The following is a 62,037-nucleotide window of genomic DNA, read 5'->3' as shown; positions in this document are numbered from 1 at the left end:
GACCACAAGGTTACATAGCAGTAAATTCACAGTAGTGATTTATTTTTTGTAAAACGAGACTCACAAAGCACAAACACTACCCAGAAATACTTACATCACTTTACAATTGCAGGGTCTCTGCTGGACTATTTGAATATTACGGCACCATTTCTGTGCTACTTTTAGTAATCAATCTTTTTTTTTTTTAAATGAAGCTCAATTTTTAAGTTATATTGAGAAATCTATGGTAAGGCTTCCGGGGTAGTGAAGTTGGAGCAGTCATTATCATGGAGCTTGACCTTTCTTTCTTTGTTTCTTGCTGTTTTCAGGTCATAAAGTCCTGAGGCAAGAAAGTCTAACGGACTTGCCTACAGGACAGCAGGCTCTCCAGAAGCCACTGCTGTGCTAAAGCCATTTACTCCTGGGGAGAAGCCAGTGTAACCTAGGGGAAGGAGTAAAGGAGAGGAGGGAGAAGTAACTGGCTTTAGAGTAACCTCCCAGAAGATGGGTGCTGTTAGGGTATCTCTCAAACACAGGGCATATGTAGAAACACATGGACTTTCACACACTCATCTATATAAACACATCCACAAGTTATTTGCTGAGATACACACCCATCTGCTACAGATAACACAGATGTTCAGATGGCTAACATAAACATGCCGTCCATCTGGTAATTACACTCAGAGAAATGCTCACATATATAGAAACACACACCCACAAACAAATACGCATCCCAGTGTAGGGAGCCTTCCATAGCAGGGTTCACATAGACGAGAGTAAACCAAGGGCTTGATTTTGCTGATTTCACCGAGCGGCTGCTACACTCACTCTCCCGGGAGAAAGTAAGGAGGGGCAGGGTCGTCAGTTCCTGTCAGCCCAACAGGCTCGTGGCTTCCCACAGGGTTACAGCCTTATCTATATACATGCACACCAAAGCGACCAGGAGACACAAGAAAGAGAGTACCCGACTACCACCAGCTATGGTGAAGACAGCGGAGCACCTCATGCCCACCCAACACACACCGGAACGGCCACAGTCTCCCCACCGCAAAGGAGGTCCGAGCTCTGGCAATGAGCCGCAGCACAGCACACACACACACACACTACGGCCACTTTCCTCTATCCATTGGCTGTACAGAATTTGTCCTGTGCGTAGACAGAGGACAGAGACGGAGGAAGGGAGATGATGACGGCTGGGCAAAAAATGGTCAAGCATCTTCTCTAGGGCTTACTTTAAAAACTTTCGCAAAACTATCACACGTTTTGACTTAAATGATAATGCAAAGGATGGATCAATCACAAAACCTTAAAATCCCTTCCAGCTCTAAGAATGCAGACTTCAATGTTTAGTTCATGGATGATTAAAAATTGTCATTATCTTCAAAAGTACACACTTAAGAACAGAAACTATCTACCGGTTAAAACATCACCAGGGAAGAGAATGACCTCAGAGGTATACTCCTCATTAAGTTTTTCTACTCCTTACTGTTTAACGCTCACATTTTAATAACAGGTTGAAAGTTATAGAAAATCTATAAACATTTCAGGCTAACAAAATCTTGTATCCTCTAATGTGAACTTATCTTCTAATTCTACTAGCCCAGGGCACAGTTTACCCCTTTCCAAAAGAAGAGCTTATTGACTGCAAGAACTGAAAAGGACTGTGTCCAATTGTATGATACAGCTTTTCTGAAAACTTACATTTAAAAAAAAAATGCCATTTCCATTGTTCCCACTGCACCAGTAACTCAAGCTATTAAGAGTTACAAAGATCCTGCATTTTATTACGTTGTTCTTTCGAAAAGGACTCAATACAAAGTCAGTGTAAAAAAATCAATATTCAATTTAAAACAGAAACAGTAATTTCACAAAGTCTGACATTCTCCTATGCAAAGACTGGGAGAGAGAGAAAAGAAATTCTTTAATTTAAACCTTTCTTCACCCTGCTGGGAAGGCAGGCACCAAAGCCATGAATCCAACGTAACCTCTTCTGGACTGGTAATTGAAGACAGGGTTGTAAGCACAGTTTTTTAGAATGTTGATGGATAGTGTCATTATTAACCATATGAATATACATGTACGGCACTTCTATTGCTGGGTTTCTGATGCAGCAGCCTCTGATACATTTAGTCTGGGACAGTATAACCTTTATGCAGCCAAAGTCTCTTATACATTCACCATCCCTTGCCCAGTCTCCCAAAATATATTCCTGAGAAAGACATTATCAAAAGGAATGTCCGGCTTGAAGGGACCTAAAGGCAAAACTAAGAAGAACAAAAGCACCATGGTTACATGGTATGTTTTTCATAAACGGAAGCCATGTAGTTAAATAGTACGTCTTGGCTCCACCCCATACTGACTGGTTCCTCTTTCTTGCTTTTCCAACACATCTTCTTGTTGACCTGAAGGCTGTGGATTCAAGAACGCTGTTTACTTTTCCAGGTACAGGGGTGTGACAAATATCGAAAGCCAATTTTGGTTTAAGACAGTAATAACAAACACTGCACCACTTGTGGAATGCATAAACCAGAAAGGGTACATGCGAACACGTACACAAAGAGCATCTGACAGTGCCATCCTTGGCTATAGCAAGGTGACTGGTTACCCTAAACAGTAACCAGTAACCTGGGGAAAAGCGAGAGTGAACACTTTGCAAAGGTTTGCTGTGGATACAGGAAGGCAGATGGAGGAACTGAAGGCCGCTGCAGGGCTCTGCCCGTTGGCGCCTCCGCTCGCCCGGCCCGGCTGCTCCCCTGGGCCCGGGCCCAGGCAAGCCCACTGAAACCATCTAAGAAACAGACCAGGCCGGCATCATGCTGGATCACAAGCTCGGCTCCCTACTTTCCTTTCCCCAAGTGCTGCAGCTTGCCCATTCCCTCTCCTCACTTCACTGCCAACTACAAGTGATTTAGCACCAGGACCTAAAGGAGCCCCTGCCTGGGTGGTAAGGGGCGGAGGTGATGAGTGCACAGTGACGGTGGTCAGAAGTCAGGGGCTGGACGCCGCAGCTGTCCCTTGGCAGGGCAGCTTGCTATGGAGCTTTGTGAGGACGTATCTCCCGGGAAATGGAGGCTCCGAGCTGAACTTGCCAGTCCCTGAGTCACAGCGTGGGTCTCCCCCTGGTGGGTGTGGGGCAGTGGGAGGAGGCTCCGCGGGGGGAGGGGCTCCTGCCGCAGCCCAAAAGGGACATCCTAGCTGGCGTGCCCTCCCTGGGACCTACCTGGGGGGTACTTCACCCTTCCCTACGTAAACAAACAATCCGTGGGTTGGAACTGAGGCTATGCATGGAGCCCGAGGGCACACGTGAAGAGCCAGGTCCTGGGCGGCTCTGAAGGCTGGGCTCCCTGGCCGGGGCTGCCAGCCAGGTAGGGTGTGGTGTGTTTTGGGGGGGGTGGGGGTGGGATGGAGTGGGGACAGGTAGGCCATCACAGGGTTAGGAAAGGGCTACCTGCTCAAGCTGGTAGGCAAGCAGGTCAAAACCGGGGCAGGCAGATTCTCTCTTTGGGGAAAAAAACAAAATCAGTAAGAGCTGTAAACTGACAGTACACGTTTGTCGTTGTGATCTTTCTCTGCAGAACCTAAGGCAACACAGAACAAAGATGAAGGCAGGCGTTTCGTGAACAGCCCGTGGCTCCCGCGGTGCCGGATGTTGACATATACAAACACGTGTGGACACGTCCTGTCTGGTTCCTTGAAACAGGACAAAGACATGTCCTCAGAGGCCCACGAGTGGGATGGCCTGAAGCCAGGGCAGGGCTGGGTGCTGGACGAAAGGCAGGGACGAGTTGTAAGGCGAGGTTCCCAAGACCCTCCAGCTCCGCTTTGGTTTGCAGCTGTCACGGAAACGCCAGGGAACGGCTTCTCGAGACGTCCCATCCCCAAGTCAGATGTCATCAGTCACTTTCTTCCAGGACGGACATCTTCTGCTTCCTTCCAAATAAAGTGCAGATGGTCAAAGGACCCTGGTCTCTCACCTGCCAGTTCAGTCAGCAATGAAGAATAATAAAAACAAAGATGCCCCTCTGGTATACATATATATCTCTCTATATATTCTTTTTTTTTTTTTTTTAATAAAGCCACAAATATAGAACTTTTAAACCGACGTCTCAGACTGTAAGCGAAGGACAAATTTGTGAGACTTGGGGTCTATGAACTCTTCCGAGAGCATGATGAACGGGATTTTCTTCACATTGACTACGAGGCTGAAGTCCAAGCATTTGAGGACAAAAACGAGTCCATCCCGCAGCCCGCTGGTCACGGCCTCATCACTGACAAGCCGCCACTGCATGGCGAGCCAGCGCTCCCGGTCGTACTGCAGCGTGGGGCCCGTGCTGAGGTACCGCTCAAGGAAGGCCTGCAAGGACAAGCGGAGATGCTGTTAGGGAGGGAGCACGCGCTCCAGGCCGTGCTGCTGGGGGCTGCCTGCTCTCACTCCTGGGAAATCATGTCCTCCCAACAAACCAGGACGGCCCCGCAGATCACACCCAATTCCATCAGGCCTGCCCAACGGAGTCCTTGCTGGGGAGGGGAGGCTCCCCCACGTCCTCACTCTCCAACCAGAGGCTGCCAATGGTGGTAAGCACAGAGGCGAGGAAGGTGGGGTGGCTGGTACCCACGTCTGCCCAGAAGCCGTGGCTGAGGCACCAGCTGCCTTTAAGGGCCCAGGTCCCACGGCCCATGCCACGGCTTGTACCTGTTCATAGGTCGGCCTCCTCCCATCCCGAGAGCTCCTCGGGGCAAGTGTCAGGCACGGAAGAGCACTCTGGGAACGTGAGCAGGGATATACCCCGCACACACAAAAACACAGGGACACACAGGGATATACCTGCACACACAAAAATGCGTGCTCTGCCCTTACTGCTGTGTGCCTCTGGGTGAGCCGTTTAACCTCTCTGTGGATGGAGGGCATGACAGCGCTAATGCACAGGGCTGCCGTGAGGACGGAGTGGCTGACTCTAACCATCTCACGGTGCCAGGCTGTTTTATGGTGGATGGAGTGTGCACGTGGCAAGTCCGGGGGATGGCCGGGCCCCATGTCCACCTCCCTGTCTCCCGGCTCCAGCAGGGCTGAGCTCCGTGGGTTCCTCGACGTTCCCCTTGACGTGTGCTGTTCCTCCTGCTGAATGTCAGCCTTCAGCAAAGTCCTCCTGGTCCTTTAAATCTTCTCACACCACTCCCTGAACCTCTCAGACAGGGGAACATGTCCTCCTTTAAGTGCCTATAATCATGGGCATGACTGCCAGGTGACATTTTGCTTTCTGAACAATTACTGCCAACTTGCTTGTCTGAGGCCTACACTAAACTATACTCTCCTGGAAGGCAGGAACTATTTTTTAAATTTGGATTTTCCACATGCCTGGCATATGCTGGGGGGCTCAACAGCACGTGTGTTACATCAATAAATACATCGATTTAGCTTTGAGAAAGAAGAAGAAAGAACGAACCAGGGATCCAGATAGAAAATACTAGGATAAAACATTCTGGTCCTAAACACAGGTCACAGATGGTTTCTAAGTGGTATCCTCTTCCAACCACACCTCACTGCTGCTGCCAGGTACATTATTTCTCATCTATAAGCATATATATTCTAAGGCAGAAGGGAGAGTTGTGCCTCTACTACAACACACACGCATATAAAAATAACTCCTATGTGGGAATTTCCTGGTGGCCCAATGGTTAGGACTCAGCGCTTTCACTGCTGGGGCCCAGGTTCAGTCCCTGGTTGGGGAATTAAGACCCTGCAAGTCACGTGGCACGGCCAAAAAAAAACCAAAAAAAAACAACTCTTATGAATCATAAGGAAAAGAAACAGCTCAACAGTTAGAGAAATGAAATTAATAAGACAATTTATAAAAGAATAGAAAATGAAGATATGAAAAGATGTTCTATCACATTAATAGTTAAGAAATATGACTTCAAATAATAAAAATATATTTCCTTCCTCTTAGATGGGCAATGATCAAAAAGAATGATAACACCCACTGCTGGCAAGGGTAAGGGGGAAATAAATGGTCTCATATCCTAAAGGCAAAAGTGTAAAACAGTAACCCCCTTAGAAGGACAATTAGGCAGGATCTGTACCTTTGATCCAGCTGTTCCTCTACTAGAAATTTATCCTTCAGAAGTACTTGCATAAATGCACAGACATATGTAAAAAAGAGATATTCACTGCAACACTGTTTAGACCAGGGGTTGGCAAACTTTTCTTTAAATGTAAATATTTTTGGTGTTGCAAAGGCGCACACTGTCACAACTACTCAACTCTGCTGTAGTAGAGAGAAAGCAGCCGTAGACAATCTGTAAACAAAAGGGTGTAGCTGTATCCCAATAAAACTCGATTAACAAAAACCACCAACCCCTAGTTTAGAGTAATGAAAGATCTTAATCCAAATGTGCATCAGTAGGCAATCCATTAAACAAACCATGGTATTCAGTGGAATAAGACGCAGCTATTACAGGGAATGAGTCAGATCTGTATGACGGAGATTGGGAAGTACTGACATGGAAGGATAGCCAAGAGACAGCTTTAAGTGAAAAAAGCAAGTTTCCAAACTTTACCTATAAGGTATGAGATCCCATTTCTGTTTTTTTTAAAAATCCATTTCTGCTTTAAAAACACACACACACACACAAACACCTGAAAGAATATACCCCTAACTCTTTATATCAGTAAGAACCATCTGGGGTAGGGGAATGAAAACTTCGCTTTGTACATTATACTTTTCCTTAATGTTTGGATTTTTATACAAAGATTATTAGTTTTAATTCAGAAAAGTATACTTTTTTTAAATGAAAAAGAAAGCAACCAGGAAACTTAAAAAAAAAGAAAAAAACCTTGAAAAAAGGAAAACCACCACTTCCATTCTATGTGGTATGAGCTATCACTTTGCACATGCAGACATATTGTACTCACTTGCAACCACAGTGTTCACAGTTTTTTGCATTCTGTTTTTTGTAACTTAATATTCTAACCAAGATTCTTCCATGTTTTAACAGGTGAAATACTGTAATATTTAAGCCACTGTTCTATTTTTAAGTTATTTCCAGTTTGGAGTTAATACAGATAATTTTGCAAAAATCACCTGCACATATATATTCATGAGTATAGCTGACTGTGCTGAGTACTTTTTCTAGGAGAGGGATTAGTGAGTCAACGAATATAGGAAATGTTATGGCTTCTTACTGAATATTTCCATATTGCTTTTCTAAGGATCGTTACTGGTTAGTGACAATGCAGCCAGCAGTTGTATATTACAAGGCAATGTATGAACACAGGTCCTTATACTAATAATATCACTACCAAGTGTTATGTGTGTACTATATGCAAGCTCATTTACTTTCTACCACACGATTTACATGTCATGCTGCCATATTTAATATAATTCTCATACAACAATCCTATCAGGTAGATACTATTATTATCCCCATTTTATAAAAGAGGAAACAAGTGAAGAGTAACTTAGGCAAAGTCACAAACCAATTAGGTGGTGGAGCCAGGATTTGAACCCACTTCTGTTTGAAGAGAGGTCCTTTGCTGAACCCTTTCTCTACTTTGCCTCCTTGGCCACAGCCCTCTATTAGATGCATGGTTGGTTCTTGTAACAGCCCCAAAAGTGTGCTCACGTCATAATCCAAAAGAGCATTCAATAAAACTAACCCCCTAAGCGCGAAAACACCAAAGCGATGGCGCGTTTTCTATTGTTGATAATAATGGCTATTTATCTGGTCCTTATATTATGACAGACGCTATTTTAAGCACTTCACAGGAATGGACTCTCTTAGTTCTCATGACAACCCAATGAGGTAGATATTAGTATTATCCCCAATTTACAGACTAGCAAACTGAGGCACAGAGCCATTAGGCTCTTGGCCCAAGGTTTCCCACTAGTTGGTGGAGATGCCAGGTTAGAGTGAGTCAACTTGGCCCCAGAATCCGCAGAGTAACCTGAACTACTACCTGGACTGTCTCTAAGTGAAAGTCTTTCCTCTGCTTGAATCTAGAGGCCTTCAAAGGCACATTTTAAAAACGACTGTACCGAAACAACATAAAATAAGTGAGAATCATTAATTCTTATTAGTTGGTGCTTTAGAGAAGCCTTTGATTTTATCATTCCTGGTAATACCCTAAAGTGAGACTTTCCAAGCTCGGTGACAAGTCGCACCTTTGGGGTCATGCTGTTGGTGATGCAGAAGGCCAGGTGCTGCAGGATGCTCTCCATGCTGTGGTAGTGCTGCTGCCGGGTGGTGCGCAGGTACTTCTGCAGAGCCCGGGCCATGGAGGGGAAGATGGCCTGGGCGGCCTCCCTGGGGTCCATCACCTCCCCTGGGGCTTTCTGCTGCTCCTCAGCGTGGAGACGCTGGATGTGGATGAAGGCCTCCTCCACTGCAACCACCAGCCTGCAGGCGATGCAACACAGCAATCAGGACCGTGGTGCAGGGCTTGAGAACAGAGTCACACTGAACATGGGATGACTCCTCCCAGTCTGCCACCAGCTCAGCCAAGGCTCCAGTCCTTAGCTGTCACTGCAGATGGTTGGGAGAGGAGGGGAGGGGAAAGGAAGGCAAAGGCAAAAATAATACGTGGGATGGGGGCTCCAGGGTGAGGAGGAAGGAGGCTGGGAGTCGGAGATGACTTCTGTTCTCAATTCTGCCACTAATTTACTTGGGAGACTCACTTCAGTCCCTTTCATCTTTACAATGAAGGGTTAGATGAAAAGAGTTTTAAGGCCCCTCAAACTCTGGCTACAAAAGGCTCTGCTTGCACTGAGAGGTGGCTGGTGGTGCAAGAAGCAGCCTTACAGAGAGCCAGAGCTGTATCCGCGGATCCAGCCGCCCATACCAGCAGCCCCTGGGAGAAAAGAAGGAAGGGGCCCAGCACACATGATGAAAACCATCTTTGTCCACTTCGGCTAACGTGATCAGATCTTGAAAATCAGCAAGAGCCTGGGGATATAGGGCGGGCCACTCAAAGTGCGGGCTGAGGGCCAGCAGCTTCATCATCAGCTGGGAATTTTAAAGAAATGCAAATTCTTGGGTGGGCCCCACTCTAGACCTACTGAAAAAAGTTAAGTATCCGTTGCGGGTAGGGCCCCGGAACCTGAGATCTGTGTTTTAACAAGTCCTCCTGGTGATGCTTTTGAATGCTGAAGTTTGAGAAACACTGGAGCAAGATTCCCTCCAAAGGCCCAAGCAGGTCATGTTTATAAACTGAAATTTCATTCTGGTTAAAAAAAAAAAAGTCTTACAGAGAACAGACTGTGGGTTGCCAAGGGGGAGGGGGCTGGGGGAGGGAAGGACTGGGAGTTTGGGATTAGCAGATGCAAGCTGTTATACATAGGATGGATAAACAACAAGGTCTTACTGTATAGCACAGGGAACTGTATTCAATATCCTGTGATAAACCATAATGGAAAAGAATACGAAAAAGAATGCATGTATATGTATAACTGAGTCACTTTGCTGTACAGTAGACATGAGCACAACACTGTAAATCAACTACACTTCAATAAAATAAATTTTAAAAAAAGAGAATTAGTATGCCATTCAAAAGAAAAGTGTTACAGGCATGCTAGTGTTGGGGGGTGGGCAGTGTACCTTGCTCTCCGCTTCTTCACCCGTCGTTCATGTTCCGCCTCCTCATAATACAGCTCGTTGTGGCTCGAGTCCCTGCGCCGAGCAGCTGCGGCGATCATTGCCCGGGACTGACCAGTGGCGTTATTACTGGGGCCTTTGGGGGAAAGGACGATGGAGGAAGGACAGTTTTAATGCCTTGGGGCTGCGAAACAGAGCAGAAATCTAGTCCACAGTCTGTCAGCAACGTCTGCCCATCCCCTGTGAAGCACATACACAAATCCCAAAAGTAACTTCCCAGAAGGGTGAACAGGACCCCTGCTCTGCGTTCAAAATGCTCACAAGAAGAAGGAAATCTCCCAAAACCCCAACTTGATGAGTGGAAATGGAAAAAGAACTCCGAAGGAGATGAAGAATGCTTGACGATTAAAATGCTGGCCAAAAATAGCACAGACTGTGCTGAAGATGTTACTTACCATCTGTTACATAAAGTTCCATTTTGGCCATGAGGGCAGCTGGAACATGCATTTCAGCGACAAGACAATGGGAGAGAATGACAGGGATGGGGGGAACAGGACAGAGGAAAAAGAGAGTCAATGGCCACGGAGGCATTGACCACACACGTGCTGGAGTGTCATGGTAGCCACAACTTTTACAGAAAATACCCATGCTTGGGGTCTTGCAAAATGTCATGTTTATTAATACACACCTAGAACTCCTGGTCTCGTTCCCCTGACCACGGACTGTCTTAACTTTTCAGAAGGACGAGAGGCAGATCGTGTGCTTTCTTATGCAGCATCTACTTAATGGCCTGGCTTGCTAGTGGGATTCTGCACTAGGTTTGTGAAATTTACCAATCCTTTAGGATTCACAAGCAAGTGCACATCTCATAGAGCCAAAAACAAAAAAAGGGGGAGGATATTGTCACTAAAACTGACACCGCCTATAAATCACTCGACTTGTTAACAACATGATCCTCTTCTAGGCTTTGCAAAGCTCTTGCCCTGACCCAGGGTACCTGGCAAGAAATGACACCGTGTCCTGTTTCTTGCACTTAACCATCTGATAGCCTGAAACACAGCTCTGATGTCTCCAGCCTGGCCTCTGGCCTCCAGCCACTCACTCAACTCTAGTTCTCAGCCAGGACTGACAAATGCCTGTAAGAATCTCGCCAGAGGCCTGAATTATAGTCTTCATGGATTGAGGTAGCTGAATCTTTGGTAATTTATCCAAATTTTGAAAAGCAGCCTTCTTTTCCTATGAGCTTTCAATGTAAGATGTTCACCACAGGAGGCAGGAAACCCACATCACTACTGTTTCATGTAGTTTTCATAAAATCCTCAAATGAATGAATCTCCCACATATGCAGACTATCAATCAACATTTCTCTAAACATATCTTTGTCAGGAAAAAAAAAAAAAAAAAGGAAAGGAAAGAAAGGAAGAAAAGACAAAAGAAAAAGAAAAAAAGGAAAAATTGTTCTGAAATGAGAACGTACCATAAAGGCAGACCCTGAGAGGGGTAGAACCAAACGGGACATACAGTTTAGTCTAAGTACTGGGTTGGTCAACTGCTCCCTGCACCCACCAGAGACACCACTTCAAGGCACGTACCATCTACGTTGTAGACTTTCAGCCCGGCCATGTGCTTGGCTGCTCGGAATTTGGAGGCTGTTAGGAGGTTGGGGTTATAGATGGTGAAATCTTTATAGTAATTTTCCAGAACCACCAATGCTGCTCGCTGGATACTGAGAAAAGAAGGCAAAATTAATGCAGTTTTTCCAAGCAGGTCCTATGTGAAAAAAAAATCCTCTTTTGGGAGTCAGGTAAAATAACAGATCACCAAGGATAACCGCACATAGAAGGCTCCTGGGTTTCACCACATCTTTTGTCTTCAGGACAAGAATTTAAAGATGAAACTTAAGTCCCATCGTTCAGTGGCTTCTGTGCCTTCTCCCAGGCTACATCATTAGCCTCATCCCATCTAGCCAATAGGCGAGAAAGGAATGTTATACCTTCTCATTTAGATTTGCTTAGGCTACACAGAACTTTCCTCATTTTCTCAGTTTACAGAAGAGCAAACTGAGGACCCCCCAAAAGGTCAAGGACTTACAGATGGCTGCAGAGCTACTGAGTGAAACAACAAAGTGTAGATTCAAGTTTGTCAGGTACTAGAGCAGTGTTTCTACCTACACCTCATTGCCCCTGATGGAAGGAATGTAGGGTTTTCAGTTTTCTGTAGGTCAAAACAACACCCACACAGGGCAGAGTGCACTGGAAAAATATTGGCTGCAAACACTGGTTAATCCTGATTCCTACTCTTCGTCCCATCCATCCCAGGCCAGCGAGAGCTCCCTCTTTCAGAGGAAACAAGACCCTTTTCCCTGAGCCCCCTGAGGCCTCAGCTGAGACCTCACTCTTTCTTGGTCTACAAGGCCTCCTGTTCCATGGGTTGCTGTCCCCAGTCCTCCGCAGGGGTGTGTGAAGAGGACTCCACTTGCCAGTGTTCTGCGATCTCTAACCTGTCACCAGCTTGGCCCCTCTGAGAGCAGCAGAGGAGCAGAAAAGAGGTAGCAGGGTGGGTGAAGGGGGCACCCATACTCAGTATCGGTCGCAAAAGAACATGTTCTTGCAGGACGCTCACCACTTCAAAGAGTGACCTGTAATAATATCGCCAGGGATTTTACATACCTCATCTCATTTGACCCTCACAATCATTCAAGGGAAGAAAACCAAGGCTCAAAAATCTATGACCTGCAAACAGGACACATCTACCAAACAGCAGAGCTGCAACTCCAATCTGCGCCTTCTCCCAGATGTGTGGCCACTGTAGGACAGTGTACGTACGCACTGACCTCTCCAGGTCTCTTAGGTGTTCACCAACCACCAGTGTGCTAAACGCCACACAGTTATTCGTATCTTGCCCTTTATATTTTTCTTCCTGTTTCCCTGCTAAGTAGGTGAGCTTGTAAGGATTATTTACAATAGCCTGGGCACCAGGATAGGGCTGCCTTCAATTCCTGGATGACCACACTGCCTTCTACAGCTCTCCGAGTGGCTCAGGGTTCTTCACACCAAGACAAGACAGCGCCTAACCCATCAGCTTGACACTCTGCCAACCCACTCCTCAGCTCCCCTTGGGGCTGTGCCCCCAGCGTTTAACATGGAGTCGAAAAACAATCTAGAAGTCAATCAGCTCATCTCCTTGAGAGCAGAGACCTGGCAATGCTTTCTTACTCATATCCCCACAGTGCCTCGATCCGTGATCTGCATTCAGTTGGGGCTTAGTATCAACCTAGATATGCACACTCATGCAGGGCCGGGGAAATCTGGGAAGACCAACTTCCAATAACAGAAGTATAAGATTCCTAAGAGCAAATCCACATTCAAAAGCCCTAGTCATTTAGTCTTCCAGTCGCCCACTCACCACTCTCGTATTTAAGAACCTATGTCAGCCAAGCTCTGGGAATGCAAAGATAGGGTGGGAGGAGCTTCTCCTTGCCAGCGGTGTATGTGGAACAGAAGCTCTGTGACCACCAACTGGAATACACAGGGGCTGAGGCAGCACCGAGGAGGGCTTCTAGCCACCTGGGACTTGGGTAGGCATAAGAGCAACTACCTGAGGAAGTGAAGTGGCCCTTGAGTTGAGGTTTGTGTGTCATAGATCTTTGTGCAGAAGTCCCCTTGGCTTCCACAGACACCCCTGCCCAGTGGATCCCCAGTTCAGCATGGCCAGCCTCCTCTCTGTCACTCTGTCTGTGACATTCTCCCACGGGCGGGGCACGTGCCGCTTCTCTATCTCTTGCTCCATCCTGAGGCTGAAGGCGGCCTCTGCCTGCTCACCGGTCACACGCAAACACTCCCTCCTATGCACCTCTACCCGCCTGCCCAGGCACTGCTTTTCCGAAGGCCCTGGGCTTTTTGGAGATGAGGAGCCCCTTTTACCCAGCAGTAGGTCTGTTCATGTGCACAGACTTGCCGCATGCAGGCTACTTCATCCCAGGCTCCTGTGCTGACATGGACACATCTCAAGGGGCCTGGATTCCAGCAGAGAAGTATTTCCCTGATCAAGATTTAAAACTTAAAAAGGCAACTCAGAGGTTATTCTCAGGCCCGTCTTCAAAGCAAACCCTCTTGTGGTTGTGGGCTTTGGCTTTTCTGTTCAGCCAGCCCACAAGGAGGGGGCCCAGGGCATCACACTACCTCAGCCGGGGCCTGCAAGGCAGAGAGGGAACAGCTGGACCGGAGCCTGGCGGCCCTGTTTCCCAACCTCTCTACCCCCAAAACCACCGTGCTGCCTGGAGAAGGGGTGTCTGTCCACACCCAGCTCTGGCAGGGGCCTTGCTCTCCAAACTGGGCAAGTCCACAATCAGCATTACTCCAGAGCCCTGGGCGGCCTGGGGAGGGCTCAGGGACTGGACACGAGCCTCCCCAGGCTCAGGAGCCTTTGCTCAGACAACCAAACAAGGGGGAGAGCTCAGGTGATGTTTTCTTCCTTCAGCCCTGTCTCAACAGAGAGGCACCAGAAAGCCCCAGAATCAGCTGTGGACCTGCCCGCCTCCACAGGCTGACAAGCTAACACGGGAGCTAAAAAAAAAAAAAAAAAAAAAAAAGTTGAGATTTGGATTGAAATCCAATCTGCCTTTCTTCACCTTTTTGAAGAGAGCAGACTATGTAATATACGATGTAAGTCTTGTTGGTGAGTCAGGATCACCAGCCCCAATTAAGTACTGGGCTGTGCCTCGTATGTATCAGGGGGGAGGTGTCAGAGCCCTTAGGGGGCAGGGCCTCCTCCTGGTGCCCACGCTGCAGTCACCTTGAGTACTCACAGCCGTTTTTTCTCATTCTTCACCATGTTCTCCCTCACTACTACTGGCTACCGAAGTCATTCCTAGCTGCTGTCAACCTAGCTGCCTCAGGCAATGATCCTCTGTTCTTGTACATCTTCAACCTTGGTATAAATAGAGAAAATGGGCTTTGCCGCACCGGAGTGAGGAGCTCTGCTCGGGCTAAGTGATATCCGCTCCAGGACGGCAGTCCGATGTCGATTTCAACCCCAAGTCTAAGGGCTTTCTCATTTCTGTTCTGGCTCCTGATTCATGCTCTGGACTGGTTGAGTTTGTTAGATAACTTCAGGATAAAAGAAATCTACGACTACTCTATTATTTGGCATCCACTGAGGGGACACCCTGCAGGGCACCCTAGCATCAGCCTAAGTTACGGTCCCACAATGCCAGGATGCAGAAGCAGCACTATCCTCAGCCAGTGTCGGGGTTCAGAAGCCCCCCGACTCTGCTCCTTGGCGTCTTCCAAATATGGCATCTCACAGAGCCAAAGCAGGGCTGATTTCTTTCAGGAAGCCTTTTCCAACCCTCCGGTCCCCACTGACCTGTCAGGGGAGTCACAAGGGCGAGGCTCGCTCTCCAACAAGCCCCGGGAAAGTCCCCCACGCACAGGGACACCTGCGGTGGCTTCCCCACGGGGCACGGTACTCGTTGGCTCAACCTGCACATTTAGGAAACCCTAGTAACTGCCACAGGTATAGGATCAGTTCTGAGCATGTATAAAACCATGGAGTTTCAGAGGCAGAGGGGCCTCAGAGATGAACAAAGGCAAACCCTTCAACTAGCCCCAGTCTCCGGACCAGACTGCCTCTGGGGAAGGAGGGAGGCAAGAAAAACCGAGCTGGTGAGAAATTTGCTGCCTCTCTTATGACTACCACAGTCATAGACAAAAGACAGTAACCTGACTAAATGATCCTCACGCAGAAACCCCACACACAGGCAGGCAGAGCCTGATGTCCAGCCTGATTGTGGACATGCCCACACCAAAAACCCATGGCAAGGCACACTTTCCCAAGATACGGAACTCTGAGCTCAATAATTACTGTGTTCCAATACACCCTCCCAGGGAAATACCCTTTTTCACAGACCACATATATTTGTGGAAAACAGCGCATGGATACGCATAGCTCGTAACAGAAATTCACTTGAGACCTGCACATAAAAACACAAGTATAGGAATCCCAGATACACCTAGAAAAGGACAACATGGATGACGGACTAGCCATGATCAGGACCAGAAGAAGTTGATGCTGTTCCCAGTGGGAAAGTAACCCCCCTCAACTCTACTTGGTCCGAACTTGAGCTCGTGGATGAGACAGGGCGGCAATGGATCAGCACAAATGTCTGAGGGAATTCAACAGCCACGGCTGAATCTGAAACTCACCCTTGACCATGTTGCCTTACGGGTCTATTTTCTTTTCAGGACAAAGAGGGTGCAATGTGAAATGCTATGTCTAATCAGCTACAAAACATCTTCCAGTGTCAGTGAACAACTGTCATACAGAACTGCCATGGCAATGGAGGAGAGGGCTCACCCTCGTGTAACATTTCTAAAACACATTTGCAGAGAAGCACCTCCGAACACAGTTCAAATTTTAGTGCATAAAACTCTGAAAGACATGTTTTTGAAAAATAAATTCTGAAAAACAAAACCAAACTAATGCCCTACGTATCTGTACCTCCGCAGCCTCCCCACTCTCTCTGACTGTGGGTTTAGGATGCACCCTGTAAATGGTGCAGGCTCAGGGCCCAGAGAGCATGACCCTTGACTCTTCCATTTATTCTTTGACCTTGAACGAGTTAACTCATTTCTCCAAAGCTCAGATTCTTCATCTGTAAGATGAGAATATAACAACACAGAAAACCCTGCTATAACACGGTAAGTGGGCTCCAAAAGAGTCGACTGTATAAATGCATTACTAAAAGGTTAATGCAGTGACTTGGGCCAGCCTGGTGCAGGTAGCTGGTCAGAAAATCTAGTGACAGACTGCAAGACCCAAATATACAGGTTTGGGCTGAGGTCTGGAGTCACCCGTGGTAGTTGTCTCATGAGCTTAAATGTCAATGGGGACAATTCCAAATTCAATGATTTTCTGAGACTTCAAGAGTTGGCACTGAGGCCAGGAAAAATACTGGAGACTCAGGAGTCCACCCTTCACTTTCCTATTTCCCAAGGAGAAGCTGCCTGCTTGGTTTAGGTTTTTGTTAAAGATTAAATGAGATAATATATTTTAAAGTGCCTGACCCAAAGCAAATGGCTTATGAATGGTAGCACCGTGAGCTTACACATCCGTGTTTGGGGAGGCCAATCTGTCCCCTATGTGTACCTGCACTGCCCTCCCCACCAAGGGCTACCACGAGGGCACTACTACAGGAAATGAGCCAGGACCATTGCTTTCTTTAGGGACTTAGACCATAAAGTCATGCTACTCTCTGCGTTTATGCAGTATTGGCTGCCAACTCTCAGCCTCCTGAAAAAACAAAACTTTAGCTACCGAGAGGCATCTGTGGTACAAAAAGTAGAAAAAGCACTGCCTTGGAGTCAGAAGGCCTGGATTCCAGATCTGATCCTGCTACTCTGTAAACCATATAAGTTACTTCCCCTTTCTGGGCCTGTCTCTTGGCTGGTGATAGAGAGGGAATACCAACTACTGCATTTGGTTGTTGAGAAGAACAAATGAAATACTGCCAGTGAAAACATTTATAAACTTACAGGATTATACAAATATAAAATAGTATCATATTACTAACGAGTCTGAGCATTTTGTAGCAAGGGATGGGGTTGGTTGTTGGCTAAACTATTCACACAGTTCCTGGACATAAAAGCATGACCCAATCTCCACTTATATATATATATATATATATATATATTTTTTTTTTTTTTTAATTTATTTATTTTATTTTTGGCTGCATTGGGTCTTCGTTGCTGCGCACGGGCTCTTCTCTGGTTGCGGCAAGCAGGGGCTTCTCTTCGTTGCGATGTGCAGGCTTCTCACTGGGTGGCTTCTCTTGTTGCAGAGCACGGGCTCTAGGCGCACGGGTTTCAGTAGTTGTGGCACACAGGCTCAGTAGTTGTGGCTCGCGGGCTCTAGAGCGCAGGCTCAGTAGTTGTGGCGCACGGGCTTAGCTGCTCCGAGGCATGTGGGATCTTCCCGGACCAGGGCTCGAACCTGAGTCCCCTGCATTGGCAGGCGGATTCTTAACCACTGTGCCACCAGGGAAGTCCCTCCACTTATATTAAATCAGAAAATTTTTGAAATGAAGAGAGTTTTAGCGTTCAGCCAAGCAGAGACTCAAGAATCGAAGAAATCAGAGTCCCTCTAGTCCCAACACGCAATCCAAGCACCAACTCTTTAAAACACCCCAGAAATCATTCAGCCTCTGCTTGAAAAGAAAATGCGCTCTCACTTTGTACTGAAATGACCTTATTTTAAGTTCTACCCATCGGTCCACCCACAGCTTCCTTCCGCACCCAAGCCCCTCTTTCTTGTGAAAGCCCATCATATACTTGAAGAAAACAACTGTGGACATAACCCTCCGCCCTTTTAACCTTCCTATTTTGCAGATAAGGGCCCTGAGGCCTAAAAAAGCATGTGCACACCACCCCGCCCCCCCATACAGAGTTGTCTCTTTCCTATTCATTCACTTTCCTCGGATCTGATTGTGGCTTCTGCAATTAAACTAGCACATGCTACTAAAATCAGAAATATTAAGGCTGTAAGAGCTCACCCAGTCAGAGGCCTCACACTCTGCAGCTTTAAGTTCTCCCAGAGCAGGGAGAAAAGGTGAGATAGGGCCAGGTGGGGAAGCCTTGCTCAGGTTTTCAGCCACTTCTTTTCAAATGTTAATTGCTCCCTTGAGCTCTGTCAACAAAAACAGCTTTCCCACTGTGTGAAAAATGAGCAAGCATTTCCTACATGCCAAAGCCCCCACATAAACACTAGCTAGCTGCCTTTATTCTGACTGCCTGGGTATGTGCTGACAGGAAAGCTCTGGAGAGACAGTGTGCTGGTCATAGAGTGAAATCTGCAAAGGCCCCCCCCTTCAGGGTTAGTGTTCATTATCCCGCCAATCAACTAAGGATGCTAACATTCAGAAAGATTCTAATGACCAGCCTTGACCACTCCATCCAAAGGCAAGTAGGAATTATGAGCACCTGCTAAGTCCTGCTAAGTCCCAAGTGCTGGGATGGATGTGAACGACACCTCAAGGGGCTCACACTCCCGTCGGTGACAACCACCCAAACAGGCAAGTACAGTTGAGTGACTTGGGGGCTAAGACAGAGCATTGGAGTGGGGGTGGGGAGTTTCAGGTGAAGATCCACAGAGGAGGCAAAGCTGAGTCTCAAAAGATGAATAATGGTCACATCACATGGACGACAGCCTATAAAGCCAATTCCAGGCAGAGGAAGCAACACAGGCAGAAACAGGTTGGTGTTCAACAATCCACCTAAATGGCTACAACAAGAGCAATGGGGTCACAGTGCTGAGTCCTAGGACAGCTCTGAGAAACCTGATGGGGTGGGTTGAAGAGCATCTCCCCCAAATCCGCATCTACCCAGAAACTCAGAATGTGACCTTATTGGTCTTTGCAGATGTAATTACAATTAGTTAATAAGATGAGGTCATACTGGTGTCTGTGTAAGAAGAAAATAGGACACACAGAGAAGGCCGTGTGATGACGGAGCTGAGATGGGAGGGATGCAGCTACAAGCCAAGGAGCACCAAGGATTGCAGGCAGTGGCCAGAAGCGAGGACGAGCAAGGGAGGGCTCTTCCCTGGTGCAGAGGGAACACGGCCCTACCAACACCTACATTTCGGACTTCTAACCTTCAAAACTCAGAGAGAAAATTGGTTCAAGTCACTCAGTTTGTGGTCCTTTGCCAGCAGCTGTAGGAAGAGAATACACTTGTATTTAGGGAAAGCAGGATGGAGGCAGGTAGAGGGCAAGGCTGAGCTAAGGTTAGGTGGCCGAGGTGCTGCATGAATGGCAAAGGGGAGAGGGTGAGGAGAGAGGACGAGGGAGGGAAAGGTCGGTGGGGGCATGGGGGGGTGGGTAGCAGAGAGGGTGAGCCAGCTGAGAAGACCCAGAGGACAACGGCCGTAAAGGGGCCTGGGTACCACGGATCTTTAAGGCATGCCTACCCGGTAGGTGAACTTTAGGCTGGAACCCAGGTCTTTGAGACAACTCTAAAATGCAGGCTCCAAAATGAACGTTGACTCAGCTTCTTGGGAAAATTCCCACCCTGGGAGAGAGCTTGATGCCCTCGGTTTCACCTGACTGCTACTTCTCCCCGGGACAGTCACCAAGGGTTACATCTTCCTGAATGTGTGGGCTTCACTGCTCCCTGGACTTGGAGAGAAACTGACTTTGTGACCGAGAGTCAGGAGCATTTGCAGTAACATCCGTGTGAGTCCTAGAGACGCACATATAATTAGCCCCTGAACGTTGCTGCCACCTCCTCTGCTGGGAACCGGACACACGAGTGTTCACACCTCCTGGCCCTCCTGTCCTTCAATTAAAATGTTTGTCTTACAGCTGCATTGGGGGCAGTAGCTTACACAAGTCCCACACAGACAACAGGCAGTGATCACCTGGGAACTTGAGAACAGGGAGCGGCAAAAACTGGAATCGGCACCTGTTTACTGACAGGTCTGGGTTAGGATGCAGGAAGATCTGGGAGAAAGGCAGGACGTTCTGGGAACTTCTCATGACAGAGCGGGGGGGACACACGTGGCTGCCTGAGATCTTGAGATGCGAGGCCAATCCTGAGAGGGGACAGTGGCCAGCGTCCCTGTCCTGCTGGGGAGGCCCATGGAGGCCCTTCTCCAGGCCACATGGATCCTCCAGTGACCCAGGCGTGCCGGTTCCTCAGCTTCAGCGACCAAGTTCTCTGAATCGAGATTCGAAAACTGGCAGGTGTCCCTGGACGAGGCTTTGAACACCAGCTGCAGACAAGCGCTGCAGGGGATCCCCATTGAAAGATAGCAAACTGAGACCAGAAGCCGCATAGTCCTACAGGGGAAGGAGGTGAAATGTGCTGTCTGGCGGGGCACACAGGGCACTTCTCCAAGCCCTTCACTGTCCCGCTTTAAGTTCCTGCTAAGAAAGTGTAACCTGGGAAACACCCTCTCTAATAAAACAAGCAAAGTCTGGGAGGAGACAGTCTGTGAGCACAGAAGTGGCCAACAGCTACATGCAATGCCCTGGTCCTCCTGGTCGCAGCAACTAAACAACGAGACGTGTGTCATTCCTCTAGGCTGCAACACGGAGAGACCACCGGGCGGTTCTGAGTGTGCTGACAGCACTGATGAGAAAGCCCCCACCTAGGGGATGATCCAGTCAGAGCTGGCTGTCCCGTAACAGAAAGATGCTGGCAGACCCCTTGCACTGGGGGGACCTACGAGATGTGCTTCCCCTCAAGTGGCAGGTTTGGCTACGGCCACATCTGCCCAGAGAGCTCGCAGCCCACTTCCAGGCCAGGGCACAGGCCCCTCCCACAGGATCCAACCTGGGCTGCACCTGCCATGGGAAAACAGCCTTCCAAGCTTTAAATCACTGAGCTAAATCACACCAGATAAACATCGAAGACGACCACCTGTTCTGGGTGCCTTGAAAAGCAGATTTAGATCGGGACCAAGAGCAGCTCCAGACCCACCCAAGATGCTCGGCTGGCCTGCTCTTATCCAGCCTCACATCCTCCTGACACGGGTACCTCTGGCCCTGGGAAGAACCGCAGGTACCCAAATAGAAAGGTCTGGAGGGCAAGGGCAACCAGTCTAGCCAATGGATCTCTGCTCACAGAGACCAAGCGAGGCCAATACGGAGCAGGACAGGGAAAGGGGACCCTGTTCACTTGCCCTCTTGAGTGTTAGCGTACCACACACACTGAACCAAATCACACCCATCAATCTGTGGAGGAGCGTGCAGAAAGCCAGGCAGGCCGAGGGGCGAGTCCTTGGGAAAACGGACCACACACCACTCCAGTGCGGATCCACCACCCGCCGCCAGGGGCTGGGGGTGGGGATGGGACCATGGAAACCAGGTTCACGCCCAGGGCTCCGTCCCCTTACTCTCCGCCTCAGAGCGAGGATCTGTGGGCAGACGCCGTGCGAGGGCAGCCTTCCCAGCTGTAACTGCTGCCAGTAGGCAGCTGAGCAAACACAGGCCCGCAGTGTCCGGCACCTTCCACTCTCATTAAAGCCACTTTTAACAGGCACCACGGGGCCAAACCACAAACGGCAGCTCTGAGCCCGCCTTCGAAATTCTCCCACAGCAGAGCAGAGCGTGAGCAAAAATCTGCACACGCTACTCTTTAGCTCTTACTCGTTTTCATCCTTTGTTTCCTTAGGGAGTGGGGGTGGGGACTGCTAATATCTTCACTGAAAAGCAGCTACGCAAGAAGGCACATTTCCAAAACTGAGACTGCATGGGAAACCATGATCATAAAAAACATGAACCAAGACCTTCAGCGGTCAGTTTAAAACACGCCCTCACTTCACAGGCGTTGGAGCCAGGCCCGCGACAGTTGGTGCTGGTGCTGAACGTGGGAGGGAGGGGCCCACAGCCCAGCGTGACGGCCAAGCCTCATCAGTGGGGTAATCACCAGCTTTGATATCATTTGACCCAGAATCACAGACACAAGATCTCCAGTGGAGCTGGATATATCCCGGTGTTACTGGAGTAACCTTAACCTCCCCAGGAGACTCTCCTTTTCTCACTTCTAACTAGAAAACCAAAGTGCCATCGAGAGAAACAAGGCCCCCACTCAAGCTGGGAAGATGCAGGCGTGAGCTGGAAGAGAGGACAATAGGAGCTCTGTTTCATGGGGTTAAGCTCTGCTCATTGATCCGTGGTTTCCTGGGGCTTTAGGGTCAAAGGTCACCAGGGTGCCTAACGTTCCTGTCTTAGCTCGGGCTGCCATAACGAAATACCAGAGACCGAGTGGTTTAAACAACAGAAGCGTCTTTTCCTACAGTTCTGGAGCCTAGAAGTCCAAGCTCAAGGTCTGGCCAATTCAGTTTCTGCTGAGGACTCTCTCCCCTGGCTTGCAGACGGCTGCCTTCTCACTGTGCCCTCACATGCTTTTTCCCCAGTCTGCGTGCACCAGGGGAGAGAGCGTGCAGGCAAGCTCTCTGGTGTCTCTCCTTCTAAGGCCACTAATTTTAGAAGATCTATGAACTCCCTTAACCTTAATTACTTCTTTAGAGGTCCTATATCCAAACATAGCCACACTGGGGGTTTAGAGCTTCAACCAATGAATTTGGGGGTAACATTCCACCTCTGGTTCCCCCAAAATTCATGTCCTTCCTGCAAAACACATTCATTCCATCTCCACAGCCCCCAGTCTCTTAACTCATTCCAGCATCAACTCTCAGCCTAAAGTCCCAAGTCTCATCTAAATATCATCTAAATCAGATACGGGTGAGACTTGAGGCAAAATTCCTCTCCAACTTCACAGTGAACCTGTGAAACCACACCAGTTATGTGCTTACAAAATTTCACGGTGGATCAGGCATAGGATAGACATTCCCATTCCAAAAGGGGCAGACTGGAAAGAAGGAGGGAGTAATGGGTCCGAAGCAAGTCCAAAACCTAGCAAGGCAAATTCCATCAGAATTTTTTTTTTTTTTTTTTGGCTGCGTTGGGTCTTCGCTGCTGCGTGAGGGCTTTTCTCTAGTTGCAGCGAGCGGGGGCTACTCTTCAGTGTGGCGTACGGGCTTCTCATTGCGGTGGGTTCTCTTGTTGCGGAGCACGGGCTCTAGGTATTCGGGCTTCAGTAGTTGTGGTGCACAGGCTCAGTAGTTGTGGCACAAGGGCTTAGTCACTCCACAGCATGTGGGATCCTCCCGGGCCAGGGATCAAACCCATGTCCCCTGCGTCGGCAAGTGGATTCTTAACCACTGCACCACCAGGGAAGTCCCTACATAGATCTTAACGCTTGAGAATAATCCTCTTTGGTTCATCACTTTGCCCTTGGGGCTCACTGGGGTGGCAACATCACCCTCCTAAGGCTCTGTGGGGTGGCCCTGCCAATGGAGCTGTGTGCACTGGGCACCTGGCCCACTGAAATCCAGGCAGGGGACCATCCTCTGAAACCAATGGGGAAGCAGCCTTGCCCCTGGCCCTGTGGTAGGAGTGATGAATCTGAATCACCTTTGGAGTCATTCTTCTCTTTTCTTGAAGGATAATGCATGTTCATAGCATTCCCTCATTCCACCCCACTTTCTGTTTCCTTTAGTCCCAGCTGACAGTGTTTCTACTGGTATAATCCCATCTTTATTCCTGGCTTCTGCTGAGATGGCTGAGTCCATCCCTGATTCACACCCATATACTAATCTCCTTATCAAATGGCTGTCAGTCACCCCCTTGGTGTTCTCTTTAGTATATGCTTCATCATTTTTTTGCAATATGGATAGGCCGAGAATTTTCCAAATCTTCAAGTTCTGGTTACCGTTTGCTTAACAATTCCTCCTTCAGTTTATCTCTTTCCTCCCATTTTACTATAAGCAATAAGGAGGATCCAAGCTGTACCTTCAATGCCTTGCTTAGAAATCTCCTCAGCTAAATATCCAATCTCATTGCTTCTAAGTTCTACCTCCCACAAAAACACTAGAACATGAACATAATCCCACCAAGTTCTTTGCCATTTTATCACAAAGATCACCTTTTCTCCATCATCCAATAACATGTTCCTTGTTTCCTCATTTCTAGCTATGAATTTTTCAGGGAACACATTCAGTCTGTATTAGTTCCTTTTCAACACAATGCTACAATCATACATGATCATAAATTTCCACTGTTTGAAAAGCAATCCAAGAATCATTTCTTCTAAAGCATGGGTGGTTCTGTGATCAGTAACCAGAACTTTGATTAAATGGTCCATGGTCAATGCCAATTCGTAAGATACTTTTAGTCTCAATGAATGAAGCATTGAGTTAAAAAACCTGCTGGCTGAATTAGGTACAATGGAGCTTCGGCAATATGAATATCTTACAGAACGGGTCACTGTGAATAGACAAGTTTCCCAGAGGACTGAGACAAGAGTTAAATCTGCTTTTGTGGTTTCTGTCCTTGCTGATGACTACCAGCGATCACCCTCCATTGATGTTCATGTACCTCCTTATAGCAGCTCTTTCCCTGACTTGAAATAGGTTACTTCTGGATTCTTGGAGATCTCAAAGTCAATAATTAAATTTTTTAGAACTATAAGAATATGCAGGCTCTGAGAATGAGGGCCTGAGGTTGTTGTGGGAGCCTGCCACACAGTGAACCCCAATGAACCAACGCTTCCAATATCCCCCACCTGGTGCAGTCTTTGCCCCTTAAATCTGGGCTGGGGCTCTGACTTGCTCTAAGAAGAGGATGCACTGCAAGTAGTACTGGGCGAGTTCCCGGCCTAAGCCTTATATATAAGCTTGAGAGCTTCTGCTTGTGTGTTCTTAGCAGCCCTGAGAAGTTGTCTAGCTACACTAATGAAGACACTACTCCCCCAGAGGGAAGGCCCTCTGGGGAAGGAGAGAACCACAGAATACCCTGGACAAGAAAGCAGCAAAATCCCAGTGGATTCACCACATGACTGCAATTACACAGGGACCACTGGCCAGAGCAGCCAAAGAACCTCCCAGCTGAGCCCAGCCCACAGAACTATGAGAAATGATAATAATGTTGCCCTAAGTACTAAGTTTTGGGATGGTTTTAACAGCCATAGATAAAAGAGGTCTTCTTTGGCAGGGGTCCCCAACCCCCAGGCCACGGACCGGTAGCGGTCCTCGGCCTGTTAGGAACCGGGCCACACAGCAGGAGGTGAGCAGCGGACCAGCGAGCAAAGCTTCATCTGTCGCTCCCCATCACTCCTATTACCGCCTGACCCGCACCCCCCCCACCCCCCCCCCCCCCGCTCATATCAGTGGAAAAATTGTCTTCCATGAAACCGGTCGCTGGTGCCAAAAAGGTTGGGGACTGCTATTTTTCAGGACATGTGACAAACAGAAAGTTAAAAATGTTTGACCAGGGGACTTCCCTGGTGGCACAGTGGTTAAGAATCCGCCTGCCAATGCAGGGGACACAGGTTCGAGCCCTGGTCCAGGAAGATCCCAAATGCCACAGAGCAACTCAGCCCGTGCGCCACAACTACTGAGCCTGCGCTCTAGAGCCCGCGAGGCACAACTACTGAGCCCACGCACCACAACTACTGAAGCCTGTGTGCCTAGGGCCCGTGCTCCACAAGAGAAGCCACCACAACGGGAAGCCCCTGCACCGCAATAAAGAGTAGCCCCCGCTCGCCGCAACTAGAGAAAGCCCGCGTGCAGCAATGAAGACCCAAAGCAGCCAAAAATAAATTAAAAAAAAAAAAAAAGAAAAAAAAGTTTGACCAGACAAAGGCTCAAATCTACTTACTACTGTGGTTATAAGGCAGAGGCTTTGTTTGCTGAGTGACTGAATAAAAGAACCAGTGGAGCTAAGGAACGACCGTAGAGTGGGAGCCAGCCATCTCTGACAAGCCTCTTCGCACCCTCCTTTCCAGCCCTGAAGCTATGATTTAAATGAGATAGAACAAGGTGTACAAAAATATCTAGCACCCAGCCTGGTTCATGGTAAGCACTCAAAAAATGCTTACAAGTCCACTCATGCGTTCTTAAAGCAGTGACGTGAACATGAACACATCTGTTCAGGGGCACCACAGTGAAATGGTTAAGATCATTCTGGAACCAGCCTGGGCTCAGATCCTGGATCCTACAATTACAAACTGTGTGGCCATAGACAACCTACATAACTCCTCCAAGCCTCAGTTTCCTCACCTGAAAACGAGGGTAACAGTGCCTACCTCACAGGATTGCTGTGACGATTCAATGAGTTACATGTTAAGAGCTTAGAAGGTACCTGGCACATGTTAAGGTCTATGTCAGTGTTAACTGGTAAGGTTTCCATTGTTGTTGCTTTGTTCTGCATCTTGGATTCAGTCAGTCAATTACACTGGCTGCTATGCTCCAATATTTACAGGATTTACCTTTAAAGATTTCAAAACTGAGAAATCATTAATGAGGATCATTAAAAGTCATTTTAAGTCTCTTTTTTCTTCCGGGTTTCTCCCCAGATACAGTCAGATCTAAACCTAGTGTTTGGTGAAATCCTGGAAAAGTTAGCAACTCATCGCGAGAACTTGGCCAAGAAAAGTGACACGTGAGGTATGTGTGGAGAATTACGAACCCAATGTGCCAAGACCCCAGGATGCTGCGGAGAACACGGGCACGGAGTGTGAGGCACAGGAAGGCGCTGGTTCCTTGCGGTTTCAAGCAGGTCCCTGAACCTATGGCTCGGGGCCCTCAATTGTAAAGGGGCGACACCACTACAGCACCTGCCCCCACCCCTGACAGCAGCGAGGAGGGGAAAGGGAGACATCCCGAAGAGCCCTGGTAATCCCTACGGCACTGGGCAAAGGTTAGGATGTATCTTAATCTACTTTGGGGTCTCACTTTGTACAACTGGAACCTTTTACATTTCTGAAAGTTTTCAAATAAGCCCAGACCCCCGTTCCTGCCAACAAGCAAGGCCCCTGCAAGTACCTTTTGTGAGAGCTAAGGAGAAGCATATTTTAAGACACTAAAGAATAGACATTTTTCTGACTATTCTCAAAAATAGCTCAGTTGACTTTATAAAATCACCTTTGAAAACCAAACAACAAAAGAACTCGCCATCGCTCTGCATCCCAGCCCAGTAGGTCGCTGCTCCGGGGAGGGCCTTACATAACAGGAGAGTAGACTGGCCTGATTCTGGGCAGGTCTGGGGATGACCTGCTTTTCTGATCCCCGGGACCTGCTTTGTGTCTATTCCGATTCCCCCTTCCCTCCTGTTTTGACACTTTACAAAAGGGCTTAGAAGTTCTATTTCTGGCCCAGTGACTCTTCCAGCCACCGATGGGTTTAGACCAGATTTAGCCCAAGGCTCGGCGGGTGACAGGCCCACGGGGGCCAGCAGGGAGAGACGGATGCCGAGCTCGCCCCAGATCTCGCAGCCTGGCTGTCGCATGGGTGGCCGGCCCCGCCCGAGGGTTCTGGGAGTAAAGACACCTCTCCTTCCCTGGCCATCTTTCCACCCCACAGCCAGGGTCTCCATGTGAGGGGCAAGAGGGGCCTTATGAAGGCAGGAGAGGAGGAAAACAAATGGCCCTGCAGAGGGGCCGGAAGGAAGATACGGGGCTACCCCCGGGCCGCCTTCCGTCTCCCTGGGGAGCTGGGGTGAGTGGCTTCAGGGATAGCAGGTAAGGACTAGGCAGCTGTTTGGTCATGGCGAGGACAACCCCGAGGGGTCCGCAGCAAGCCCTGGGCCGCACAGCACCGTGGGCCCTGCGTCTCTTGCCCAGGTCTACCCCTGGCTGGCGCAGCCATGTGGTGAGGAACCGGGACCACACACAATTTTCTGCACATACCGTGGCACACGGCCCTGGGGCTGTTTTGTGTGTCCCCTCGCCGCCTCCACCCTGATCCAGCACGTAGAGCAAGCAGTCCTAGAGGGAGGAGGGACATGGGAGCCCACGGAGGGAGTCAGCCCCACTGCCTGGACTACCTAAAGTGGGAAGACTCCCTTCCCCTTTCCACCTTCGCAGGTGGGATTCACACAACTAGGGCTGAGCCAATACACAAAACCACGGCAGGCCTCACAACGGGCCAGGGTATTAGCTACTTACATTTACAGAGTCCCAAATGTCACTCATCTCTCTGTGACCAGAGCTGGATTTCTCTCCACCCTCCTGACCTTTAGCAAAACCTGTCCAGTCCTGAGATCGATGTGTGGCCGGGCTTTATCTCTGTCACTGCCTGAAGTCCCCCCTCGTCCTTCTGTGTTCCCGTCGCCCACTCCAAGGCCTGTGTCTGCAACTGTGCACTGCACAGTGTGGCACTGGCCCCCCTCCAAGGAGTTCCGGGATAGAGCTTTGGAGGCAGGCACCCTGTGTCTCTGGAGCCCCCCAGGTCCGGGCTCTGTAGGCAGCAGACGTTTAATACAAGTCTGCTGGTCATTCTCCGATGTAAAATATGGGGAAAGAAAGCTGCCTGAGATGAATAAGCAGCAGAGACTTACTTGCCTTCAGAGCCCCTCTGGCATCTGCAAAGGACTCAATACACCTGATTTCGCTGCGTAGAGCCTGGGAATCAGACACCGATTCCCTCCAAGGATCGGTCAAAGTGGCACAGGCCTTGAATGCGAAACCACCCCAGTCCTCAGGCGGTACATCTGAGCCAGAGGAATGAGAGAAGATTCGTGCCAACACCGAGATGGTTTGGCAGTATCACGGACTCCAAACCGGGGTTGGGCCACCTCCCCGGGGCCCCAGCCAAAAATATGACAAAGCCCATTGTTCTGATCTCCACTGAGGTGCCCTTGCCATCTTGGCTGCTTTGCAGTATCACAGCAGTAATAGCTACAACCAACAAAGTGCTTACCATACGCCAAGCAGGTTACACACGTCGACACACATGTTGATGCAGAGGAGGGAGGAGAGCCCTAGGAGAGGACAATGTCACACATCCCAGGTCATTCTCTCATCCGGTAACCATCTGAGTGCCAACCATGTGCTATGCTCTAGGCCAGGCACTGAGGATGCAAAGAAGAGTAAGACACAGCACCTGTCCTCAGAGAGCCCACAGTTTGTGGAAGAAAACATAGAAAAATAGGCCAATGACGCCACGTGAGAGATGCCATAATGGGGGCATTAACTTAGGTCTGGCTTCATGGCATCTAGCGGATCCTAAACAAAGCTAGTCATGTTCTTTTGTATAAATTACTTAAATTCCCTAAACCCCCATCTCCTCATCTGTAATATAGGGATGAATAGTACCCACACCAAAGAGTTCTGTGAAGACAATCTATACAAAGTGCTTACCTCGGGGTAAATAAAAACAAAATAAAATAAATAATGATGATCACTCTTTTAGTTAACCACAAAATAATTAGATTTTATGCACAGATTTAAAATATGACATCTTAATGTATTTCTAACTTCTTCTCACACGCATACATTTTTAAAACACTCAACTCTTCCAAATTTGTTCTTGATTCTTTACTGGAGGATCACTAAGGTGACCATATAATTTATTGCCCAAACCAGGACACTTGTGAGAGTGGGGAGAAAAGGAATGATTAATAATTCCACTGGGACAATGGGGTAAACCAGATGTACCATTATGAACAAAATGGAACCGCTGATTACTCTATCGTTCACAGGCCAATTTCCGGAGCAAGGTCAGCAGCCATCACTAGGCTTCCTTTCTCCATCATTTTTAAGAGCTGCCAACAACTTTGGAAATAGGCCCAATAAAACTCCAAGCTGGAAGAGAGCCAGTACCTGTGCCACACCATCTAGAAATCAGGAAAGTCAATGCACATGAACAACCCCACCTCCACCCTGCCATACACACAGACACACACACACACACCTCCTCCCAAAACCTGAAAAAAAGAGTCAGAGCCCGGTCCTGGCTCTTGGCACCTGCCGTCACCCCTCACTTGTTGAAGACTAGCCGTCTTCCAGCAAGACATCAGTGGTCCTTCCGCCCCTAGACGATCCCCCTCACCTGAGGTGTCCAAAGCTGTAGAAGCGGGACTCGCCATCAGTGGAGCGGACCACCTGCAGCGTGAACATGGGCTGCAGCTGTCTGAGCTCCAGCAGGACAACGGCCAGGTAGTGGATGAAGAGGAGGGCGTCCACGAGGGAGACGGCGTATTGCACGATGCCCTGGTAATTTCGGTCCCGAGAGTCCAAAATGCGGACCCCGTAAAAAAGCCAATAGGAAACCACGAAGAGAAAGATGAGGACCAACAAGAGGGCACGGAACACGAAGATCCGCGGCACGTCAGCTCTCTGCTTGCGGAAGAACAGCGCCCAGGTCCCAATGAGCAGGATGAGGAGCTTGAATGCCATGGAGATGAAGAGTCCCTCGCAGATGGTGCCGCAAGGCTCCAGCTCCTCCCGCCACAGGATGGGGGGCAGCAGGATGAAGGCGATGGGGGTGAGGAAGACCAGGAGTCCGAGCACCGTGGCGACGGTGAGGCCCAGGTAGCGCCTGCAGTCCAGCCCCACGCTGTCCTCCATGTCCTTGCTGATGCGGGCGATGTCCTCCTGCGAGATGCTGTGCTCCGACGTGCCCGTGATGGCCGTGGTGGTCTCCCCCCAGTTGTCATCCTGACAGGGAGAGGACAGTGAGGGTGAAGAGCCACATGGCAGGTCACGTGTAAAAGCCACAAAGCCCGCGGAGGCACGGGGGACAGGGAGGGCCCACCTCCTTCAACCAACCCACGTGCGTGGGCTTCCTGGGAAATGGAGGCTTAGCTCTTTAAATAGAGGAAATTTTTTAACTTTAACAATTTTCATTGAAATTTTTCAAAATGTACTATATATTTACCTTTTCAAACAGAGAAAACATAATTTGACCTGTTTGCGTGTTTGGGTGATTCGTGACTACAACAGTGATTATCGTCCACTGTGTTGGCATCCCTGAGAGGCTCGGGGATAGACAATCCTGCTGTTAGACTAACGTGTGCGAGCTCACCTACCGCCTAAGGAGAGAACCCTCTGCATTTCCTTCCTGATTCATGGCTGGGCGATAAAGGCTTACTTTAAAGCCCAACTCCTGAGTGGGGAGTATTACTATGCCCTCCAGGAGCTCTGAGGAGGGAAGATCTTGCACAGGAGGGAAACTTACATGGCTATATACAAATCAAAAGCCACCTGTAGTTGGTACACACATCTTTTAAAACTCCATGATGTTTTCAATAAGTATCAAGCACTCTGACAACATTTCTCATTGAACAAGCTAAGCAGATGCAAGTATCTCTGGCCAGGACAGCTCAAAAATTCCTCCCTAAACACATGTTCTCATGGCAAACTAAACATCCAGAGCATAAAAATACTGAGATTACTAAAATGTATGCCTTTTACTTTCTTGCTTTCACTGTCTCACCTTCTCTTGCTTTTTAAAGTCTGAGGTAGTTTGGAGTGATTGTCTCTTCATTTAACATGATCCAGTTGCCAGGGTTTTAAACAATTTCGCTACTTCTCTAGCAACTAGGACGTCATTCCAAAGCAACAACAGAGCAAGAAGACAATGAAAAGCCACATTGGGTCCAAAGAGGTTTTTGCCTCAGAAATTTGTGTATATGATTTAACTTGGAAAAAACAGTCAGCCATGGTGGTAAGTTGGGTGCAATTAATGCGTAAGATACCAATTTAGAAAAATCTAAGTTAATAGCTGAATCAGCAAGAGAGAGATCTCACAGCCAAACAATAACCTCAAATCTAGTAACAATCAAAAAAATTATGATTCATGAAATGTATAAGTTATGGCAAGAAATAGTGGTGGCGGCAGGGAAGGTCTGGACCTGCGAACAATAGTTCTTCAACTTGGAAAGTTACAAGTATCAAGTACTATGAGGGAAGTTACTAGTTAAGATAACAGCCAGAAGCAACCGCTACTCTCTCACTGCTGGTGGAAGTTTAAAATGGTATAATCACTCTTGAAAACTGGTCTGGTAGTTTCATATAAATGTAGATTTACACTTAACCGTATGGCCCAGCAATTCTACTCCCAGATTTTTACCCCAAATAAATGAAAACATATGTCCACAAAAAGATGTGAACCAGAATGTTCTTAACATCTTTATTTTCATGCCAAAAACGATGCAACCCAAATGTCTATCCACCATGAGAATGGAATAACAAATTGTGGTATATTCATACACTAGAACACTACTCAGCAAAAATAAAAAAGAATGAATTGCTGAAACACAGCAAAACATGGATGAATCTCAAAGTTATTATGCCGAGTGAAAAAAGTCCAAAACAAAAGAATATGATTCCAATTATATTAAATTCTAAAACAGGCAAAACTAATCTACAGTGATAGAAATCAAAGCAGGGCTTGCCTTAGAGGGGTTTGGGGGCAGGGGTTGACTGGGAAAGCATAAGAGAACTTTCAAGAGTGAAAGTAATATATCTCAATAGGAGTGTGGGTTATATGGGTTTATTCAGCTATTACAACTTTTCAAACTGTACACTTAAGATCTGTTTATTTCTCTGTGTGAATTTACTTCAATTTTGAAAAAGAAAAAAACACAAGCACAAGAAGAAACAGCCACACATCCAAAGATGGACAACTTGCTTTAACATAAGGTGAGTTTACAGATTAGTAAAGTTACTTTGTAACACTCTTAGTGAAGGCAAATATTGGATTCCATGTTTTGTATTGGGCCTAATATTCAGTTGATGACCGGTGTTGAAATAATGATCACTAGTATTGTGGTCATTTTGTTATGTAGCTGATTTAGCTACTCACCCTTTTTCCTGCCAAAGAGTTGCTAACTAAATTCCCTGTCCATTTTAAGAATATGTGCACATCTGTGCCTAAAAAATGAAGATGTCCAAGAATCTTCCCAAGACTGAGGTTCTTAGAAGAGAAAGGATCTTAGATCTTCTATCTCAATCCCCTGGATTTTCAATGAAGAAACTGAGGCCCACAAAGGTTGTGAATGCCCAAAGTCAAGTCACATAGCTGCTGAGAAGTACAGCCTTTCAATGCTTTTCCCTGGTGTAAACACCAACAGCTTCCTAATGTAGCTTCCTAGTGAGCTACAAGATGTAGAGAAGATGACAGACGAAATGCCTTCACAGTGGGCCACCAGCACCTCTGAATTCACATCCAGGAGGAAACTGACCCCTGCAGCACTTAAGGGTGGTCCAGTCTTAGGATTGGCCCCATCCATCCAACCATTCCTCTGGCCCTCTGGCTCTCCATCCCTATGACTGCCCCAGAGCCAAGGCAGGCTGTGCAATAGTAAGGACTAAAGGCATTTACTTACCACTGAACAAACCCCACATTCAACCACAACTGCAGCTTTGGCTTCTAAGAGCATCTTGCATGCTCTGAAGAATTCCAATTTCAGTCCATATATCTGCTTATAAATGCACATCTGTCTGTACCCGTAGGTACACACAGATACATGCTTATCTATATCTTTACAGCTGTGTGGGCACACATCAGTTTATTTGGGGCCAAGGCTAGACATGCATATACTTCAAGGGGCTGTGCAAACATGTTTCTGAGTATAGCTCAGATGTTTATTCAAATCAAGTAGACTGTGAGACAGTTGGGACCCAGAGAGAAGAACGCACACAATGTTTTAAAAAAATTAATAAATAGTCCATATTTTAAAATTGGATGATTTCACATAAAATCCTAACTTCCAGCTTTTCTTAAATATTGCAAGACCCAGGAACACTGAATTCCTGCATTCCTGCTGTTTCCTTGACAGAGGAAATGCATTCTCCAGGTGCCAGATTCTATCACTCCACGCCACAGCCATGACACTGACATGCCACACAGATTGCTATTTATTCCCAAGCTAGCCTGATATATTTTTGCCTCTTCTGTGTAACCCAGGGTCTATTTCACTCACCTATGTTTCCCTAGCAGGCATCTAAGTGTACAGCTCCAGGTTTAGTGAGGCTTCGTCTGGGCTGTCCTAACCTCTCAGCTCTTCTTCCTAACATGACTTAGGGTCTCTGGAGAGCGAGTTTCCTTCTCTCTTACACTGCTCTACTTTGGAGTGAGTCTCAGCCTGCAGCCTGCAACTTTCCCTTCTCTGCTCTGTCGTCAGCCTTGCTGGCTTCTTTTCAACACCATTCAAAGCAGGCCAACCAATCACACTTCAGAAGAATCCTCAAGCTAGCCAATGGTAGGTCGGGCTGTCCTTAGACCAACAAGAAACCACAGGATATAGATAAACTAATTAACATGCTAGAAAAATAAAGATAAAAACCCAAGAGAACCTATTACAACAAGACTTAGGAAAACATTTACAGAAAAGAGGCTTGATCAAGTGCCAGTGTACTTACAGACTGCCTTTGATCCTTACCTGAGCTTCTTCCGTCCGAGTAGAATCATTTGCCAACAGGGGCTCTCCGGTGGGCGCTTGAATGGTGACAGATTTTTCTGACCCTCTGCCATCTTTATTCCGGGGCGATTTGTGCCTCTCTCTATTTCTTTCCCTGAAGAAAAATAATGAAAGATAATCAGCTAGCACATTTATGCCATGTTAATTAACCCTCATCAAAACATGTTATAGGACTTCCTTGGTGGTGCAGTGGTTAAGAATCCACCCACCAACGCAAGGGACACTGGTTCAAGCCCTGGTCTGGGAAGATCTCACATGCCGCTGAGCAACTAAGCCCGTGCGCCACAACTACTGAGACTGCGTGCCACAACTACTGAAGCCCGCACACCTAGAGCCCGTGCTCTGCAACGAGAAGCCACCGCAATGAAAAGCCTGCGCACGGCAACAAAGTGTAGCCCTGCTCGCTGCAACTAGAGAAAGCCCATGCGCAGCAACAAAGACCCAACGCAGCCAAAAATAAATTAACTAATTAAATTAAAAAAATATATTGTTAAAAAAAACATGTTATAAATTTCATTTTGAATTTAAGAAACTTCTACACACACACACACACACACACACAGTGCCAACACCCACCCATCCCACCCCCCGGCAAAGAGTAAGCTGATTTTTTTTTTTTTTTAATTGAGTCTGAACTTTATTTTTTTTATTTTCGGCTGCGTTGGATCTCCGTTGCTGCGTGCGGGCTTTCTCTAGTTGCGGCGAGCAGGGGCTACTCTTCGTTGCGGTGCACGGGCTTCTCATTGCGGTGGCTTCTCTTGTTGCGGAGCACGGGCTCTAGGCGCATGGGCTTCAGTAGTTGTGGCACGTGGGCTCGGTAGTTTTGGCTCTTGGGCTCTAGAGCACAGGCTCAGTAGTTGTGGCGCACGGGCTTAGTTGCTCCGCGGCATGTGGGGTCTTCCCGGACCAGGGCTCGAACCCGTGTCCCCTGCACTGGCAGGCGGATTCTTAACCACTGCACCACCAGGGAAGTCCGAGTAAGCTGATCTTTACTCCCTACTTACTATTTTCTTTCTGCCACTCCAAGACCCAAAAAAAGACTATCACTTCTTCTCTATCAACAGTGATCATATTTTTTCAAAGCCTAATACTGTGAACTTTAGAATTTCTGTAGGTAAGGCACATTTCATTGTAAAATTACTGACTTGATTTGATTATAATTTGCCTAAACTTATTTTCTAGGACTTTTTTTTATTGGGACAACACAGCAAAATACTTAAGCTTGGTCTGTCCAAAAAAATCTGGGACACACTGTCACCCTACACCTTTGGACAAGAAGAGAAGAAAGGAAACCCTAAACCAATACAGAGAATCAGTTACTTCTCATTCCTACAAATTCAAAACTAAAAGTCATTCCCATAGATTCTAGATGAACTTAAAGCACCCACAGAAACAGGCAAAATCTAGAGCAAATGACCCCAAGAGGTACACACACGGTTGTGTGTGTGTGTGTGTGTGTGTGTGTTTTCAGGCCCCCTAAGGAAAGCAGGCTGTTGCATCATTTTACCCCAGATGAACTTCCTAGGTGGTCTTCCAGGGTGACTATGAGCGCACCCTGCTGTGGGTCAATGCTGAAATTAGGAAAGGAATCAACCACTGTGCAAAGCCCAGGGGTCATGACCTGGGCATTACCCACGTATGGAGACTGGCACCCCTACCCCCAACTGTGAAGAGTCAACCCAGGAGCCCCACCAAAGGAGCCCCTCAGTGGCCAAGAATAAGTTCCCTCAAACTCCGTCCCACAGGCCGCGCTGACATCAGTCCTCCTTCCTTCACCCACGCGCCCTCCTCCCCAAGGTCTCCCAGGCAGGACAGAAGCATTGCACACACACACTACAGAGACAGACGGTCAGATTTTGGTTCTGCCCCTACCTGATGTGTGAGCTTGCACAAGTTAGTGAACCTGCCAATTAAAGAACGTCGCTCACCAGTGGCTCTAAAAGGATAAAGTCACTAGCCACTGCAGTTGCTGACCTTCGACACACCCTGAAAGGAGTTCAGGGCAGAGATCAGGAATGAGGCACTCTGTGCTCTGGGAAAACTGGCAGAACAGCCCTTCAGACAGTTAGACATTTTTAGGAGAACATTTTATGAACCCAATTTCTCGCATCTTCTCATACCTAGAAAAGCACTAAAATCATTAATGGAGACGTCTGCTCCTCATGACTAGCAGCAACCTTCTACCAAGATGTGTGCTTGCTTGCATGTACCCCTTGCGTCAAGTCATATATATGCTGACCTCCCCCACTACCTCTTCGGAGCAGTTCCTCAGAGCCAGCTGAGAGGCTGTCTCCCAGGCTTCAGTCCTCAGGAAGCCCCAAATAAAAGTGACCTCACAGCTCTCATGTTGTTTGTTTTATTTCAGTTGACAAACCTCTGAAAAACCTCAGTTTCATCATCTATGCAATGGGGATAATGATCTCACCACACAGACACAGGGATGTGAAATAATACACTGTAGCTATTATTACTGCTATTACTATCCACACATGGCAAAGAATGGTGACTTGACTTGGTGAAGCAGAGTATGTATTCCTTGGAGACAGATGAAAAAGAAGCTCTTAACACACAATCAAACCCCCTCCCACTGCACAGCATCCCTCCTATTAACCTACTACTTAGCTAACAAAACCACATGCAGACTTTCTGTGGTCAAACTTCTGCTTTATCAGTATCTCCCTAGGATAAGCCCTGGTTAATTCCTTCAAAGGGCAGGGAGGCTTCAGTTGTCCCAGAGACGCTTTCAGTGATACTACCTCTAATCCCTGTAGCATAATTTATCACTACAATCTATTGCTAAATTAGAGTCCAGAAATAGATGTGTTCTGGTCAGCTCTGGTGTTTTATTTTAACTGGGCAACTAAGGAAACAGCTAAGAGATTTTGTTTGTTTATCCAGGGGTGTGTCTCACTGCCAATCACTCCACTGCCCATCCCAATTTAAAGAGCACTTTACCAAGTGCTTTCTTATATTAATCTTGTTCAATCCTAACAATAACCCTATGTGGTATTACTGTCTGCGTTTTATAAATGAGGAAACGGAGGCTCACAGAGGTTAAGTGACTCCCCAAAGTCATAGTAAGTGGCAGAGCAGGATGTGAACCCGCTGCCTCGATTCAGACCCGCTATGCTGCACTGATTTGAGGAGCAACTGGAAGATTCTGTAGCGTAAGTATTCCTTACGCTCATTCTCACACCCTGAACTTGAGGAACTTACCAGAGCTATGGAATCTGCCTTTGAAGCCACTGCTAGAAGTCATGACTGGACCATGACCTTGGAGAACACAAAGCAGTGCACCCAACACTCTGGGCTGCCAAAGACAACCACTTCAAAAGGACTCACTGTGGGAAACAATAAGCAATTTGGGAAAGATTTCCCATGTGTCTGATCAGTCTTAGAATGAGCTGTTTAGACTAAGTCTGGAATCACTGTTCCCCAGGACCCCACCTTGGCCCGGCCAGACCGAGGCACTCCTCCTCTTACTCTGTTTCCACTTTCCCCAAGTGCTCTCACATCTATCACTGTCCTGCCATCTGCCAAGTCACTTGCTCCCCTAACCCATCAATCTCTTCACTAGTCCCACGGGTCAAACCCTGTGACAGCACAAATTCCACTGGAAATCAAAATTCTTTCACTGAGTGCCAATTCCTGCAGGCTGAACACTACCAGGGCCAGAAGTGGGTAGGGAACCACCCAGGGCTGGAAACAGCCTCTCAGGGGCCAGCCATTCCTCGACCCGACCCCAACTGGCCCAGCCTGGCCCTTAAAGGGCCCAACAGTCCCCAAAGGAGAAGCGATCTCTACAGTTCCCCTGGTAACATCAGAGGTAAACCAGATAAGAGCCTATTACCTGACAACCCCAGGAAGGTTTCTCATCCTCCAAGCCCAAAACCCTAAACCAGCGCTTCTCAAACTTGAATGTGCAGACAAGCCACCTGGGGTGCAGATTAAGTACAGATTCACTGGCCCCATCCCCAGAGAAACAGTCCGGAGGGGAGAGACAACAGTAATCTGCCCTTTTCATCAGCACCCCAGGTGATTAGGAGGCAGGTGGTCCAGGAAACTTTGCCCAAGGCTCTCCCACCCAAATGCTCCTGGGGGATGAGGTTGCTGGAGCGACTACTCAGAAATTTCCCTGTTTGTAAAATGCCCTGTATACAGCGGGGGCTCAGTAATGGGAGCTGTGAGTGCAGCGCTCAGCTATACAATGTTGCAATGTACAGTGTGGCTTCTATACTAAAACAGCATTAAGTGGACGAGGCTGGGGGCAGGAATCAGGGTAGTGCATCAGGCCCAGAGCCAAGAGCCTTCCATACACTGTCAAGGGAGGAGCCGATGGAAAGCTCACCCTATCAACTCAATGTGGGCTGCATGTTGTGCTGGTCCTGGTCAAGGGAGAAAGACCTGTTGCACAGCTTTTATAAAAATCACTGGTCCTGAATTACTGCTCTGAATTACTGTCTGAGCCCGGACTACATAGAGAAGTCCAACAAAAAGGCTGCCTTCCAAGTGCTTTCCGGCATGCAGAGCTATGAGCCCAGTATGGCTGCTGCTTCACTGCAGCGGTACCCAAACGTTCATCCCCAGAGCTCCAACTGCCGTGATGCCAAGGACATGCCAAGTACCCTCCAGAGAGGGCCCGCCAGTGGTGAAGACCATCATCAGTCCACGGTGCCTAAGAGAAACAGGAGACAGGGAGTAGGCTACCAAACCACTGAAAGGATTTTTCAAACACATGTGCACTTGGTGTTTTTCCAACTCCACCCGAGTTGTCTGGGTCACCTACGCATCTTTGCTGGGCAGGTGTGTCAGCCACAGGAAATCCTTGTATCTTTATCTCTGAGCCGGTCTCCATGCATCATCTGCCCGTATAAGTAAAGATAAGTCAGGGGTGGGGGGCAAGCAATAACATGCTGGAGGCCTGGGCGTGTGTCTGTACCTGCACGTGAGTGAGTGTGTAAATGCTTGTATTCAGGCGATTCTAGAGCTGAGCCCTGGGGGTGCTGCTGTAAAGCCCGTCTCACTCCGACCAGAATCCCCGTCGATTCCTAGACCGTTCCCACTTACAGTCAGCATTTCCTGGGAAGATGATTTTGCCCTCTTTCTGTTGTTTGTCTATTTCTATTTGGGGAAAGCCAGCCCCACCGGTTACTCTTCCCTTTCCTTCTCTACCACCATCCACTACCTGTCCTTTCTCGCCACCAGCTGCGACTGCCGGGGTCTGGCTGCTTCCTCTCGGCACTGCCTCGGGTGCGAGGGCTGGGCACAGCACAAACTGACTTGGAAGCGGCCTCGGAACAAAAGCACAGATCCCCCTACTGCTCAGGCAGCCTCTTTTGGACAATGCATTTTAGTACATCAGTCACATGGCTTACCCTCCACTCCCTTTTCTCCCTATCAGTTACTCCTGCCGCTCTCCACCCAGCACAGCCCAGGGAGGAAAGCAGGGCTTCCAAAGGAGGATTAACTGGGGCCTTAAACCTGAGGGTCCCTACCAACCTCATAACTTCAGGCAAATAATGCTGTCTCTCTGCGTCTCAACTGTATCACCTGTTGAACGGGGGTCCCACCTCCCACCGTTCTGGGACTGCTGTGAGGATGGGGGATAATGACCAAGGGTCCTAACAGGCACTCTCAAACTGGTCATGAATGGTACTGGCAGCCGCTGTATTGAACTCGGGGAACTGGTGCTCCAAAACCCAAAGGTTAGGCGAGGTCAGCTGGAGTCTATGCCGTTTTCCCAGCAAGTTAACTGGATACCCTCTGGAGATGGCAGGTATCACAAAAGCAGACCACTAACCTCTTTGTTAGAAAAGAGTCACTTGTCATCTGCTTAGAATCTAGCCAGTCCTCCAAAGATGATCTCGGTGTCATCAGGCATATCAAGTTTGCTGCCCTTCATTATTCCCCTCTGACAGTTCTACTAAGATTCCCAAAGAGCAAGCTCCCTCTCCTTTCCTACTCTGCCATTCAAATTCCCAACAAATCCCTGAGCAAAGCAGCCCTCACAGGGACACTCCCGGGTGATAGAGACCCTCTGCTGGGTCCAGGGCACGCCTGTGGGAGGCTACTACTACTCCCCAATACCACCCTGACAAAGGACTCCTGGCACCTGCTCTCTATGGATTACAACCTCTGCCCCACTGTCACTATGCCCTACAGGGCTGCCTGTCAGGGAATCCATCTCAGAGGCTGTTGCTTTTCTAAAGATGCCAGGAAGTTCACCTATAAATCTCGAATCTCTCACCCCGAGCTCTTCTGAGTAGGCATTCAGCAACACCCTTGATTAAATTATTCAAGGTCTCAGCTTGTATTATCATTTGCCAAGTACTTTCCGCAGGGGTCCAAGAAGGCCCTCAGAGCTCTGCATGCTGTTTTCATTGAAAGTTATAGTCTCCTAAAGTTACCACAAGAGCACCGCAGTATCAATTTCTGGGGGCCCCAAGGGGCCTGAGGAAAGAGCAGCGCAGAGCAATGACAGTCGGGACACGAGTCTAGATAAAGGAGGCCAGAGACGGTTCCTCCTCTGAACACTGCAAGGCGTCCCTCTCTACTCATCCCCAAGCACCAAGAGAACCCCGAATTCCCACTCCACTCATCACAGTGTAGGATCGGGAAGCTTGGCACACTGACAAGGGAATTGCTTTTTCCAGTTAAGTTCAAAGATTGGACATTTTTACACAGCTGTTTCTAGTATTTTAGAACAAATCTGATATGTTTACCCACTGATTGAAATTTGTGATTAAATGTTTCTCACCAGAGGGTTCCTGACTTTCTCAGGATCTGGGCTCTGGCATGTTACTTAAGGCCTCACTCAGCAGTCCTCCTTGCTGTTTCCCATGCTGACTAGAAAGCCTTGCCTGGGCTCCAGCACAAGCTCATTTACCTCTTTTCCCCAGATTGTTATGATTATAAGAGCCATACATGAAATTTAGAAAATAAGGAAAGTTAAAAAAACACACACACACAACTATAATCCCAATAGTTGCACACCTAGAGACAGGCATGGTCAATCTGTTACCATTCATTGTATCATAAGAATATATAACCATTATATGTACAAAGTTTTGAATCTTGTTTTTTAATAACATGGCATCATATATATTTTCTCATGTCATTAAATAATCTTTGAAAGTCCTTCTTTTACACTCATTCCATTTCTACTTTTAATCACAAAATATGCACTTGCAAAAGACTGAACAAGTGCAGAAAGATAAAGCATAAATGAGAGTTCCTATCAGTCACCATCCTGTGTGGACCCCTCCCCTGTGGATGACCGCCCTGGGCAGCTCGGAAACTATCCTTCCAGACCCCTTTCTGCGTGTGTACATCCGTACATGCTCACAAACGAGTAAATCAATTAGATATCCATATCTTACTGCTGTTTTACAAAACAAAATCCTGCTCTGCATTCAGCTGCTTGTATGGGGAACTGCTCAGTCAGGGAAACACCACTATAATCACCATTCCCAGCCATCGCAGGGCTATGACCCCAGGTGGGCCTTTGAATGTGGTGCTGAAATGCCAAGGCCATTGATAGCATTAATACAGCCACTGGTTAGTGACCTACTATGTGCTGTGTTAAATGCTTCACAAGCATAATCTCATTTAACCCTCTCAACAGCCCTGCTATACCCATTTTACAGATGAGGGCTCTAAGTAAGAGGTAGCACTGCAATTTTATCAACTGCACTCTTCACCAGTACAGTACCACCTCTTCATTCATTCATTTCCTCGTTTCTCTCCTCACCATTCTGCAGGTCTGTAATACTGCAGGCCTTATGAGCACCAGTGCAGACCTGTTCATTCCTCACAGAGGAGGGGAAATTTGGTCCCATCACCGAGGTTGGAGTTTTCAAAACCCAGGCCTGCTCACTGGGAAGACTAGTCAGAGAGAAATAAATAAGGCACCAGGCCAATCCCGCCACTTCAGTGGATAAGCCTCAGGCAAATGCATAAGGGACAATGAGTCAGCAGCTTTGGGTGAGAAGCAACAAATTAACACTTTTTTTTTGAACTTTCACTTACATTCTTGGTAAAGCTTTGAGAGAACTGTCATCTGTGAAAAGTACTTAGAAATGAAAAACATTTCCACTGAAGGGAGAAACTTTAATTTAGAATCAATTGTGAGAAATTAAAGTCATCAACTGCAATGGTGGCTATAAAATGTGAATTGGTGGTGTAGCTCCTCCCAATGCCTGTTAAATGCCCTTAAAGCTCAGCCTCTCACGCACCAGTGGACAGAACCTCCGGCGACAGCTGCCCTGCAGTGGGACTGTTTGAAAGCGAGCCCAGGCAGCCTGAGCAACCTGCAAGTTTCCCCCAAAGGAAAAGTGGAACAAGCAGTAGCTTACATACCCTTGTCTGTGAGATTTTTTCGAATGACTAGAATAGTAAGAATATCCAGAATACGTGGATTCGGTATCCATAGCAATGGAGAGCTTGCTCTTGCTGAAGGAGCAGGTACTGTTTCTCCTTAGAGGTAGAGAATCTCACCTACTGCACTCCTCCTCAGACCTCGAAGGGCCTGGGAATCAAGGACTTACTCTTCTGCAGGAACGAATTCTGGGAAAACAGGAAAAAAAAAAAAAGATATCAACCTTCAAAGCCAAACCCAAGGGGCCAGAAGATCAGTGACAGTAGTAATCTCCTCTCTGGGGTCTCTGTGATGGAACAAGTGAGCAAGGGTGAGGTTCCTGAGTGCTAAATGCAAGCAGCCAGCTTGCCCAGGTGTCTGGGAGGGAGATAGGTGGGTGCCGGGCAAGCCCAACCCCCACCCCGCGGCAGCGGGAAACCGGAGGTGGGAGAGACCTGGCCCTTGGCCATCTCCCAGACACAGCCCGGCCTTCCTGGCATCCCAGCCCTAGACACCGTGCCCAGCTCCCACTGCCAGTGTGCTGGTTACAAAACAATACCCAGGGAAGCAGCTTTTAAGGGATTTGCTCAGAGTTTCCAAAAGCCACTGGGGGGGGGGGGGGGAAAGGTTCTCAATCTCTTTAATCCAGGAATCCAAAGTCCTGAGAATTTATCTCAGGGAACTAATCTCTTTTTTTAAAAGAAAAACTATGATTAGCACATTGTCTAAAATACTGAAAAGCGAGAAACACTCTCAACGCCCCCCAAACAGAGGACTAGGTCAGGGAAACATGATTCATTCACCCAAAGAAACATCATAGAGCTGTTTAAAATGATAATTATGAAGAACAGAAATTTGTATGATATAGTGATAAATTTAAAAAGCAGGCTACATACAGCATTGCAGATAGACACTGAAATCTACATTCCAGGTACAATCACATAAAATCACTTATGTAAGAACAAGGATGACAGAACATCAGAAAACGAAAGCAGGTGATTTATTAGCTGCAGGTTCCTGGGTCTTTTCCCACATTTTCATTAGATATTGCTATGCAATAAAAATAAATTGGAAACGTTTCCAAGTACATTCCTGAGCCCCATATGCTAAACCTTTACCTCCAGAGAAAGGAGTTCTGCACCCCTCACCCCAGAGCTGGTCTCCACTCCACAGGGCTCCTCCTTCCAGCGCCCCTGGAAGCTGACACTGCAAACAGAGCCAGTGAGATCAGTGTGAAGAAAAAACAAAGAAGCTGCAAATGCCATACCTCTACCCCCACTGGGAAGAGGCCAAGGCTCCTGAGCAATGACCTGCCCATCTGGAGGGAATCACCCACAAGCCACCACTGGCCAACACAGTCCGAGCCTCAGTACCACCTAGGTTGTGTTTGCCCTTGTCATTCATTCCCTAGGGTCTGTCACCTAGGGCTAGCCTCCCTTGTCCTGATGTCCTGACTCATTATTTCATGTCTGCTCTCCTGCATGAGCCCAAGGTGAGCAGTGGGGAGACCCGGGGTCTAGCCAGGGCTCCTCACTGTCAAGTACAACGTGGGATAAGTCACCTGCCTTCTTGAGCCTCGGTTTCCTCATCTGTCAAATGGGGATAAACCCACCAGCCATGGACTTCACAGGGTTGATCTGGAGATATAAGCTGATACAGTATCGGGAGCTGGGTTCCAATCCCAGGCTTTACTCACCTGTTAGCTATACGACCTCAGTCAAATTATTAAATCTCTCTGAACCCACATCCATAAAAGGTGAATAAAAGGGCTCATGCGAGAAACAAACAAGCTACAACTGTGACCACTCCCAGCACCGGCTCCGATACGCTGGATAAGAGACATTTGGGGTTATCAGGACTCCCGTGACCAGTCCCCAACCTAGAGGCTCTCCTTGTCTCTCTCAGTAAGAGAAAGGCATGGAAAGGAGCAAGGCAGAGCGGGTGCCCATGCTCACCTTCCCACCTGAGGCTCACCTGCGGCCAGGCAGTGCTGGGCTTGCATCCCAGTGCAGTCCACGGCTTGCTAACTAGCTGTGTCCCCCCTCAGAGCCTCAGGTCTCCTCATCCGTAAAATGGAAATAAGACAGCCTATTTTGTGGGGTGACTGTAAAGGATCAAATGTGGAAAAAAACCCCATTGTGGGCACTTTAAAAACATGTTAGTTTTGCTCTTGGACCTTCCCTCACTTTTCTAGAAGACTTTAAGAGGCGGCTCATCTTTTTTTTCTCCCTACTCTTCCTCCCAGCATGTTCACTAGCAATTTCAATGAGCTTTCAGCACCTTCGACTCTCACTGCCTTTCTGCTCTGGGCTATGCTGCTTGTTCTTCTCCATACCTGGCAGACGCCAGCCTCAGGAGGTGAGCCAAGATCTCCAGACCTGCCCTGAATGAGCCTCCTTCCCCAAAGCCCCTTCACCCCAGCTCTCTGCTGACCTGCAGGTTCCAACACCCGGCTGCCTGGCCCAGAAACCTGACTGCTGTCTTCTACATCCAGAATTGACCATCCACAACGTCTATACGTTTTTCTGCCCTCCAACCCATTAACTCTCGATTCTCTTTTCCATCCCAGCTTCTAACTATTTCTGGCTAAATGCTGCTGGGGTGTCTCAGAGGCAGATGGCCCAGGCCCCGAAGACCTGGGCTTATCCTATTCACGCTCCCTGGCCGTGACACCGTGGGGCAGACACTTACCTCTCTGAGCTTATCTCCCCACCCTCCCACCCCCCTGACCACCCCGGTAAAATGAGGCCATTTAAAATGATCTCTTCCTAGGGTTGCTGTTAAGCATTGAAGGAATCTCCCAAAATAAAGCTTCTGGCACATGCTAATGCAAATTTCATTCCCCTACTGCAAGAGGATGTCATCCTTCGTCCTCATTAAAACCTCCGGCCATCCATTAAGGCAACTCCAGGCATGTCTCTCAAAGGAAATCATGGGTTCCCAAGTGCTCTTTGGGGGAAAGCTTTACCTCCACTCTACCAGCTGCCCTTGTCTGGTTTCTCTCTCGCAATTCCTGCCTATACTTATCAAAGGGGTGGTTTGCATATGCTGCCATTCCCTCCCTCTTGTCACCCCAATCCTCCATCTTCGACACTCCATTGAAACAGCTCTAAGTTGGCCAGAGATTGCCAGGAGCCAAATCCAAAGGTCCCATCCTTGTCCTCCTTCCCCCCAGACCTTCTTAACCCATGTGTTCATTCATCCGCCTCCACGTTTAGTGGGGCTACGAGAGACCTGCTAGGTGATGTTAGGTTACAGCAATGACAATGGCACACAGCACACGGCTGCCCTCGCGGAGCTCCCTGCTGCCTCTCCTCGGATTTGATGGTGATTATGCTACTACTCCTCCAACAGTCCTTCCCCTCTCCCCCATCAAGTTATCTTTTAAGACTCAAAACTCACCCATTATTCTCCTCCGTCCATGGATTTACTCTAGGATAAGCTCCATGGAGACAGGAGCTACTGTTTACCTACCCCAGGATACACTGAACAGAAGAGGTACCCAACAAATACTTACTGAAAGGATAAATCCCCAACGCACATTTCCTACTCAGATGCCTCTTGCTCTGCTTGGAATTATCATCACCCCTGCGATGCTCTCCGGTGCCCCGGACTGTTCTTTTCAATTTCCTCCACTGGTAGCATACAAACATCCTACTGACCCTATAGAGCCAACCCAGCACCATTTTCACAACTCTCTCCCCCCTTCATCCCACACATTCTACTGTCACTAAGTGCCCTCTGTCCCCTGGGATCCACCCCTCACTCTCCCAGTTCTCAGGCCACCCACTTCCTCCAGGCTCCACAGACACAGGGCTAAACTATTACAAAGCCTGCAGGTTTCCTCGCAGAATCCAGTCTCTCTAGAGAGTTCGGGCCCCTTCTGCGTCACACTGTCTCTATCAGAGCTATCAATTCTTGTCCAAGATCTCAGTGAGGATTAAGAAGCAGCAACCAGAGGCAGACGGACAAAATCCAGAGCGAACTCATCTCAAAAGCCAATGGAAGAGTTTCGACATAGTTAACAGAAAAACACATCCTGAAGCTTATCATTGCAGCGGTACCTTTACAAGATAGTTCCCTTGTATGCACAAGAAATTAGCAGAACTCAGATAAGGTCAGAGGGAGGCCTTATCAGGAAGATAATAAAATAATGAAAAGGAATCAGGTTGTCTGGGTAATAAACTGATAGGCTGCTGCACTGGCTTGAATAGGATAGGGTCATATAAAGGTGTAAATGTGGATCCTGGAATCTGGAACTATCTGTCTATCACACTGACCCCTGACATGACCCAGACTGTGCCTGGCTCTGGCTGGGCAGCTGTCAGAGTGATCTTTCAAATCACGACGTGGACGTCACTTCCCTGCTTAAAACCCCTCCACGGTGTTCCGCTGCGCTTCAAATAAAACTCAAAATCCTTCACTTGGTCTGCCAGGCCCTGCCCCCCTCTCCAGCTGGGCTTTCCTTCTCTACCCGAGGTTCTCTAAGGCACCCGGCTCTCTACAGCCTCAGTATATCTGCTCTACTCACTCTTCACCCACCTCATTTTGCCCAATTCCTACTCATCCCTCTCAGATGAAATATAGCTGCTTTCAAGGGCCTTTCCGGTCCTCCGGCCTCGCCTGGCCCTTTCCCAGCTCCCTGTACTTCTTGATATCCCAATTTCCAATTACGCAGGGACTGGCTCCTGTAGAGACAGTAAGCTCCACAAGGGCAGGGGCCTCTTTCATTACTCTCTCTCCAGCTCCTGGAGCACAACAGGCTCTCTGTAAATGTGTGCTGAATGAAGGAAGGGTTTAGGTGGCAGATCTCGGGACGTGGAGCCCACAGGTTCACTGCGGAAGAAACCTTAGAGGTCGTCTATTTTAAATCCTCAGTTTTACAACCGAAGAAAAAGATGCAGAGATTACATTCCACAGTGATATCCGAACCACCAAGAGTGGAGCTGCTCTGCTGCTTGCACAAGTCTTACTCAGTGGCAAAGGTTATATGCCAGACACAGTAAGAACTGGCATCAGTCTCTGCCTCCCCCTGTCTTCCTGTCATTTATCCCTTCCGGGCTGCAAGCAAACACCAGGATAGGGCTAGAGCTTGTCAAATCACATCTCATGAAGGTCAGAGGGCAGTGCTGAGACAGGTGCAAGAGCACTTTTGACTAAGTGGCAGCATCTGAAATCTGGAATTCCCCGGCAAAAATGTCAGAGAACCTCCTTCACCCCCCCTTTATTAAAAGCAAAGTGGGGATCAGTGGCCTCGAAGAGAATCTGCCCCTAAAGTCACATTCACTCACATAAAATATACCTGACTCCTACTTAAAAGGAAAATACAGTGTTCAGAAAATCATATGAGGGACATAATACGTTATGGTAATGACAGTGGTAAACGTAAGCTAACCTTCTCAGAAAAGGAAATTATAAAAATGTCAACAGCTCTGCCTATTAAGTGAACTTGGGTTGGAGGGTAGAAAGTTACCTTGCAAGGGGTACAGAGACACACGCTGAATTTAAAGAGCCATTCTGCTCCTTCTGCAGTGGATATATTTCCAAGGGAAGCAACTGTGTTTACATATACTGTGCACATCACTTTGAATATTTGATTTTTATCATATATATAATTCTAAAGGGTTTACACCATTTATTATTTTTATTGTTTTCAAGCTAACATGTTTCTCAAGGTACCCATTTTTAATTACGTGGCACTCAAGGGGAAAAGGATAATTTAGATAATTTTGTTTAGTCAACTTTTCTTCTACAGGGGACAAGCAATGAGCACAGGTTTTGAAGTTAGACTGTCACTGTTCAAATCCTGGCTCTGCTACTTATCAGCTGTGTGACTTCAGATTAAGTACTTAACCTTTCTGTGCCTGTTTCCCTAATTATAACAACAGAATTATATTTTACTTACCTTATAGGCTCAAGGTGGGTTAAATGAGATCATTCATAATCATTCAGACTAATGCCTAGAACACGGTAAGCACTCACAGCTGGTAAGCATTATTACTACTTAGTAAAGTTAAATTCCTTCCATTGGAAAGAATACCTTTGTAAGGCACATGACATGTTATCATTTTCATTAAACTTGTGTACTTTTTTTGGTCCATGGGAGTCTACCTTTAATGAATCCCATTAGCTAGAGTCAATTAATTTATTGATTTCCATTCTTTTCCTTGCAGGCCTTCTTTTACCATCCCCAGGTTAGAAGTGAGTATCAGAGAAAACTCTGTGTGTTTTACTGGGTTTATCTGGAGGACCTCAGCGCTGTAAGGGAGGACGGGAAGAAGTATTTTGCTGAACCTGTGGCCTATAAACCATAACACATCATCCAGGCCACTGATGTGGGGATCAGAAGGATTGTGGCATTTGCAACAAACCCAGTGATTCTTTCATTACAACGGTGCTCTTATAAATGAGTGATTCCGGGCCACTATTCACAAGGAAAGAAAATGTCAACCTCATTTTACCTGTCTTGCCAATGATTTCAACTCACCTTCCCAGAATATCTCCTCTTGGCTCCAGTCATCAATTACCTCTGAAACACCCTTAACAGCTGGGTATAGATTTCCAAAAGCTGTGAATGGTTAATGTGTCTGGAAGTCTTACGATGTATATTTGTTTTCAAGTGACCCCCTTGTCCCCTGCCAGATTTTTAAGCTTCGGAAAAGTAAATTTCGTAAGTACTACCTCCCCTGTAAATTCCATGATGCCGGGTCCAATGACTGCTGCCCAATAAGTGGTATTCAGAAGGACACCGATGGAGACAGACCTCAGCCGAACATACACGCACCTTTTCATCAGGCTTCGGGTGAGACCAAAGCCACTACTAGAAACGTGGTCCAACCCCACGTCCACCTAATCCTGTCTTGTCCACCTTCTGGAGAATGGTACAGCACGATGCCCATACACAACTAGTCCCCTAGCCACAGCTAGTTCACTATAAAGTGAGAGAGAAGGGCCATAATAATCTAATGGCTCACAGTTAATCGAGTGCTTCGTATGTATTAGGAACTGTTTTAAGTCATTCGCATATAATATCTCACTTAATCCTCAGAACAAGCCTTATACGGGAGAAAAAATATGAATTTCATGTTACAGTTAAGAAAACCAAGGTGGCATACCTGGTAAGTGCTGGAGCCGGGCCTTGAACTCTGAGAGTCTAATTCCAGAACCTGTGCTCTTGACTATGGAAACTATATAGCAATGTAGCAATTATCAGACTTGTTTATTTACAGAGAGGAGGGGAGGTAACAATCACAAATTGTCCCAAACCACACATAACCCACAAAGAATTCTGCAATTTCAACTCCTACTCACAGGTTCAGTGTCCCAAGCATTGCGGGGAGTCCAAAAGAAAAGAAATGAATCTGAAATAGTTCTAACTCCAAGGAGCTCACAGCCTAAAGGTAGAACCTGCCTATTAAAATACAATGTGATAAGTGCCCACTCAACCCAAATGCTGCTGAGGTCTGGGATAACAAACAGGGTGTGTGTTTGTGTGTGTTGGGGGATGGAGGGGAGAATACCTTCCTCACTCAACATTTGTTTATTCTCCAGTGGACCAGGGTGACCTGGCATTGCTTCTTGGTCAGGAAACCTTCCTTTACGGTTTCATCCTTTTGCTCAAGTACACAAGGCAATGAAAATGTATTGCCTGACAAGCAGTCCTTACAAATATGCTATTCTCAAAATTCTCCCATTTTACTTACAAATTAAGTTACAACCAAGTCACACTGCCAACACTGTAACAGTGAAAATTTCACCCTAGCTGTTTCACTAATTATACTGAGAGACACCAAAGTCTAGGAATGCTAAATGCTTATGGATAGGTGAAGAGTGTTATTTCTTTGAACTGGAGAATAAACCGTTTCCTCCCACAAATCAAAGCCCCAACTATATCACATTGATTTAATTCAACTCTAAAAACTCTAATTAGTGGTTACATAAAATGACTAATTACATCTCCCTGGATTCAGACAGTTTCTGCCATCTCACTTAAAGAGCCTAGGAGCTGTGTAATCAAACAACCCACCCACTGGAAGGAGAATGCTAATTAGCATTGTTGATTGGTGACACAAGTTATAATATTTTTCCACCAACCCTGTAAAATTTATAAACACATTAGTGAAAATGCCAGATTCTTTACAGCTTGCTAGCTTTTGGAATAAATGTCTAAAAAGACATGCATTTCCAATCACAGCCCCCCAAAAGGGGTTTAACAAAATGCACGTGCCAGCCACACAATCATCATAATAAAGAGCTCTAACATCTCTTAACGAGCGGCTAAACGAGCTCACAACACCTTCGCGGGGTGGGCTTTATACCTGGTTTGAAGCTGTGAAAACTGAGCCACAGGTTTCTCGGCTCCAAGTCTCACTAGCTCATCTCCGGGCCGCCAGGCCGCGGCTCCGCCCCACTCCTGCCTCCGCCACCGACGCGTATAAATTTTTATAAAGCTTCACACTTCTCCGGACACGTTTGCTTGGGGCAGTTTAAAGCCTGTAGGAGGAAATGAGGTCCTGCCCGTGGCGAAGGCTGCCCCGAGGCGGTGAGATTGTCTCCAACCCGGACGCCTCGGGCAGAGACTAGCCGGACGCCTCCTGCTCCACCCCGGCGTTTTTGAAAGTAAACTCCTACCTGCCTGTTGCGCTCTCCGATGCGCAACCGGACTCGCCCCCCGCCCGCCTCCAGGGCCAGCTCCCTTCTGTAAGCGAGGTGGGAACACAGGCCAGCTCTGTGCCGGTTTCTGGCCCAGGGTCGGACGGGCCCCCGGGCGCGGGCTGTTCCCGGGTCGAGCCCCGCGGCGGGATGGGAACCACGGAGCGCGCCCGGCTCCCGGGGTGCGCAGGGCGGTCCGGCCCCAGCCCCGCAGGGCCGGTGCCTCAGCGCGGGTGCCTGCAGGAACGCTCGGCCACTCCCTGCCGGCCGGGGCGCGCACCCCAAAGTGCAGCCAGGGTAGAAGCGAGCGTCCGAGGCGTGGGGAGGAAATGCCCGGACCGAGGAAGTGGGGTGCGCGGGGAGCGCGGCCCCGGGGCGGGAGGGGCGCACCTCGCGGGGATGGGAGAGGAGTGGGGTCCCGGGAAGCACGGCTCGGGCTATGGACGGCGGGAGGAGGGCAGTGAACCGGGGTCTGAGTCCGGGGTGGGGCTGCGGGAGGAGGACTCAGGGGCTCGCGGGGTCGCGGGTCCGGGTGGGGGCGTCTCCCCGCGGGAGGTCTGCACCCCGCGCCCGCCGCCCCGCCGCGCCCGGCCTGCGGCGGGACTCACCTCCGCGCCGGCCGTGCGGGCTCCGCGGCCCGCGGTCTCGGCTCGCAGCGGCCCCGACTCTGCGGCCTGCACTGGGCTCCTGTAGAGGCAGAGCCCCGCCGCCGCTGCACTGCTGCTTTCCGCTTCCTGTCCCGGCGCCGCCCCGCAGCCCGAGCCCAGCCCTGCGAGCCCGGCGCGGCCGCGAGCCAAGAGCAGCGAGCGCGGCCGGCCCAGCCGAGGGCCCGGCCCACCTGCAGCGCAGGGCGGGGCTCGCCGGCGTCTGCCCGCAACCCCCAGGCGCTCCGCGCCCCGGACACACACACACTCACACTCAAACACACACACCGACTCACACACACACCCGCGCAGGCACACTCGTACCCACACAGACCCTAAGGGCTGACCACACACACACTCATCCACACATCACAAACACATGGTCAGGGATTGACCCCCCCAGCACCCCAACATACTTGCACGCTCAAGCTTACACACTCATGCACACACAGACTCACAATCATGCACAAAATTCAAGTCTGTCTGCCCCCACTGGAGCCTCAAAACACATACATTTGCCCAGCAGCCCAGGGACTAACCCCCTCCACATACACACACACACACACACTCAAATACACATATTCCAAGAACCAGCCCACAAATATCCATATATTCCACACCTCAACCCACATACACACTCACACTTAAACTCACATGCGGCTCAGGAAATGACCCCACATGTAACCAGGCACACCCAGACCCCCTATAGGCCCCCAAAGCCGACCCTACCCCCCCTCCTCCCTTTAACAGCGTGGTCACTGCCCCCCAACCCCAGTATCCTAGAAGCTACTAGAAGAGCACACCTCTGAAGGCAGGCAGCCCCAGGTTCCAATCCTGATTCAACCAGGTCTGCTTCTAAGTCTTTGTTTCCCCGTCTGAAAAGCAGAGAGGAAGATAAAGCCAGCCTTTGCAGGATAGTGGTGAGGATTATGAAAAGTGGCTGGTGACCAGTAGACACTGAACCGTTGCCAACTATTCATATGAATATTTACACTCTTCTTACTTAGTTGTCTTGTGTGGGTGAATAGGGTTAGGGATCCATGTGGAGAGTCTGGAATCTGGCTGGGACCCAAAGCAGCTTACATGGCAGCGCTGCCTAGTAGAGGTGGTGTATAATGAAGCAGTATGGGCAGTGGGGTGGGGAAACATACCCACGCTGAACTAGCCTTAGTTACGGAACTTTAGCCCCCAAAGCCCTCACTCTTCCCTCACCACCTCTTCCCCATCCTCCCTAGTCCCCATCTCTCTCCCATATATATTATATTTCTTGAGGACATTATATGTTCAATGTAGGTGACACCTCTTCATGCAGCCCCATCCGGCCACCAGGCTTACTGCTCACTCTTGGCCGTGTAAGGCATCTGACCCTCCCCCTCGCCAGCCTCTTACCTGTCTCCTGAGGGCAGCCAGCCTCCTAAGGGTAAAGCCCATTGTCTGTCCACCCGAATCAGTGCTCAGGTGCAGAAATGTAGAGTTTTATAAAAACATGTCTCTTTCATCTTTAAAGTGTAGACCCTTCAAAGTTATAACAGGCCAGGGATTTCCAATTGTAGTTATGACATTACTGAATAGCCCCCATGAGATCTACGGATCCTCAATGGATTTTCATGAAAAGTGATTTTAGTACACTTTAGTGTATTATGTCTACCTTACCATGTGGTGCTTTTGTGGGAAAGAGAGGTAGTGCAAAATAAACCCTTTTTTAAGATAGTAAATTCACCTTTAAATGCCATCTACTGTTTGTTTTTATCCGACAATCTCAAGTATTCGAGTTTAAAAGATGAGTTGGAAAACTTCTCAGGAACTGAATGATTGTATAACCCGGCTCCCATTACCTGTCACAAAGTGGGTCAGCCTTAACCTAGGGTTCGGTTAGCAGGCTTACCGAACTCTTGCCTAGACTCTAGCTTAACCTTAATCAGTAAAAATGGTAATATTGGGGACTCCATCTGCCACTCCTTGGTCTTACCATTTGTGCCAAAGTCAGTTGGGGAAAGGGGGTACTATGTACTGGGTGCTCTCAAGACAACAGCGTGACTGTAATTCCACAAATTCATGCATATATTTCTCTCCCTTCCTGCCCATTCTTGCACATTTCCCAAACCCTAAAATGCTACCCACTAAAGTTCTTCCTGCTACCAAGGTCCAACACAAATGCTGTCTCTATAAAGCCTTCTCCAGTTCTCCCAACAAGAAAACGTTCTCTTCTCCTCATTTGAATTCTCTGGATTTTTATGTTCACCTTCTACCGTGTATTGGTTATTTTGTCTCACTCCTCAATAATGTGTAAATGCTAAGTCTTTATCTCTTTTCTGTCACAGGTCTTTCCACATAGTAGTCATTTTGAAAACTACTTAGCAAATGAATGAATGGCTATAAAATACCACTTGCCCCGGGAAATTAATAATCTAATCAGGAAATAATCTAATTGGAAAGTAATCTAATTGGAAAGTTATGACATGTGCACATAAAGATAGTTAACAACAAAAGAATATATAAAATGCTAAATGCACGATTGGCACACTTTTTACGAAGTCACTTATCCAGCTTCAAGAATTCTGAATACACCTGAAAAACAGGAGTTAAGTGAGAAAGGCCTCTGATCAACTGAATAGATTGCATAAATTTATGCTTTAAAACAGATAGACTTTGGGAATTCCCTGGTGGTGCAGTGGTTAAGAATCCACCTGCCAATGCAGGGCACACGGGTTCGAACCCGGGAAGATCCCACATGCCGCGGAGCAACTAAGCCCGTGTGCCACATCTACTGAGCCTGCGCTCTAGAGCCCACGAACCACAACTACTGAGCCCACGTGCCACAGCTACTGAAGCCTGAGCGCCTAGTGCCCCTGCTCTGCAACAAGAGAAGCCACTGCAATGAGAAGCCCACGCGCTGCAACGAAGAGTAAACCCCGCTCGCTGCAACTAGAGAAAGCCCGCACGCAGCAACGAAGACCCAACGCTGCCAAAAATAAATAAATAAAAATTTTAAAAAACCAAAACAAATAGACTTTATACATAGGAGAATCTCTCATGCCCTCACTTAAGACACTGTTTACATGTAGTTTACAAATATTTCTATAAACTTCGTCGTCGTATTCCTAAGCCCACTGTAGGTTAGAAACACATTAAAAGAGAGCAGGAGGTGACCTCAGGAGACCCCAGGGACCACAAAGGGGGGTCATTGCAAAGACTGTTTAACTCCAAAACTCATGCCCTTTCCTTTTACCAGTTCCTCCTCTTGGTACATTAACACATCACAGAATACTGATGACCCTGAGTTATAAAAGTTAGATGGATATTCTGTAGATAGTACTCTATTTAAGAAGACAGGGAAGGTGTTGGGAAAAAATTAGATTTCCATCCAAAATGTTTGAAATGTTAAGAAGTGCTGGTTCTTTAAAAGTCCATTTTCTGTAAAATGTACATATGTGTAATATCTGCTTATAGGTTAATAATGCCAGTGATGAGGTGCTAAAATATGGGTTATTAGTGCCCACAGGGAGAGTCACACGGGTCTGAATGGTCAAGGTCAGCTTGTCCATGAGGACAAGAAAAGAAAAGAAGGAAAAGAGGAAAGAAAGAAGTGGAACGAGCACAGGTGGAGGACAGTGGCTGGAACAGTGACTGGCTTCTCTCAAGTACTTGCTTAATCAATGTGAGTTGAATAAATGGGTAAATAGTATTTCTGTTTGGAGTCTGGGCAGGGGTGTGGAGAGAACAGTGTCTGAGATAGAGTCAAGAGCAGTGAGCAGAGTGGTTAAGCTCAAGAAAAGGGCTCATGCTGAGACATAGAGGATTCAAAGTTGAGTGGCTAGGATTAGAAGATGGAGAACTTCGAATCCAACATTAGTGTCTGAACTTTTTAAAATGGGCTAGCAATGTGATAAAGTATTCATCCACCCATCCATTCATTCAAAAACACATACTTAGTACCTACTAGAGGCAGGCAATGTATGAGCTACGGAGAAACAAAAGTAGGTAATGTAACATTGATCCGTGATTCAACAAGTTAGTCAACAAATATTTATTGAGCACTTACTTTTTTAAATTAATTAATTAATTAATTAATATTTGGCTGCGTTGGTTCTTCGTTGCTGCCTGTGGGCTTTTCTCTAGTTGCAGCGAGTGGGAGCTACTCTGTTTTGGTGCACGGGCTTCTCATTGTGGTGGCTTCTCCTGTTGTGGAGCACGGGCTCTAGGTGCTTGGGCTTCAGTAGTTGTGCCACGTGGACTCAGTAGTTGTGGCGCACGGGCTTAGTTGTTCCACGGCATGTGGGATCTTCCCGGACCAGGGATCGAACGAACCCGTGTCTCCTGCATTGGCAGGCGGATTCTTAACCGCTGCACCACCAGGGAAGTCTCTATTGAGAACTTATTAAGTGCCAGTCACTATTCTAGGCTCTGGGGGTAACATCAAAATAGACAAAAGCTTCTGCCCTCATGGAGTTTATATTCTAGTGAGGGGGAGATGGGCAAATGAGCAGCATGTCAGATGGTTTAACAAGTGCTCAGGAGAAAACAAAGCGGGATGGGAGACAGGGGTGGGGGTGGGGTGTGCCCCTCGCTGTCCTGGAGGATGTCTTACTGCAGCTTCAACAGAGCCTCACAGTGGAAGAGGAGAGCGCTGGGACTGGGACCAGAGCAGCACAGAGAAAGGGGCCAGCTTAGCCTGAAGAAGCGGCGTGGCTTCACCCGGCCATGACCCTGGGAGCAAAACTTGAAGGATGAGTATTTGACAGAGGAAACGGGAGGAAGTATTCTGAGTACAGGCACAGAAGCGTGGCAGAGTACGTCCAGGAAGCCATGTCTGACCGTGTGCCGCGCGGATGCGCCGCAGGAGAGTGGGGGCGGGGTGGCACAGGAGGCCGTGCAGAGCCGCAGGTCTGGAAGGATGAGACACCGGAATGCCGCTGGTGTCCGGAAGGAGAGGAAGGAAGTTCTGAAGCAGCGCGGCTCCTCGGGGGCCTGCCAGCAGTTTGGCCTGCGGAGAGCATACGGGAGGAAGCAGGGCTGGGCTGGGTGGAAGCGGGCAGCACGACCTGGAGAAAGGGGGCAGAGTCCGGAGCTCGCAGGGCTCTACGTGGTGAGCTTAAAAGCGTGGGTTTTATCTGGTAGGCAATGGGGAGCCATTGAAGATTTTTACGGAGAGGAATAAGATGAGCTGACTTTGTGGTTTGGAGAGTGGCTTCTTGAGGAAAGAGTGAAGGCAGAGGGACCAAATAGGAGAGACATAGGGAGCCTGAAGTGATGAATGGGCCTGAGTTACTGCAGCCTTTGGAGGCAAATATCAATCACAAATGGGGAACAGAGAGGAAGAAGAAGTTCAAGGAGAAAAGGTAAGTTCAGTTTTAGGTATGTTGAGTGTACGTATCTTTGGGAGGTGCAGGTGCAAACAATAAGAGGTCACATTTATTGAGCATTTATTATATGCCAGCACTGTTCTGAGTATTTTATAGGTCTTATTCATCCTTCACAACAACCCATGTTTTAGGCATTATATCATCTATATCCATTTTACAGAGAAGGAAACTCAGGCATAGAAAGGTTAAATAAATGGCAGGAGATCATGCAGCTGCTGACAGGTGGTGCAAGGCTTTGACCCCAGTTTTGCTGACCACAGACTCCCCGCCTTTAATCCATCAGCTATACTGCTTCTTAGGTAAGATTAACAAAAGATTAGACATAGTAGGAACAAAGATCAGTGAACTTGAAAACATAGCAATAGAAACTATCCAAGTTTGTTAACCTCTTCTTATGCAATGTGTAATCCATTGTTAATCCCATCCAGTGTACTTCTTCATTTTGTAGTTTTCATCCTAAAAGTTTGATTTGTGTCTCTTTTATATTGTCCATGTTTCTACTTAAATTTTTGAAGCTATGAAATGCAGTTATAACTATTTTAAAGTCCTTGTCAGCCAAATTTGACATCTGTATCAATTCTTTGTCATTTTCAAATGGCTGATTGATTTCTTCCCCCTCATTATGGTCATATTTTTCTGCTTCTTTGGATGTCTAATAATTTTTTATTGGATACTAGACATTGTGAATTTTTTTGTTGACTGTTAGTTTTGTATTCCTATAAATATTCCTGAGCTTTGCTCTGGGACGCAGCTAAGTTACTTGGAAGTCGTTTGATCCTTTTAGGTCCTCCTTTTAAGACCTGTTATGTGGGACCAGAGTCATGTTTACCCTAGGGCTAATTGCTTCCGAATACTGAGGAAGACATTTCTGAGTACTCTACCCAACACCCCATGGATTATGAGGTGGGAACAGGCACTATTCCTAGTTAGTGTGAGCACCAGGTACTTTTCCCTCTAATCCTTTTGAGTGGTTCTTTCCTCAGTCTCAATACTCTCCTCACATTAATACACTCATCAGTATTCTGTAGAAGTCATTAAAGGGACTCTCTGAGAATCTCTGAGGTTCTCTCTCTGTGCAGCTCTTTCCTCTCTGGTACTCTCTACTGGAAACTCTAGCTTCCTTAGTTTCTCTGGACATTCAGGGAAATATCTCCTTATCTCATGCAGTCTTCTGGGCTTTTCCGGGTTTGCCTTTCCTAACCACAGTAGGATTTCTCCCAAGAGAGTAAGCCTGGGCAATCATAGGTCTTACTTTGTTTGTTCCCCATCTATCAGGGATCACTGTCCTCTGTTGCCTAATGTGAAATGTCTCAAAACCACAGTTTTGTGAATTTTGTCCAGTTTAAAAGTTTTAGGCAGGAGGGTAAATCTGGTCACTGTTATTCCATCTTAGTTAAAAGTAGAACTCCTGGATGATTTACATGTAATTTAATTATTGACTTGGTTGGCTTTATATCTACTATGTTGCTCATGGTTTTCTGTTTGTTCGATTTGTTCTTTTCCATTATTTTTCTTTTCTTGCTCTCATTTGTATTAATTATTTATTCGTGATTTCATTTTATATCCATTATTAATTCATTCATTACTTTTTTTAAAGACTTTTTTAGAGCAGTTTTAGGTTCACAGGAAAATAAAGAGGAAGGTACAGAGATGTCCCATGTACTCCATGTATGTACACCATACATGCACAGCTTTCCCTGTTATCAACATCCCCCACCAGAGTGGTCCATTTGTTACAGTTGATGAATCTACAATGACACATCATAATTACCCAAAGTCCATCGTTTACCTTAGGGTTCACTCTTGGTGTTGTAAATTTTATGGGTTTGGACAAGTGTATAATGACATGTATCTATTGTTATAATATCATAGAGTATTTTCACTGCCTTAACAATGCTTGATGCACTGTGTATTCATCCTTCCCCCTCCCCAACCTTTGACTTCCACTGATCATTTTTCTGTCTATATTTTTGCCTTTTCCAGAATGTCATATAGTTGGAATCATACAGCTATAACCTTTTCAGATTGGCCTATTTCACTTAGTAATATGCATTTATGGTTCCTACAGGTCTTTTCATGCTTGATAGCTCATTTCTTATTAGTGTGGAATAATTTTCCATTGTTTGGATGTACCACAGTTTATTTATCCATTCACCTACTGAAGAACATCTTGGTTGCTTCCAAGTTTTGGCAATTATGAATAACGCTGCTATAAACATCTGTGTTCAGGTTTTCATGTGGACATAAGTTTTTAACTCCTTTGGGTAAATATCTAGGAGCACAATTACTGGATCATATGGTAAGAGTATGTCTAGTTTTGTAAGGAACCGCCAAACTGTCTTCCAAAGTGGCTGTACCATTTTCCATTCCCATGAGCAATGTAGGAGAGTTCCTGTTGCTCCACATCCTCACCAGCATTTGGTGTTGTCAGTGTTCTGGATTTTGGCCATTCTCATAGGTGCATGGTGGTATCTCGTTTCAATTTGCATTTCCTTGATAATATATGAGGTAGAGCATCTTCTCATACACTATTTGCCATCTGTATGGCAGTGCTGAAATGTCTTTTAAGGTCTTTGGCCAATTTTCTAACCGGGTTTTTTTTTTTTTTTTCTTATTGTTGACCTTTACTAGTTCTTTGTATGTTTTGAGTAACAGTGCTTTATCAGATATGTCTTTTGCAAATATTTCCCTCCAGTCTGTGGCTTGTATTTTCATTCTCTTGACATTATCTTTCACAGAGCAGAAGTTTTAAATTTTAATGAAGTCCAGATTTTCAATTATTTCTTTCTTGAATTGTACCTTTGTTGTTGTGTCTAAGTCATCACCATACCCAAGATCATCTAGGTTTTCACCTATGTTATCTTCTAGGAGTTTATAGTTTTATGTTTTACATTTAGGTCTTTAATCCATTTGAGTTAATTTTTGTGAAGGGTGGTCTGTGTCTAGATTCATCTTTTTTGCATGTGGATGTCCAGTTGTTTCAGCACCATTTGTTGAAGAGACTGTTTTTGCTCCAATATATTGCCTTTGATCCTTTGTCAAAGATCCGTTGACTCTATTCACACGGGTCTACTTCAGGGCTCTCTATTCTATTCTGTTGATCTACCTTTTCCCCAGTCATGCTGTTTTCTTGACATCAGTGTAGAATCCTGGACCCAAGATCTTTCTTGCTGTCCCTGGGGGTAGAGGATTTTTACTTCTACTCTTCTTCTAGCAGCGATGGTTCTTTGCCTATTTCCTGGGGGAGAGTTTCCTACCCTCTCCCAAGAAAGGTGGATTTTACTCCTCCTCTCAGAAGCCGTGCATTTATAAGGTACACTCTCTCTCCCTCAACAGCTTAAGGCTTTTGCTTCATAGGAGAAAAGGGTCCAGGGAGCAACAGGGCTTTGTGCCTGTCCCACTCAGCCATCATTACCTTCTTCCCTCCTGTGGCAGAGGAGACTCTCATCAATCTGCTGCCCTGCGCCCAATCTCTCTTGTGAGCACCCAGTAGAGGTTCACGAAGAAGAGCTTACAAGTGAAGCAAGCTCCCCTGGTGCCTAGTGCCCCCACTATTCCAAACTGACATGCTGACCCTCTCTTGGCCTCCAAGAATTTGTAAGCTTTTAGCTTATTTTTCACTTGTTTGTTTAGCAGCCTCATCTTTCTCCTAGGCTCTGCCAAAGGAGAGACACTGTGTGTGTCCCACCTTGCCTTTGAGGGTCTTGTTCCTCCTTGGAATCTGGTTAACTTAGTTGCCTTGTGAACTCAGATCACTCATGGGCTCTATAAAAGTTATAATTTTATAGCTTATCTAGCTTTTGCTCATTGTTAGGATGGGAATAACATTCTTTCAAGCTCTCTTCGTCCTGAGAGGAAGCCTCATTCTCTTTGCATCGAATTCACTCTTTTTAAAAAAAATTTTGTTTAATCTTTTCAAATTATTATTATTATTATTTTATTTTTTTGGCTACGTTGGGTCTTCCTCGCTGCGCACGGGATTTCTCTAGTTGCAGCGAGCGAGGGCTACTCTTCATCGTGGTGCATGGGCTTCTCATTTCGGTGGCTTCTCTTGTTGTGGAGCACGGGCTTTAGGCACGCGGGCTTCAGTAGTTGTGGCTCACGGGCTTAGTTGCTCCATGGCATGTGGGATCTTCCCGGACCAGGGGTCGAACCTGTGTCCCCTGCATTGGCAGGCGGATTCTTAACCACTGCGCCACCAGGGAAGTCCCCGGATTCACTCTTTTTCTTAATGGCCAGAAGAGGTGAGTCTCCCATTTCACACAGAGGAAACTGAGATCTTGGAGAGGTTATCCTCCTCGATTGGTAGGTGATGATGCTGGGACTCCTCAACTATCAGAAATCTGTGAGGTCTTCATTGGGATGGAGGGGCAGGATGAGACAGCAGAAAGCTTGGGCACCCTGGGAGGTGAGAGAGCTTGGGGAATAGAGGCTGCCCAAGGGGTGAGGGTCCAAATATTCACACTTCTGTCGGAGGCAAGAATCTAGCTATCAACCAAAACCAAAAAGCCTGACTGGGTGGCTTTCTGAAACATCACTGGCCAGGAATTGACCCACCCAGTGTAGGGGAGGAGGATTGTGGAGGACGGTGATGATGCATCCACCACAACTCTGCTCTGCACTCAGGATCCAGGACGATGCCTCACAACCCCCTCCACCGCCTGCCCCCCTGACCTTCAC

At 47.5% G+C, this 62,037-nt stretch overlaps 1 protein-coding gene across 3 annotated transcripts; it reads right to left on the bottom strand.

Annotated features, from left to right (window-relative positions):
* Positions 1-1,745: 1,745 nt before the first annotated feature.
* Positions 1,746-52,098, bottom strand: VANGL1 (VANGL planar cell polarity protein 1). Of its 3 annotated transcripts, none has more exons than XM_057526008.1 (8): positions 51,959-52,098; positions 42,701-42,907; positions 34,304-34,436; positions 29,968-30,575; positions 11,166-11,299; positions 9,577-9,709; positions 8,145-8,379; positions 1,746-4,336 (listed from the first exon to the last, which is right to left on the bottom strand). In XM_057526008.1, the coding sequence occupies exons 2-8, from the start codon at positions 42,769-42,771 to the stop codon at positions 4,076-4,078; spliced, it is 1,575 nt and encodes a 524-aa protein (XP_057381991.1). In that variant the 5' UTR covers positions 42,772-42,907; positions 51,959-52,098; the 3' UTR covers positions 1,746-4,075. The 3 variants fall into 3 exon arrangements, with proteins under 3 accessions (XP_057381991.1, XP_057382005.1, XP_057382001.1); XM_057526022.1 differs by lacking the exon at positions 51,959-52,098 and adding an exon at positions 51,330-51,558; XM_057526018.1 differs by lacking the exon at positions 51,959-52,098 and adding an exon at positions 51,017-51,154.
* Positions 52,099-62,037: the final 9,939 nt, after the last annotated feature.

This window comes from Balaenoptera acutorostrata, chromosome 1 (genome assembly GCF_949987535.1).
Source record: "Balaenoptera acutorostrata chromosome 1, mBalAcu1.1, whole genome shotgun sequence".
NCBI classification, from domain to species: Eukaryota; Metazoa; Chordata; class Mammalia; order Artiodactyla; family Balaenopteridae; genus Balaenoptera; species Balaenoptera acutorostrata.
Note: the sequence above shows the minus strand (reverse complement) of the source record. Positions and strands in the feature narration are given on the sequence as shown.

Excerpts from the sequence above, each read along its gene's own strand:
- VANGL1 (XM_057526008.1), bottom strand. The coding sequence starts at position 42,771 with ATGGATACCGAATCCACGTATTCTGGATATTCTTACTATTCTAGTCAT. Across the intron at positions 11,300-29,967 it reads TACAGCTTTGGACACCTCAG|TATCCAGCGAGCAGCATTGG; the intron begins GTGAGGGGGATC and ends TTCTTTTCTCAG. Across the intron at positions 8,380-9,576 it reads GTGAAGAAGCGGAGAGCAAG|GCTGGTGGTTGCAGTGGAGG; the intron begins GTACACTGCCCA and ends CATCGCCTGCAG.